Source organism: Arachis stenosperma, chromosome 9 (genome assembly GCF_014773155.1).
Source record: "Arachis stenosperma cultivar V10309 chromosome 9, arast.V10309.gnm1.PFL2, whole genome shotgun sequence".
In the NCBI taxonomy this organism is placed as follows: domain Eukaryota; kingdom Viridiplantae; phylum Streptophyta; class Magnoliopsida; order Fabales; family Fabaceae; genus Arachis; species Arachis stenosperma.
Genome location: NC_080385.1, coordinates 81,826,808 through 81,898,896, shown reverse-complemented (window position 1 = coordinate 81,898,896; position 72,089 = coordinate 81,826,808). Strand labels below are relative to the sequence as shown.

The 72,089-nt window shown below is 37.7% G+C and overlaps 2 non-coding genes across 2 annotated transcripts; both read right to left on the bottom strand.

Annotated features, from left to right (window-relative positions):
• Window positions 1-49,815: 49,815 nt before the first annotated feature.
• On the bottom strand, window positions 49,816-49,919 carry LOC130953325 (small nucleolar RNA R71). The gene has a single exon (XR_009075496.1). It is a non-coding gene; the product is annotated as a small nucleolar RNA R71 (small nucleolar RNA).
• Window positions 49,920-66,621: 16,702 nt separating this feature from the next.
• LOC130953401 (small nucleolar RNA R71) lies at window positions 66,622-66,729 on the bottom strand. The gene has a single exon (XR_009075572.1). It is a non-coding gene; the product is annotated as a small nucleolar RNA R71 (small nucleolar RNA).
• Between the last annotated feature and the right edge of the window lie 5,360 nt (window positions 66,730-72,089).

Genomic DNA, 72,089 nt, shown 5'->3' with positions numbered 1-72,089 from the left:
CATGGAGGAGGATGGAATGTTCTTGGTGCTCCACCCTTAGTTGTCCCATGTTGGAACTTAATTCTCCTAGGGAGGTGTTCAGTTGCTCCCAATAGTCTTGTGGAGGAAAGTGCATCCCTTGAGGCATCTCAGGGATCTCATGATGAGAGGGGTCTCTTGTTTGCTCCATCCTTTTCTTAGTGATGGGCTTATCCTCATCAATAAGGATGTCTCCTTCTATGTCCACTCCAACTGAATAACAGAGGTGACAAATAAGATGAGGAAAGGCTAACCTTGCCAAGGTAGAGGACTTGTCCGCCACCTTATAGAGTTCTGGGGCTATAACCTCATGAACTTCTACTTCTTCTCCAATCATGATGCTATGGATCATGATGGCTCGGTCTAGAGTAACTTCGGACCGGTTGCTAGTGGGAATGATTGAGCGTTGGATAAACTCCAACCATCCTCTAGCCACGGGCTTGAGGTCATGCCTTCTTAGTTGAACCGGCTTTTCTCTTGAATCTCTCTTCCATTGGGCGCCCTCTTCATAAATGTCAGTGAGGACTTGGTCCAACCTTTGATCAATGTTGACCCTTCTTGTGTAAGGATGTTCATCTCCTTGCATCATGGGCAAGTTGAATGCCAACCTCACATTTTCCAGACTAAAATCTAAGTATTTCCCCCGAACCATTGTAAGCCAATTCTTTGGGTTCGGGTTCACACTTTGATCATGGCTCTTGGTGATCCATGCATTGGCATAGAACTCTTGAACCATTAAGATTCCGACTTGTTGAATAGGGTTGGTGAGAACTTCCCAACCTCTTCTTCGAATCTCATGTCGGATCTCCGGATATTCACTCTTTTTGAGTTTGAAAGGGACCTCGGGGATCACCTTCTTCAAGGCCACAACTTCATAGAAGTGGTCTTGATGCACCCTTGAAATGAATCTCTCCATCTCCCATGACTCGGAGGTGGAAGCTTTTGCCTTCCCTTTCCTCTTTCTAGAGGTTTCTCCGGCCTTGGATGCCATAAATGGTTATGGAAAAACGAAAAGCAACGCTTTTACCACACCAAACTTAAAAGGTTTGCTCGTCCTCGAGCAAAAGAAGAAAGAATAGAGGAGAAGAAGAAGAAAATGGAGGAGATGGAGGAGGTTGTGTGGTTCGGCCAAAAGGGGGAAGAAGTAGTGTTTAGGGTGTGTGAAAGTGAAGGAGTGAAGATGGGTTTATATAGGGGGAAGGGAGGGGTAGGGTTCGGCCATTATGGGTGGGTTTGGGAGGGAAAGTGGTTTGAATTTGAATGGTAAGTTAGGTGGGGTTTTATGAAGGATGGATGTGAGTGGTGAAGAGAAGATGGGATTTGATAGGTGAAGGGTTTTTGGGGAAGAGGTATTGAGGTGATTGGTGAATGGGTGAAGAAAAAAGAGAGTGGTGGGGTTGGTGGGGATCCTGTGGGGTCCACAGATCCTGAGGTGTCAAGGAAAAGTCATCCCTGCACCAAATGGCATGCAAAAATGCGTTTTGAGCCAATTTTGGCATTAAACGCCGGGCTGGTGCCCATTTCTGGCGTTTAACGCCAGGTTCTTGCCCTTTCCTGGCGTTTAACGCCAGTCTGGTGCCCCTTTCTGGCGTTAAACGCCCAGAATGGTGCCAGACTGGGCGTTAAACGCCCATCTGCTAGCTTTACTGGCGTTTAAACGCCAGTAGGTTCTTCCTCCAGGGTGTGCTATTTTTCTTCCTGTTTTTCATTCTGTTTTTGCTTTTTCAATTGATTTTGTGACTTCTCATGATCATCAACCTACAGAAAACATAAAATGACAAAGGAAAATAGATAAAATATGACATTGGGTTGCCTCCCAACAAGTGCTTCTTTAATGTCAGTAGCTTGACAGAGGGCTCTCATGGAGCCTCACATTTCCTCAGAGCAATATTGGAACCTCCCAACACCAAACTTAGAGTTTGAATGTGGGGGTTCAACACCAAACTTAGAGTTTGGTTGTGGCCTCCCAACACCAAACTTAGAGTTTGACTGTGGGGGCTCTGTTTGACTCTGATTTGAGAGAAGCTCTTCATGCTTCCTCTCCATGGTGACAGAGGGATATCCTTGAGCCTTAAACACAAAGGATTCTTCATTCACTTGAATGATCAGTTCACCTCTATCAACATCAATCACAGCCTTAGCTGTGGCTAGGAAGGGTCTGCCAAGGATGATGGATTCATCCATGTATTTCCTAGTCTCTAGGACTATGAAATCAGTAGGGATGTAATGGTCTTCAATTTTCACCAGAACATCCTCTACAAGTCCATAAGCTTGTTTTCTTGAATTGTCTGCCATCTCTAGTGAGATTCTTGCAGCTTGCACCTCAAAGGTCCCTAGCTTCTCCATTACAAAGAGAGGCATGAGGTTTACACTTGACCCTAAGTCACACAGAGCCTTCTTGAAGGTCATGGTGCCTATGGTACAAGGTATGGAGAATTTCCCAGGGTCCTGCCTCTTTTGAGGTAATTTCTGCTTAGACAAGTCATCCAATTCTTTGGTGAGCAAAGGGGGTTCGTCCTCCCAAGTCTCATTTCCAAATAACTTGTCATTTAGCTTCATGATTGCTCCAAGGTATTTAGCAACTTGCTCTTCAGTGACATGCTCATCCTCTTCAGAGGAGGAATACTCATCAGAGCTCATGAAAGGCAGAAGCAAGTCCAATGGAATCTCTATGGTCTCATTTTGAGCCTCAGATTCCCATGGTTCCTCATTGGGGAACTCAGTGGAGGCCAGTGGACGTCCATTGAGGTCTTCCTTAGTGGCGTTCACTGCCTCTCCTTCCTCTCCAAATTCGGCCATGTTAATGGCCTTGCACTCTCCTTTTGGATTTTCTTCTGTATTGCTTGGGAGAGTACTAGGAGGGAGTTCAGTAATTTTCTTGCTCAGCTGTCCCACTTGTGCCCCAAATTCCTAATGGAAGACCTTGTTTCAGTCATGAAACTTTGAGTGGTTTTAATTAGATCAGAGACCATAGTTCCTAAGTCAGAGTGGCTCTGCTTAGAATTCTCTGTCTGTTGCTGAGAGGATGATGGAAAAGGCTTGCCATTGCTAAACCTGTTTCTTCCACCATTATTGTTGTTGAAACCTTGTTGAGGTCTCTATTGATCCTTCCATGAGAGATTTGGATGATTTCTCCATGAAGAATTATAGGTGCTTCCATAGGGTTCTCCCATGTAATTCACCTCTTCCATTGAAGAGTTCTCAGGATCATAAGCTTCTTCTTCAGATGAAGCATCCTTAGTACTACTTGGTGCATTTTGCATTCCAGACAGACTTTGAGAAATCAAATTGACTTGTTGAGTCAATATCTTGTTCTGAGCCAGAATGGCATTCAGAGTATCAATCTCAAGAACTCCTTTCTTCTGATTTGTCCCATTGTTCACAGGATTCCTCTCAGAAGTGTACATGAATTGGTTATTTGCAACCATTTCAATTAGTTCTTGAGCTTCTGTAGGCGTCTTCTTCAGATGAAGAGATCCTCCAGCAGAGCTATCCAAAGACATCTTGGATAGTTCAGAGAGACCATCATAGAAAATACCTATGATGCTCCATTCAGAAAGCATGTCAGAAGGACATTTTCTGATCAATTGTTTGTATCTTTCCTAAGCTTCATATAGGAATTCTCCATCCTTCTGTCTGAAGGTTTGGACTTCCACTCTAAGCTTACTCAATTTTTGAGGTGGAAAAAACTTTGCCAAGAAGGCATTGACTAGCTTTTCCCATGAGTCCAGGCTTTCTTTAGGTTGTGAGTCCAACCATGTCCTAGCTCTGTCTCTTACAGCAAAAGGGAATAGCATAAGTCTGTAGACCTCAGGATCAACCCCATTAGTCTTGACAGTGTCACAGATTTGCAAGAATTCAGCTAAGAACTGATGAGGATCTTCCAATGGAAGTCCATGGAACTTGCAATTCTGTTGCATTAGAGAAACTAATTGAGGCTTAAGCTCAAAGTTGTTTGCTCCAATGGCAGGGATAGAGATGCTTCTCCCATAGAAGTCGGGAGTAGGTGCAGTAAAGTCACCCAACACCTTCCTTGCATTGTTTGCATTGTTGTTGTTTTCGGCTGCCATGCCTTCTTCTTTGAAGTTTTCTGTTAGGTCCTCTACAGAGAGTTGTGCCTTAGCTTCTCTTAGCTTTCGCTTCAAGGTCCTTTCAGGTTCAGGGTCAGCTTCAACAAGAATGCTTTTGTCTTTGTTCCTGCTCATATAAAAAAGAAGAGAACAAGAAAATGTGGAATCCTCTATGTCACAGTATAGAGATTCCTTGAGGTGTCAGAGAAGAAGAAAATTAGAAGGAAGAGGTAGAAGAATTCGAACTTAATCAGATAGAGTTCAAATTGTGCATTGAGAAGGAGTGGTACTCCATAAATAGAAGGATGTGAGAAGAGAGGAAGAAATTTTCGAAAATTAAGTGAAAGATTTTGAAAACATTTTGAAAAACTTTAATTGATTTTCGAAACCCAGGAGTGGGAAAGAAATCAAGTAATTTTTGAAAGAGATTTTGAAATTAGAATTTAAAAAGATATGATTGAAAACTATTTTGAAAAAGATGTGATTAAAAAGATTTGATTGAAAAGTTATGGTTTTAAAAAAAAAAATATGATTGAAAAGATATGATTTGAAAACAATTTAAAAAGATTTGATTTTTAAAATTAATGACTTGGCTAACAAGAAAAGATATGATTCAAACATTAAACCTTTCTCAACAGAAAAGGCAACATACTTGAAATGTTGAATCAAATCATTAATTGTTAGCAAGTATCTTTGAAAAAGGAAAGAAATTGATTTTGTAAAAGATTTGATTGAAAAGATATGATTTGAAAAAGATTTGATTTTTGAAAATCTTTGAAAACTTGAAAAAAAAATTGATTTGAAAATAAAATCCTCCCTCTTGTGCCATCCTGGCGTTAAACGCCCAGAATGGTGCACATTCTGGCGTTTAACGCCCAATGCACTACCCTTTTGGGCGTTAAACGCCCAACCAAGCACCCTGGCTGGCGTTTAAATGCCAGTCTGTCCTTCTTTACTGGGCGTTTTGAATGCCCAGCTTTTTCTGTGTGATTCCTCTGCTGCATGTTCTGGATCTTCAGTTCCCTGTACTATTGACTTGAAAATAGAACCAAGATCAAATAAACAATGCATGAAAGACACCAAACATAAAATAAGACACTAGACTCAAACAAGAAACATAAAATATTTTTGGTTTTTATGATTTTGTAAATTTTTTTATGCTTTTTTCGAAAATTATATGGAAAAAGAAAATAAAGGTATCAGAATTCTTAATGAGAATTCCAGGAATCATGCAATGTTAGTCTAAAGCTTCAGTCTAAAGGAATTAGACATGGATAGCCAAGCTTCAGCAGGACATTGCATTCAAGAGCTAAATTGATGAGAATCAATCAGCTTTGGCGATGATAAGATCATCACCTTGAAACACTAGAATTCATTCTTAAGAACTCTGAAAAATACCTAATCTAAGCAACAAGATGAACCGTCAGTTGTCCATACAAGAAACAATCCCCAGCAACGGCGCCAAAAACTTGGTGCACGAAATTGTGATCATCAATGGTGCCATCAACATGGTACCCTCATTGCAATCTCAACTCTCTATCACAACTCCGCACAACTAACCAGCAAGTGCACTGGGTCGTCCAAGTAATAAACCTTACGCGAGTAAAGGTCGATCCCACGGAGATTGTTGGTATGAAGCAAGCTATGGTCACCTTGTAAATCTTAGTCAGGCAGACTCAAATGGGTATGGGTGATATATGAATAAAACATAAAGATAAAGATAGAGATACTTATGCAATTCATTGGTGAGAACTTCAGATAAGCGAATGGAGATGCTTGGTCCCTTTCGTCTCTCTGCTTTCCTACTGTCTTCATCCAATCCTTCTTACTCCTTTCCATGGCAAGCTTATACAAGGGTTTCACCGTTGTCAGTGGCTACCTCCCATCCTCTCAGTGGAAATGTTCAATGCACCCTGTCACGGCACGGCTATACATCTGTCGGTTCTCAATCAGGCCGGAACAGAATCCAGTGATTCTTTTGCGTCTGTCACTAACGCCCCGCCTTCAGAAGTTTGAAGCACATCACAGTCATTCAATCATTGAATCCTACTCAGAATACCACAGACAAGGTTAGACCTTCCGGATTCTCTTGAATGCCGCCATCAGTTCTAGCCTATACCACGAAGACTCTGATCTCACGGAATGGCTGGCTCGGTTGTCAGGCGAGCGCTCGGTTGTCAGGCGATCAACCATGCATCGTGTATCAGGAATCCAAGAGATATTCACCCAATCTAAGGTAGAACGGAGGTGGTTGTCAGTCACACGTTCATAGGTGAGAATGATGATGAGTGTCACGGATCATCACATTCATCAAGTTGAAGAACAAGTGATATCTTGGAACAAGAACAAGCGGAATTGAATAGAAGAACAATAGTAATTGCATTAATACTCGAGGTACAGCAGAGCTCCACACCTTAATCTATGGTGTGTAGAAACTCCACCATTGAAAATACATAAGAATAAGGTCTAGGCATGGCCATGAGGCCAGCCTCCCAAAGAGGGTTCAATCATCAAAACATGATCAAAAGATGTAAATACAATAGTAAAAGGTCCTATTTATAGGGAACTAGTAGCTTAAGAATTACAAAGATGAGTAAATGACATAAAAATCCACTTCCGGGCCCACTTGGTGTGTGCTTGGGCTGAGCATGAAGCATTTTCGTGTAGAGACTCTTCTTGGAGTTAAACGCCAGCTTTTGTGCCAGTTTGGGCGTTTAACTCCCACTTTGGTGCCAGTTCCGGCGTTTAACGCTGGGAAATCTGAAGGTGACTTTGAACGCCGGTTTGGGCCATCAAATCTTGGGCAAAGTATGGAATATCATATATTGCTGGAAAGCCCAGGATGTCTACTTTCCAACGCCGTTGAGAGCGCGCCTATTGGGCTTCTGTTGCTCCAGAAAATTCACTTCGAGTGCAGGGAGGTCAGAATCCAATAGCATCTGCAGTCCTTTTCAGTCTCTGAATAAGATTTTTGCTCAGGTCCCTCAATTTCAGCCAGAAAATACCTGAAATCACAGAAAAACACACAAACTCATAGTAAAGTCCAGAAAAGTGAATTTTAACTAAAAACTAATAAAAATATACTAAAAACTAACTAGATCATACAAAAAACATACTAAAAACAATGCCAAAAAGCGTACAAATTATCCGCTCATCACTTAGTAAGATCGGGGTTTACAGTTAAGTTCATTTATAATGTCCGTGGTCATAGAAGTATAAATAAATGTAGAGTAATATGTACATAACAGCAACATAAACTAACACATGAACAAGAGAGAAAATAGGAAGTAAATGCACATTCACACACTAATATGCAATCACACAGTTATGCTCAAACAAACAAGAAATAGAACAAGAACACAAGAAGATAATGAGCTCATTTGTCGGTTTCGACCCGCACCCGACGCAATCCGACCCTCCAAGTCAGATAAGGCCTTCCCAGAACTTAATCCCAGATTAAGTACCGCATACCCTCTACCAAGTGCTCTCGACTTGCAGGGCTGGTATTTGCTCAGGTCTCAATATACTGCAGGTATGCGAGTCAGGCCTCTACCAAGCATTCAGCTTGCACTACTCTACCGCAGCCTGTCTGGGAAGCAACATCATAATACGGGCGTCCCCGCACAACATTCACAAGCATTGCCCGAAGGCTCATAATTCACATATAACCATACTTTCCATCACTTAGCAATCATCATAAATCAAGCATTACAACATCACAGAAAGCTCATTTTACAATTCTCTGTTTACTCTGTAAGGTCAAGTACACAGCTATATCCCTTTTAACTCCTTTTCTTTTTAACATAAACACAGGTTTCAAAATCTTGTTTCTTTATCTCCTATACCTCTATATCTTCTCTTATACCTCTTCTTAGGTGTTTAGTAAAGGAAATTAGAGAATTCTGGACTCAAAACTGCCTTCCCGAGGCTTTTAGGAAAAACTGTCTTTTTATCAATATTTTATTATTATTAATAAAATAATATTATTATTAAAATAATAGTATTAATAATATATTAATATTTTATTATTAAAATAATAATATTTTATTTAGCTTTCAAAAATTGCATTTTGACCCCCGAGCTTCTTGGAAATTGCACTTTGACCCCTATAAGTTTTAATAATTGCACTTTAGCCCCTCAACTTTTGATTAATTAATTTTTAACCCCAAACTTTTTAATAATTGCATTTTGACCCCAAAACTCCATGAATACACGTTTTCATGTTCTTCCAAAAACCAAAAACATTTTTTCCAAAAGTTCATCAGATTTCTGCTTGATTTTCAGCTAGTTTTTCAATCTTTTCGAAAACTGATTTGAACCCGATTTTTATCAAACCAAAGAGAAACTTTTTAGCCATCAAATACACATCAAATAAGCATAAAAAATCATGATTTTCATGGCTGGAATGTCACGTTTTCCAGAAGCACCAACAACCACTTCAAAACTATCATAAACATGATTTTCAAGCATTAAACAACAAGATTTCATGATCAAACCATCACACAGACACCCAAAATCAAACCTCAAGTAACAAGATCTGATTTAACACTTCAAGAACACAGCCAATCATTGATTAATTTACCAAACCTTACCTCCTTTGCTGCTGTCCAAGATTGCACCAAAAACAAGCTTCCAAAAGCACTTTTACGCCTATTTAACATCAAAAACAACTTTAGAATCTTATGAACCATGAAGGCTAAAGCCTCATGATGATGAAAAGAAGGTTTTTCTCACCTTAAGGTAACTAGAAATCACGTTTTCTTGGAGCTTTTGGTGATTGAATAAGAGATCCTAAAAGAAAACATGAAGAAAACATCATTAGCTTAAGGAACCACCATGGCCGAATCTTCAAGGAGGAGGAGCAGCCTTCATACCTTGATTTACTCCATGAAAAGTGACATAGAAATGAAGATGAGGAAGAGGTGAACACTTTGGTAAGATTAGATTTTTGATAGGGGTTTCGGTTTGAGAAAGAGCAGAGAAAGAAGCTCAGGTGTTCATGGAAGCTTCATGGTTTTCTTTCATGGTGTTCTAAGCTTTTCCAAGAACAAAAATGATAGCCAAGCTGTCCAAGGGAGGCCGTGGCTTTTGGATGATGATTATCCAAAAGTTACTTGTCAAAATATCTCAGAAAAGGATAATTACTAAAGCTAGATGTATTAGAACTTAAGTAATTACACTGCTAATGGATAAACATTAAGTTACTTAGTGTAAATGACACTAGTAACTGGATAATCATAAGAATAAAAGATATATGATGAAGCATTAGCAGTGCTAAGTTCATCTAAGAATGCCGGTATTATCCGTTACCGGTAGATTTCTAGCTCAGTTATTATATTACTAAACATAGATCAACATTAATCACAGTAAAGAAGATAATAATATAATATTCTAAATAAAATAATAATATATGAATATTATATTAATATAATTTTTCTCTCAAAATTCGTGACCGGCTCGTCACATAGAGACTAACCACAGAAATCAGAATTTTGAATTTCGGGCCCGAAGTGGCTCAAAAACGCAACTCTTCGCGACGTGCCTACTTAGATTAGGAGAGGTGTCCTATGCAATCAAGCTGCTGACTCAGCAGCTTGATGACGCAGCACCTGTGCAGTGGAGGTGCTTATATGCATAGAAATTCCTAAAAATTCTGTAAAAATTCCGTTTGATCCCGAAAAAGCGCCGTTTCTTCGGGGCTAGGCCGTTACACCGCGCGCAGGGGTAATGTGCGCGGGCGTGTCCATGAGGATCATGGCTTAGCCGCTAAACGCACCGGCTTGTAGCTTGGCTCCTAGCTTTGGCTCTGGTGGCGCAAATCTGCGCGGACGCGCCATGTGCGCGCGCGCGTCGCTGCTGAAGTTTCCAAAGCTCAATTTTCCATGCTCCTTTCCTTTGCACATGCTCCCATTCTCTCCTCCAAATCATCCTTGCCCTATAAACTCTGAACACTTAACACACGGGTCATGGCATCGAATGGCACTAGAGGCAGATTAGAAATATATCTAATTTAGTGCAAAAGAAGCACGTTTTCATTCATGAGGCAAGGTTCAGGAAGGAACACAAAATCATGTATTTTCATATGAAAAGTGTGTAAGATCATTGATAAAACCCTCGGAATCAATACAAGATAAACCCTAAAAATGGGGTTTATTAGTGATCCAGCCTGAATGATTGTCTCATTTTCATCGACCTGAATACATGTCTTATTTCCCTTCTGCATCAATAAGAGAAGATGAGCAAAATAGAAAGTAAGTGTCCAATGTGGCAAGAATAAGAATAGAGTTCAGTGGTGAGCTCAATAATAAAAGCTGCAAGGTGGAATACATCTTTCAAGTATAGACTTAGTTGTTGTTGTAAAGCCTTCAATTAATAAGTATCCCTGGAAAAAGAAGAAGTCTAAAGAAAGAAAAGCCTCGAATTGGAAAGAAAAAAATTGAAAAGAAACAAATAACACGATTAGACACCAATAGCTTGAAACTTAGGACATATGCCTGTGGTGCTTTTTATACTAGGATCTGCTTGGACAATTAGGTTCTAAGGAGTATTTTAAAACTTGGTGACTTGGGTTGATTAATCCAAGATTATCAACCGAAAGTCCATTATCAAGAGCAACCTAGTTACAAGGCATTTAGTAACCCAAAGAGGTGCTGGGCATCAATGTTCCTAAGAAGAAGTGTGAGCCAAGTGTCTGAAGTGAAAAAGTGTTAAAAAAATTGAGCCAAAAGGCTGCTGCAACACTTAACACTGAGCTACCATTAAGAAATAAGTTTCTGAAGCAAAAGAAAGAAGGAAAAATCTAACATGGATCAACAAAAGAATAAGGCATTATAGTAGTAACTCTAGTTTATCCTCAAAGAGACATTTCACAATTGGAAGCTGATAATAATTGAGCTGCATTCCATCTGTATAAAACCCCATAAACCTGTTCCAATTACCTGCTAATAAGGACATACCTGCTTCTTTGTTTTCATTCATTTCTTCTCATGTTTTAGTGTTTGCGCGGGGACAAGCAAGGTTTAAGTTTGGTGTTGTGATGACAAGTCATCTTATGCTAGTTGCACAAGCATTTTTCATCTGTTTCATTAGGTTTTATGCACTTTCTTGCACAATAAGTAAGTGATTGGAGTGGAATTTCATGTTTATCTTGATTTAATCAAACATCATTACTTTATACAAAATCATGAGATTTATGCAAGAATTAAGCGATTATTATGAACGATGTAATTTCTTATGATTTTCATGAGACTTTGATTTCTTGTTTGATTGATTTTAGGTGACGAAATGGAGAGGAAGAGATGCATTCCAGGGCAACGCTACGTTCAATTGAGGAACGCTATGCTCAGTAGTGACGCGCACGCACACAGGGCGCCTACACGTCAGCAATGACTTTTGAAAATTCACACGCACGCATGCATGATGTGTACGCGTGGATGTGCTTGGCGCTCATTTACAAAGAGAGAGCTACGTTAACTCAGTGAATGTTTTCGGGTATTTTGAGTTTGGGATTGGAATTTTTGCACCCAACGCACATGCACGCATGGCGCGCATGCATCGATGGAGCACCGAGATGAAGCACGCACAGGCGCAAAGGACGCACACGCGTGGGAGCGTTCATGGTGTGAACGTAGCGCTCATTTAACAAACGCTATCAAGGACGCGCGAGTGCACAGGACGCAGACGCGTCAATATGCAAAGATGACAGGGGACGCGCAAGCGCACAGGACGCGTACACGTGAGTAAGTGAACGTTGCACTCAATTTGCAAACGCTACGTTCTTCTGAAAGCAGTAACCCAGCACCATCTCTGACCCACTCCATCAGAAGGCCAAAAAGCCCATTCCAAGTACTGGAAGACTAGATTAGAAAGTGTATAAAAAGGAGAAGATTTGATTTCATTGGGGGTTTGGCATTTTAGACTTTCTTTTCATTTTTTTAGTCTCTCTTTAGAATTTTTAGATCTAAGTTCGGTTTTATTTTGTTCTTCATCCTCTGCATAATTTTCTTTTCTGTTTTGGTCTTACTGGAGCTATGATGAACTAAACCCCAAATTCATTAGGGGGAGGAGCTCTACTGTAATTCCAATGAATCAATGAAATTCTTCTTCTTCTAAATTCGTTTCTGCAGCAATTGGATATCTTCTTCTTTGTGTGTGAATTATTCACTCCGTAAGTGGATTTAATTCAGTGAATGTGGGTGTGAGCCTCGGAAGGGGAATCATCCTCATTTGAACTGAAGCTCTGCTCTGTCCAACACAATTCTCCTTATCAACACTATTTGGGAGGAATTGAGGTTCTGAGAATTTGTGTAGCTTATGGATAAGAGAATGTGCTTTAACTCTTCGCATGACAATTAGATCAATGAATTGGCAAGATTGATTGTGATTAGAGAGATTGGGTTGCCAAGAAATTGGGATCCAATCAATTTCAATCCGCCATATAATTAAATGATTGAGAAAGGAGTTGAGACTAATTGATTCAGGCAGGATTACAGTACCTTCAATCCCTGATGAACCACTTCCTTTGAATTTCCTTCACTTTGATTCCTCTGCACTTGCTACAACTTACATTTATTAGTTCTGTTTGATTCCCAATACCCAAGTCCCTTTATTATTCATGCAATTTGAGTTTCCTTGCCATTTCGTATTCCTGCACTTTTAATTCCTACATTTTAAGATTTAGCTCTTTACTTTTCTTGCATTTTAAGATTCAGCACTTTTAATTTATTGCACCTTATGTTTCTATCAAATTTAGTTTTATGCCATTTACTTCCTGCCAATTTACTTTCAGCAATTCAAATTCCTTATCATTTACTTTTTGTTAAATCAATTCTACTCAATTCATCAATATTCGCTTAACTAAATTCATAACCTAACTAAAGTTGCTTAATCCTTCAATCCCTGTGGAATCGGCCCCACTCATGTGATTATTATTACTTGATACGACCCGGTACACTTGCCGGTTAGATTGTGTGGAAATCCAATTTTCCCCCATCAGACACTTATAACTTTCCGAATGAGCTCTCCACCGTGGATATACACATGTGTATGTTATATGATTATGAATGAATATGATTTGAGATTTGGGGATACACGACAGAGAGACAGTCCAATGGTTAGCTACCAAGACTTCTCGGATTGGCTATGTGTAACACCCTACCACACAGAGCCTTATGCTTAAGTCACAAGACAGAGGTGGTTAGGTATTACGACCTCTAAAAGTAAAACGAAGCGATAAAGTAAACGAAGCAAGATAGAGCAAGCAAAATAAGATTATATCTTAAGAGTTCCAAAATACAGATAACAAAATTCAGGACTCGACTTGCGAAGATAAACCGGCCAGAGAACATAAGTATATCTATATATATACATATATAGGAAACCCAAAAGAACCCAAAATACAAAGTTATAGAGCATGTTTCTCCAAAATAACCTCTAAGAGGAAGCTAATACATCATACATAAGCAGTGGAGATATTAAGTATCTAAATAAAAACACACATAACTAAAAAGAGCCCCAAAAGATATGGATCTTAACTAATTAGAAGCTTCCAGCATGCCTCAGCAAGGTGCCGCTTGACTTGCATCTGAAAACCACAAAATCCGCATAGGTGAGAATCGGAGGTTCTCAGCATGGTAACAGTGCCCACATATCTAACATATAATCTCCTGAGAAAGCCGAAGGCAATCCTAGAACTTTCGACAATAGATTTAAATTTAAAGCCAACATTTATGATCATAAAATAAGGCAAGGTATCTAAAGAGTTCTAACTTATCTCAATTCTAACTTAACCCTTAAAGTTAAAATCATCACCTTTCCTCCAATCCTCCGAAACTCCGATAGAATCTCATAGACAAACAAAACAGACAAAGCAAGAGCAAGTAGAAGGCAGGTACAACAAGAAGATCATATAGCAAGTAAGTATAGTAATTTCATAAAGGCAATCCCAAATAATGCAAACTCAAACAAGACAAATAGATGTGTATGATGCATGTCTTTCCTACTGGCCGTGAGCTCATGTGTTGGTTACTTTGCCAGAACCCGACACACTCGGTAGCTAACCCGGATATCATCTCTCTCTATGCCTCCACACTCTAGGGATATAGTGCCCGTCACACTCTCGGGATATAGTGTCCGTCACACTCATGGGATATAGTGCCCGTCGCATTTCCTGGGACAAAGTGCTCCCACACTCTTGGGATATAGCACCCGCCATACCACGCTCTTGGGTTATAGTGTCCATCATACTCATGGGATATAGTGTCCGACACACTTCCCAAGGTAAGGTGCTCCTACTCTCTTGGGATATAGCGCCCGACATGCAACGCTCTTGGGATATAGTGCCCATCACACTCATGGGATACAGTGCCCGACACACCTTACAGTAGAGAGAAACTTACACATTCTAATATACATCATTATCACTTACCAATCTCATATACAAGATTAAACTTCACAATCATTACGCCACCAATCACCACCTCAAAATTACTAACCGTTATACATATCAACCAATCTCGATTATTAACAACATTAATAATTCAATCTTATCCTACCGCTAACTAACCTAAGTTTTCACGACACGTTATATTTTAGTTACAAAAAACCAAAACTATACCTTGGCCGATTCTGGTAAAGGCTCGGAACACCACAATTAGCACCATTCTGTGCAAACCCAAAGCCCCTAAAACCTCTCTGAGCTGAATTCCAGGCACCAAGGTCCAACATCATCAATGTGCTCCAAATCAACAATATTCAATCTAATTCCAAAATATATCCCTATAATCAACATTCAAGCTTGCTAATCCACAAATCAACAATTGGCTTGGGGTCCTTACCTTACTCATTGATAAACCCATATTTCATGGTTTATCTTGTGCTCAATTGAGTGGTTTTTATCTACTCTTTACCCACTTATTCATACTATTTGCATGTTTTACATTTTCCCTCCTAATTATGTGCTTTGATTGAAAACATGCTTCTTTGATCTTAATTTTATTAATATTAATTCTCCTTTTATACCATTAGATGCCTTGATATGTGTGTTAAGTGTTTTCAGAGATTACAAGGCAGGAATGGCTCAGAGGATGGAAAGGAAGCATGCAAAAGTGGAAGGAATACAAGAAGTTGGAGAAACTGCTAAGCTGTCCAGCCTGACCTCTTCGCACTCAAACAGCGATAACTTTAGCTACAGAGATCCAAACGATGCGGTTCCAGTTGCGTTGGAAAGCTAACGTTCGGGGCTTCGATTTGATATATAATTTGTCATAGCTGCCCCGACGCCAGGCAACGCGAATGCGTGGGTCACGCGGACGCGTGACCTGGCAGGAGCGCAACCCGCGCGGCCGCGTGGACGACGCGACCGCGTCACTTTTCCGCAACCTGTACGGACCAGAAAGCGCTGGAAGTGACTTCTGGGCTGTTTCTGACCCAGTTTTCGGCCCAGAGAACACAGATTAGAGGCTATAAAGTGGGAGAATGCATCCATTCATAATCATTCACTTATAATTCACTTTTTACAGTTTTAGATGTAGTTTTTTTAGTGAGAGAGGTTCTCTCCTCTCTCTTAAGATTAGGATTTAGGACTTCTCTTAGTTTTAGGAGTGATTCTCAATCCCAGGTTCTTTATTTTTAATTATTTTCCTAATTTAATTTATGAACTCTTTCATGTTATGATTTTCTTTGAATTAATATTATTTGAGGTATTTCAGTTATTATTGCTTTCTTTTAATTACATGATTATTGCTTCCCATCTGAAGGCATTTTTATTCCAGCAGTTTCAATTTTCTTTCCTTTTGGCTTTGGTTAAATAATTGGTAACTCTAGAGTTATCAAACTCATTGTTGATTGAAAATTGGAATTCATCCACTTAACTTACCTTCATAGTTAGAGGTTAACAAAGTGGGAGAAAAATCCAATTCTCATCACAATTGATAAGGATAACTAGGAAACGACCTCCAGTTCTTATACCTTGCCAAAGGTTTATTTTACAGCTATTATTATTTTATTTTACTTGTCATATAATATATTCCCACCTTACTTCCAAAATTCCAATTTACAAATCCATAACCAATAATAAGAACATACCTCCCTGCAATTCCTTGACAAGACGACCCGAGGTTTAATACTCGGTTATCAATTTTAAAGGGGTTTGTTACTTGTGACAACCAAAACGTTTGCACGAAGGGATTTCTGTCAGTTTAGAGACTATATCTACAACGCGACTGTTTTTATGAAATTCTTTACTGGCAAAAATCCCAACGTCAAAATGGCGCCGTTGCCGGGGAATTGCAAACGTGTGCCTTATTATTGGTTATTGTAAATATTTTTCAAAAAAAAAATTTTCATATTTTTATTTTAAAATTTTTTTTTATCTTATCTTATCTTTTTCAAAAATCATATCTTTTTCAAAAATATTTTCATATCTTTTTCAAAAACTATATTTTTTTCAAAATATTTTCTTTTTATTAATTTTTGTTTTTATTTTCTCTTACTACCATGAACTCTCACCCCTTTGGCTATGAGTCTAGTTACAATTATTTTGCAGGAAGAGGAGATTATAATGACAACATGCACCATGGTTGGAACAATCAAAGATGGGAGGAGCCACAAGGATTTGATCAACCCTCATGGCAACAACCACCTCCAATGGACTATCAACAACCATTATGTGATGCATATCAAGATGATGGCTATGGTGAGCACTCTTTTGATTATCAACAACCACCACCATGTGCCTATGAATCCCCTCCTCAACATGACTTTAGACCACCATACTCACAAGTCCCTTTCCGCCATTCACCTCCATATGACCCTAACCCTCAACCACCATACCAACCACCTTATGAGCCATATGAACCATATATAGAACCACCCCAATTCCAACCCAATTACTCACAAGAACCACCACTTCAATATTCACCATCTCCATATCCATCAATCCAAGAGCATTATGATCCTACTTATGAAAACCGAGTGCATCAAGAGGCAAAGGATCGTCTCAAGGAAACAATGGATCGATTTCAGGCAACCACTCAACAACTGGGGCAAGTATTAATTCAATGGACTTCTAGACGCTTAAATACACAAGGATCAGCCACAGCCCCATGTGGACAGTCTAGTGAAGAGCATAGCATAAAGGAGATACCAGAAACTCCAGTGGACAAGACAGAGCATGAATTCATACTAGAACAAGTAGAAGAAGCTATCATTGTTCAAGAAGAAGAGTTGATTGAAGACTTAGGAGACGCAGAACCTCCATGGGAAAGACAAGACATAGAGCCTCTTTCCAAGACGGTTGAAATTGATGCTGAAGAGGGTGTACAACCTCCAAAGCATATCATAGTTGAAGACTTGGAAGAGGTTGATCAAGAGATGGAGATTCAAGAAGAAGAAGCACAACCTCCCATGCCCTTGGAAAGCAATGAAAAGGAGATTGAATTGAAAGAGAGCTACCAAGAGGAAGAGGTTGAAATTGAAGAAGTTTGCAAAGAGGTGGTAATTATCAGAGAAGAGCACAAGGGAGTGGAGCTTGCAATTTCATTAAAGATACCTCCCCCTAAGTCGCCATCATCCTTCACAACATTCAAGTGGGTAAAATTCATATCCCATAGCTTTCTAATCCCACTTGAATATGGGCTACTGGAGACGGATGGTCAACTTAGAGCTCTTTGTGACATTAAGAGTAAGCGGAAGATGGCCAGTGGTAAGAATTGTCCTGCAAGGTTCATTATGGTTGGAAGCTTTAAGTTTAAACGCAAAGGTTGTATAGAGCTCAACTGAATGGGTCTAGGAAGCTGTTTGGTCGCCGCAGTGAGAATTCAGATCACCTTTCACCCGGCTGGAAAAATGCAGATCAAGACAAAAACGGGTGTAAAGGTAAAGTTTGGGATCCTGGAATCTGTTCTTACATTTGTCACCCCGGGAGCCTAAGAATCTATTTGAAGCTTCGTAAGGGCTTTACGTGCTTAGTCTGGGACCCTAGAGGTTACTGGAGATACAAACATTGGTGGGGATTCCTGGATCAGTACAAGCATAAGCCACCATGATAGGAAGCTCATCAAATGTCCAACTTAAGGACTTTAACTAAAAGTGCTAGGTGGGAGACAACCCACCATGGTATGATCGTTCATTTTTCATTTTTATTTAGTTTTATTTGCTTTTGAGTTTTATTTTATTTTATTATATTGAACCTGGAGTTTTGCATCACATTCATATCAACACTGCATTCTGCATTTTATTTCAAAAAAAAAAGCGAGCACGCGACGCGACCGCATCTGCGACGCGTCCGCGTCGCAAGGAGATGAGAGAATAATAAATTGAACAGAGAGTTACGCAGGAGCAGGGCTGGAGGCGCGCTATTAGCACAAATTGACTCCACGCGAACGCGTCGATGACGCGTCCACATCATTTGGAAAAATAGCCTCCCACGTGACCGCGTCACCCACGCGACCGCGTGACCTGAAATCGGCGTAAAAAGGGTGTATGGCCGAAAGTTGAGCTGGAATTGGGCTGGACCCATGCTAGTAGCACAAGCCCTGCCACGCGAACGCGTCACCCACGCGTCCGCGTCATTTTGGAAATAAGGCCATCCGCGCGATCGCGTCGACCACGCAACCGCGTCACCGTGGATTTTGGCAATACTGACGTTTTGAACAGAGAGTTATGCGGCCGCGAGGCTGCACTCGCGCCACTAGCACAAATCGAGTCACGCGATCGCGTGCCCCACGCGTCCGCGTCGCCCAACCTTATCGCGCACCACGCGACCGCGTCACCCACGCAACCGCGTCGCCAGCGTCGCACAACCTATCCAGATTAGTGCCAATTTTCTTATCTTTTCTCTTCTAATCCTAATTTCTTCCATCTCTCTCCTTTCTCACTTTCTTTTTCTTCTTCTCATTCTTTTTCACTTTCATTTTATTTTATTTAATTTATTTGCATACTTTCATTCATTGCATATTTTATTTTTCTAAAAGTTATTATTGGTGTTCAAATATTCTTATTCAACTGTTACATCTTTTCTGGTATTTTCTTGGTGCTTGATGACTTGTTTAATTCTGATTGAGTAATATTATTTAAATTAATGCCAATCTTTTATACCTATACTAATTTTGCATTGACATGAATTTATATTATCTCTCCTTACCCACACTCTCTTCCCTAGTGTTGCAACTTTTTGCACTCTTGATTTGTCATGTCCTTCTATTATTTTCTCACTTGCATGTTGTAGCTACCATGTAATTGAGACCCTTATTTTTGGCATTAACCAACCCATACTTTATTTAATTTCTTATCTTTATTTCTGGGTTACTCTTCTTCCCTTTTTCTTTCAGGATGGCCACCCAGAAGAGAACCGGAAGACGTTTACATGGGAAGACAGGCAGGTCAACCTGCACAATCTATAGAGAAAAGCATCAGTTGAAGCCACCCGTCCACTTGCACATCCTAGCATGCACTGAGGACGGTGCAATCTTTAAGTGTGGGGAGGTCGATACCGATCTCCATGGGTTAGTACTTTCTTTTCAACACCAATAATCTTATTTTCTTTGTTAATTCATTATTGCATTTAGATATTTGATTGCATGTCTATTTGATTTTGTGCATTTAGTTACTACTTGGTTGAAGTAATATTTTCTTTTTCAAGAAATTTTTATAGTATTTCACTAATTTAAATTGAAAAATTTTTTCTGTTAAAACTTGTTTGAAGTTGTATTTGGAACATGGTTTTTGAGCTAAAGAACACACAACCTGTGAGACTTTGAGCTTATTTACATGGTTATATTATTTAACCATAAATATTTTATTCCTGTGTGTTTCCTTCTCCATGATTGTAATCTGTATTTTGTTCCAGTCTATATGTCCTTTGTTTAGTATATTTACATGCTTGCGTATGATTGAGGCCATATTTGCTAATCAACTCACTTACCCCAAATAAGCCTACCTTTTACATTACCTTTGTTAGCACCTTGAGCTTTTAATCCCCTTCTGTTCTATAACCACATCATTAGCCTTAAGCAAAAAACAAATTAATTATCCCAATTGAATCTTTGGTTAGCTTAAGATAGAGATTGTGTAGCAAATAAGTGTGGGGAAATTTTGGGAACATGGGTTGATAAGGGAATGTAACATGTTTCTAATTTATTTGAATATTAGGAATTTGGGAACCTACTCATGAAAAACCAAAATAGAAAAATAATAGAAAATCCATGTGCATTGATAATTTATGTTTATTTCTCTACAAAAAAAAAGAGAGAAAAAGAAAAAAAATAAAAAAATAAAAAAATAAAATATATATATATATATAATATAAATAAATAAATAAAGGGGACAAAATTACCCCAATGTTAAGTTAATAAAAAAATCAATACACATGTAATAAATTAAAAAGAAAAAGTTGATACATGAGTATGGGAATTATACAAAAGTGGGAATTATGGGTAGCTAGGCATGAATTTAAAAGTATATAGAGTATATGTATATTAGGTGAGAGTTTAGGTTAATTAAAGATTCAATTTATAAAGCTCACTTAGCCATATATATACCTTTACCCTTACCTTAGCCCTATTACAACCTTGAAAAAGACCTCATGACGTTTGCATTGGTATATTAAATATTGTTGATTGGTTAGATGAAGAACAAGGTTTATAAAGCATGACTAGAGAAGAGTAGAGTGAATAACCCTATACACTTGAGAGTTAGAGTGATATACACTACCAGTAAGGGTTCAATGCTTGATTTTATGTTCCCTGCTTTCATTAGCTATCTTCTTACAAGTTTACTTGTTTTTATTGTATGATTTGAATTAGTGAAATCTGAATTATTTTTGTCTTGGAGAACTTATTTATTTTTAACCAAGTAGGTAGAAACATTTTTGCATGTAGTTGCATTCATAGGTTGCATCTTATACATTCTATCATTCCTCTTCATCTTTATAGTCTCTCTTGAGCTTAGCATGAGGACATGCTAATGTTTAAGTGTGGGGAGGTTGATAAACCCATATTTCATGGTTTATCTTGTGCTCAATTGAGTGGTTTTTATCTACTCTTTACCCACTTATTCATACTATTTGCATGTTTTATATTTTCCCTCCTAATTATGTGTTTTGATTGAAAATATGCTTCTTTGACCTTAATTTTATTAATATTAATTCTCCTTTTATACCATTAGATGCCTTGATATGTGTGTTAAGTGTTTTCAGAGATTACAAGGCAGGAATGGCTCAGAGTATGGAAAGGAAGCATGCAAAAGTGGAAGGAATACAAGAAGTTAGAGAAACTGCTAAGCTGTCCAGCCTGACCTCTTTGCACTCAAACAGCGATAACTTTAGCTATAAAGGTCCAAACGACGCGGTTCCAGTTGCGTTGGAAAGATAACGTCCGGGGCTTCGATTTGATATATAATTTGCCATAGCTGCCCCGATGCCAGACGACGCGAACGCGTGGGTCACGCGGACGCGTGACCTGGCAGAAGCGCAACCCGCGCGGCCGCGTGGACGACGCGACCGCGTCACTTTTCCGCAACCTGTACGGACCAGAAAGCGCTGGAAGTGACTTTTGGGCTGTTTCTGACCCAGTTTTTGGCTCAAAGAACACAGATTAGAGGCTATAAAGTGGGAGAATGCATCCATTCATAATCATTCACTCATAATTCACTTTTTACAGTTTTAGATGTAGTTTTTTTAGTGAGAGAGATTCTCTCCTCTCTCTTAGGATTAGGATTTAGGACTTCTCTTAGTTTTAGGGGTGATTCTCAATCCCAGGTTCTTTATTTTTAATTATTTTCCCAATTTAATTTATGAACTCTTTCATGTTATGATTTTCTTTGAATTAATATTATTTGAGGTATTTCAGTTATTATTGCTTTCTTTTAATTACATGATTATTGCTTTCCTTCTGAAGGCATTTTTATTCCAGCAGTTTCAATTTTCTTTCTTTTTGGCTTTGGTTAAATAATTGGTAACTCTAGAGTTATCAAACTCATTGTTGATTGAAAATTGGAATTCATCCACTTAACTTACCTTTATAGTTAGAGGTTAACAAAGTGGGAGAAAAATCCAATTCTCATCACAATTGATAAGGATAACTAGGAAAGGACCTCCAATTCTTATACCTTGCCAAAGGTTTATTTTACACCTATTTTTATTTTATTTTACTTGTCATATAATATATTTCCACCTTACTTCCCAAACCCCAATTTACAAATCCACAACCAATAATAAGAACATACCTCCCTGCAATTCCTTGAGAAGACGACCCGAGGTTTAATACTCGGTTATCAATTTTAAAGGGGTTTATTACTTGTGACAACCAAAACGTTTGCACGAAGGGATTTCTGTCAGTTTAGAGACTATATCTACAACGCGACTGTTTTTATGAAATTCTTTACTGGCAAAAATCCCAACGTCACTCATGCCTCAACTAAACAAAACTCACTAATTTTAGTGAGCTAATTCGAACCTAAAACACTAAATTTGAAATTGAGAAGAGAATATTTCGGTAAGAAAACATGAATTTATTACCAAATTATTGGGTGGATTTTTGTAGAAGATTTCAAGATGAACACATGGCCGCTGACGGTTCGTCAATAGGAGGTCTGAATCAAAAGTTATGACAAATTGAAATCAAGATAAACGTGAATTTGCATTTGAGGGAGAGAGAAGATGGCTGAAGCCATCTTTTTTTGGTGGTAAAGTTGGGCCCGGTTTGTTTGGTTCGGGCCATTTGGTCTAATTTTGGGTCAAATTCTTTAAAATTAGTGCTAAAATTTATGTTTTAATTAAATCTATCCCATTAGGCTATAAATTTCATATTTTTAATTTCTTTAAAGAATAATTAATTTATTTGCTAATTATTTACTAATTTCTTGAGTTTTATATTCTACCCCCTAACAGAAATTTTCGTCCTCGAAAATTTGCTCCCAAATCTTCAAATACGCTCTCTCATATTCAACCGACCTCTTACTATTCAGTTTGCCATTCTCCAACATCAATTCTTAACACCATATTCCCAATTCCAGCTTAAGCTATATTTATCTGTTCCATTCATAGCATCTTCTATGTTTGAAAGAGCGTTACCGTCAGCTTAGAATTTCTTGTCGGTAAAAGAGAAATAACCTCGTTGCAAGCATAGTTCCAAACCGACAAATAACACTCAATCAAAGTTTAATTTTTGGTTGTCACAAGTCTAACCCAATAAAATTAACCGAGAGTATTAGTCTCGTGTCGTTCTCCCTAAGAATCACAATCGAGTGCTCAATTATTAGTTATGAGTATTTTGGGGGGTTGGTTGATAAAAGGGCAAGAAAATAAATGACAAGAAAATAAATCAAACAACTAAAGAAAGCAAGTAATAAAAAGAGGCATTCATGGCAAGGATTGAGGATATAGGCTTTCTATCCTAGTTATTAATTATCAAACAATGATTAACGAGAGCTAATCCTATTTAGTCATCTCCAACATAGGAAGAAGGTATAATGTTATCTTTACTTGAGAAAGAGTCAAATAAGACTAGTTAATCTCAATCCAAAAGTCCTAATCAACTCACTAATTGAATTAGCAAGGGATTAGAGTCAATGGAAATAATATTAAATAACAACTCACTAAATGTTCAAACATTTGGAAGGCATAAAAGGAAAGCATCATAAATTGCAAGAAATAATAAAATCTACCACTACCCAAAGCAAGAAATTAACAATAACAACAAAGGAAAGCACATTAAACATGAAATACCTCAAAATTATATTAAAGAGAATGAAAATTAACAAGAGTGTATGAACATAAAAGTAACCAAAATGAGAAATTAACAAGAAGAAATAGGGAAGTCAAGACAATAGAACAAGAAATCGTAAAGAAAACAAGATGAAAGCAAGAATTAAATCCTAAATCTAAGAGAAATTACCCTAATTCTAACCTAATTTTAGAGAGAAAAAGAAGGTTCTCTCTCTAGAAAATACCTACAACATGATGCTAAGCTAATCTAATTGCTCCCCCTTTGTTCAATCTTGAATTCTGCATCAAATAGCCTCAGAAATGATTTGGATTTGGGCCTAGAAAGCTCAGAAATTGCCCCCAGCGTATTCACTTTAATGAGGACACGTGACAAACATTACGCGTGCGCGTGGTCGACGCGTGCGCGTCGCTAGCGAATTCCCTCCTCACGCGTACGCATGGGTGACGCGTGCCCATGGCCATGAATTTTCCAAATGCTCATTTCTTCATGAATTCTCCACTTTGCTTGCTTTTATCTTCACTTCTTCCATCCAATACTTGCCTTATGAATCTGAAATCACTCAACAAACATTTCAAGGTATTGAATGGAATCAAAGTGAATTAAATTTAACTAATCAAAGGCCCAAAAAGCATGTTTATAACTCTTAAGCACAAATTAGGGAGAATTAGAAAAGCATGCTATTTCATTGAATAAATGTGAGATAAGTTGATAAAATCCCCTAAATTAAGCACAACATAAATCACAAAATTGGGGTTTATCAAGCCTCCCCACTCTTAAACTAAGCATGTCCTCATGCTAAACTAAGAAAGAGACAAAAGGTATCAACATTTATTCAATGCAAATAAACTATCTAAATGCATGCAAATATCTAATCCAATATGTAACGACCCAACTTTCGGTACGTCATGATCGTACCAGAAGTAAGGCGTTACTAACCTATTTTTTTTATTAACTATTTAATATTGAGCCTTTAGTTCGATATCGCATTTTAGTTTTAAATAAAAAGCCAGAAAATGTTGTTTTTGCTTATTAAAATCATATATCAAAGATCACCAGATAATAATAGTCACATAATTATTAATAATAATAAAAGCTATACAAGTAAATTCAATATGAAAATCGAATACAATTCCTATCCCTCTGTATAAAATAACATTCTTAAGAAACAAGAGCGAGGAAACTCTATGAAAGAAACTAAACTCATAAGTAAATTCTATAATCGCCAGCAGCTTCAAACTGAGTCTTCAAACCTGTGTCACTGAAAAGGTGGAAGATTTTGGGGGTGAGAACAAACCACACGTTCTCAGTAGGGAATGGGAATGCCGTAAAAGTAATGAAATAAAATGAAAATAATTAACATACTCAGTAAAACTATATTTTTTATCAAACCTTTTGATAATATTCTTAGTTTTACTTTAACTAATTAATTACGTCTTTCAGAATTTCTAACTCAGAACAAATCTTAGTTATAAAACTAGTCATGTAAACCATCTCTCAGTCACATAATTAATTTTCAATCACAACATCAATTCTTAATCACCTTCATACATTCACAAACTAATAGCGCCAACAAGAGATTCAATTCAACATACAAACAAGTCACAGCAAGACAAACAGCACAATCACAGGGAAGTACAACGAGCAAACACAATCAAATGCAAATGCGCAAACAAAGATTATGCATGTCTAGCCCTAGTACAGGTAATAAGCTCATTTGTCGGTTACTAACCCGCTCCCTACGTTACCCAGCAACCTCTGTCTGGATAAGGCTTTCCTGTTGGCAATACTCACTGCAAGCAACCTTTGTCTTACAGGGCGGTACTTATTAGCCGATATACGCCCAACACACTCACTGTAAGTAACCTTTGTCTTACAGGAGTTCCACACACACACACTGTCAGCAACCTTTGTCTTACAGGAGTATACTTTAGCTGCGTATATCTCGATACCTTTGTAAGCAACCTCTGTCTTACAGTAAAGCATTATAGCAAGGTATCCCATGAAAGCGTTCTCAGTAGTCGTACCACCATCTATCTGGCTGCCTTCTCGCAGCAGATGAGCATATAATAATGCTTTACTCTTTATTCTCTTTCTCATTTAGAGTCTCTTTTATAATTGTGGATATGCAAGCAGGACAAAGCCCACGTCCTTGCCAACAACTTTATAAACCGAATACCTTTCCTCAAAAGAATCAGTGTAATTATCATCATAAGTTATCATTCTCGTTATTCATCTACCATTTTATATTCTTATACAATATCGCTCTCTTTCTCTATTCAATCATGTTGTACAAACTTTACGTCTTTCACTTTTGCAACATCTTAACTGGAACCAATTTTAAAACTAATTTCCAGTTTAATTCTCTTTCAAATGACTCAAGAAAATCATTTGTTTTAAATTATCTAAATACTTTTCAAAACATAATTCTCTCATCAAACGTAATCAAGTAACACTCTTTCTCAATATTTACCAACTTTCTAAAGACTCAAAATTACCTCTCTTTATCAATCAAATTCAAATAGTATAAATTATAAATTCAGCAAACTTCTCAAAAGATAATCCTTTATTTAAAGCCCAAAACATAACTATTTCCATATGAATAGGAATTAAAACATAATTCCTTTCTTAGTAATTCAAAGTCGAAACGTAAACCTTTCCTTGGTAAATCGAATTCAAAATATTATATTTCTTTTCTTAACTAAATAAAACTCAAATAATATAATTTTTCAAATCCAAATCTTCTAAAATAACCTTTTAAATAAAATCTCAGATTTTATAAAATTTCAGTAGCACCTCCCTTAAAACTCAGATTTAGCAACTCTTACGGGTTCCCTCTTTCTCAACAAACCACCAGCCCTTTTATCACAACAACAGAATCTCAATAATCATTTCATCATAATTCATTTTAACGATCGACATCCTAACATCAATTAAAATCAAAGTTTTCATAAACCATTCTTTAAAAGTAAACCAGTCCAGCTTCAAGAATTCATAACTAATATTCCAAACACCATCCTTTCATATTTCTAGTTATTTCTAAAGTTATTTAGTTATTAGCAAAGTTACCATTTTATTCTAGAGATCATACTTCAAGAAAATAGTTCAGTAGTCAACCTTCAATCCTTTAACCGTCCTCAAAATAAACTCTAATTAAACTTAAATCAACAATAATAACCAACTTGACATAATCAAGTAAAATCTGAATTTCCACCAGCTCTAAAATAATCAGAAAGTAGTCACAATTAAACCATTATCACAATAATTCCATACCGAGCACAAGCTTATACTACAAAAAAAAAGGTTTAAAATGGCATTGATATTACGGCGGTTTTAAAGAACCGCCATAATGTCCGGATATTATGGCATTTTTTGTTGTTGCCATAATTGACTTTGTATTTGGTGGCGGTTCTGGTGATTAGGGCGGTTTTAAACCGCCGGTATCACACCTATATAAAAGGAAAAATTACAATAACCCTGGCTTATTGAAAGAGACGGCTTGCTCTCATTCCATAGTCTTCTTCTCAGATCTCAAATCTTCTTTCGCATCTCAGATCTCTGAACGCCACAGCCTCGTTGTCGCCAACTAGTCTCAAATCTTCTTAGATCTCAGATATTCTTTCGCATCTCAGATCTCAGAATGCCACAGCCTCGTTGTCGCCAACTGGTCTCAGATCTTGTTCTCAGATCTCAGATCTCAAATCTCACTGGTCTGCTACACTGCTTTGCCAACTGCTCCTTCACGCCGCCGAGCTCGTTGTCGCCGCCGACGGCTCCTTCTCACCGTTGCTGTAAGAATAAGTTACTTGATTTTCTATATAGTTGCTCGATTTTCTATATTATGTGAAGTTTCTAATGTTTTATTATTATTGTTTTATGCTGCATGTTCACGAATCTTCACAGCATAGGTTAGCATAACATCTCTTCTTCCTTTTGATTTTCCTTTTCTGCACTTATATTTGATTTAGTGATGTCATAGAGGATAATCTGGGAAGAAGAATGCTATAAGAATAAGCAAAAACATTTAGATTTACTGATGTCATATATATAGTTGGTTGTCATTAATTAAGGTTTATAATTGATTTCTTAGGTTAACAATATATTCTAATCCAAAATCAACAAGCTGTGATTAATTTAGCTTATCTGATTAATTTTTTTCACATGATTCCTTCCCATCTACATGCATCACTCTTCCTAATTTTTATATTTTTTAACTAAAAAATATGGAGCTATGACCTGTTACTTTCCTAAGAACTACAATCCCTCTTCCTAATCTTTTTGTGTCTTAGAGTTTCTGTTCTGTGTAGCTGATAATGAACCTCATTTTATGATCTCCTTTCCGATTGATCAATCCTGTAGTTGTATCCCCCACTATTGCTGCTGTTGGACTTTCATTTTTCAGTTATGGTTTACCAATAGTTGGTACATGTCTTGAGATTAGTGCAGTACAGATATTGGTAGTGGTTGTTTTTCCTCTTATAAGTTGTTGAGTTCATCTTGAATTTTTATATCATTATTTTATTATTGGTTCAGAATTCCTGTGTGTATGTTCATTGTATTGTTTGTGCATTTTGCTAACACATGATGCATGTTTGCTATTCTAAACATGATGCATGTTTGCTATTTCTGCTGCTGTTCTCATTCACTTAGAGAGGAAGAGGGTTTAGGACTGTGGAGTGTGTCACTGCTCATTCTGGCTCTCCTGAACGATGCAATACCTCCAAAATGCAGCACAATTTGAAGTCAATTTCAATTTAATAGAGTCACCTTAAGTTGAGGAACTTGAGGTTAGTAGGCATTCACTTCACTAGTTATCTACAAAAATAATGAGAAGATTAACTAGCAGTCTTAGTAAGGATATTATTTCTAAGATTATTTGTTATCTGCCTCTCTCTGCGCTGAAATCTTAACCACTAGTTCCATAAAATTGATCATCTTATGTTACTTTTTGCAGGGATCTTGATAACTTTAATCTATCTGAAAATTTGGTATTTAAACTTGAATGATAATGTTCTGTTATAACTAAATTTTTGGTTTTATTTTGTCCTTTTCTGTGAGGTAATGTGGGCCATAATTGCTTCTTCTTTTAACTATCTTTCTCTTTTCTAAAATTTAAATGCCACAAGTAGTACAGAGGCAACAATAAATATATATTGCTGTTGTCTATAAGATGCAAACTAAGCAATCAGAGTTAGTAAACCATATTCAATTCTTAAAAACATTTAGTAATATTATATAGGATAAACAATTCTTAAAAATTTTAGTGAACACCTAATATTATCCTAGTCCTATCAGCTGAAACTTTCATTTCTTTCAAACTTAATCTGATAGCAGAAGATACACTAATAATTATATATTTAACAAATGGAATAATCTTGTTGGAAAATTGATGAAAATGATTTATTTTGTTATCAGAAAGTTAGACAATTGTCCAGGTATGATCCATATACGGAAAAGTATGCAGAGATATACTACAATAGACCAGATGTTCAGAAAGCACTTCATGCTAACACTACTGGTGTAACGACCCAACTTCTAGAACGTCATGATCGTACCGAAAGTAAGGCGTTACCAACCTGCTTTCCTTTATTAACTATTTACTATTGAGCCTCTAGTTCGATATCGCGATTCAATTTTAGTAAAAATACCAAAAAATTTTGTTTTTGATAATTAAAATCATATAGCAAACATCACCAAGTAATAATAATCACATAATTACTAATAATAATATCTGTCATACAAAAGATTTCCAATAAAACTTAGATACAAATCCTATCCCTCTGTGTAAAATAAAAAAACTAAAGCTACAAAAGCGAGGGAATTCTATGAAAGCAAATTAACTCATAAATAAATTCTATAATCGCCCGCAGCTTCAAACTGTATCTTCGAACCTGTGTCACTGAAAGGGTGGAAGAATTTTGGGGTGAGAACAAACCACACGTTCTCAGTAGGGAATGGGAATGCCGTAAAAGTAATGATTAACATGCAAATAATTAACTTTGCTTAATAATCCATCTTTGTCAAACCCTTTGAAATACTTGTCAATCTTACTTTAGTTAAATAATTACTTTCTTTAAATTTCTAAACCCAAAACTGATCTCAGTTGCAAAACTTGTCATATTAAATACCTTTCAGCCACATAATTGATTCAAAGTCATAACAACAGATATTAATCATCTCTATCCATTCACAAACTACTAGCACAGGTAAGAAACTCAATTCAACACACAAACAAATCACAATAAGACAAACAACACAATCACAAACAAGTAATACAAGCAATACAACCCAATGCAAATACACAACTAATATGATGCATGTCTGTCCTAAGCAGGCCATGAGCTCACGTGTCGGTTTACACCCTGCAACCCGACATTACCTAGGAACAAGTCCCAGATATGGCTTCCCTTTGTGTCCTTAGTGCATATGTGTCGGTGGTAAGAATACCACTCCTTCGTGACTACCGGCAGTCGGCGCAAAGCCTGACCCCATAATATACGCACAAGGGGAAACAGTGATCCTCAGTTCGTGGGCGTCCCCGAGATCAATTCACAACAATAAAACAGAGATCTTCAGTTCGTGGGTTATTCCCCGAGATCAATACACAGCAAACAATGATCTTCAGTTCGTGGGTTATACCCGAAATCAACATACAACAATCCATGGGTTATTCCCGTAATCAATGATTATCAGTCCGTGGGTTTTTCCCGCTTATAAAACAAATAACAATTTATGGGTTTCCCCGAGATCAATGATCATTCAGTTCGTGGGTACTTCCCGAATTCAACCAATTATCAGTTCATGGGTGTCCCCCGTAGTTAAACAACTAACAGTTCGTGGGGTATTCCCGCCTTTTATCGTTTTCGTTACCCTTTCTCAACCTCAACAATCCACAGCTCAATCTTCATTTCCTCTTTCCCTTTGAATCCTTAACACATATTCCTAAACCTTTCTTAACTTTCTCAAGCATTTGTCTTAATCCTCATTTCAGTTCATAATCTCTACTTTGGCAATCTTGGGTCAAGCCAACTTTAAAACAACTTTTCAGTTTAGTTCTCTATCAAAAGGCTCAAGAAAATTATTTATTTTAAATTCATTAAACTCCTTTCAAAACATAACCTCTCATTAGAGGTAATAAAATAAAACTCTTTCTCAAGTAAAACCTCAGATTTTACAAAATTCCGGCAGCACCTCCCCTAAAACTCGGGCTTAGCCACCCTTACGGGTCCCAACAAAACAAGTTACCAAACTCTTTTCAACATTTCCAATATCAATTCAATTCAGAAACAAGCAAATTCTAACATTGAATCAGCCATATAACGCTAACGTTCATCTTTAATTCTATGAACTCATAACTCTCACTCAAGCATTCCCAACACCCTATCTTCTTTTCTGTTTTTAATATAGCAAATGAACTCGGAATTGTGCAAACTTTATGTCCAGACGTTCATCTTGAAATAAGCTTTCTAACAAACCCAAGATCATAATTTTCTGGTTTCTCTAGCCTTAGGAATAAAGGAAAAACCGAAACTGCTCTGCAGTGCGTAAAACCAGAAAAACAGCAGCAGCATGTGACATTCAAAATTCAATATAAAATCCAAGTTAAATCCAATGACTTTGAAAATTAATACAGTTCAACTTCACTCATCCAAGTTTCTTTTCCAATTGGTTTCAGGTCAATATCATTTTTAATGAAAAAGTCATATAACCTAGAAGTTGACTAGTTTTCTGCAGAATTCTGCTTTAAAGGTTAATGAACTTATCTTCTTCCAAGTCCCATAACTTACTCATTAAAACATGGATAGCCCTGAAATTTAAGTCACATATGCTAAACATGCTTAGTTTTCACTTCCAAGTGGTTGCATCTCAATATCATTCCAGATTTAAAAATTATAAAACCTCAAAGTTACTGACTTCGAAAACAAAGCCTGACTTTTACTGCATAAAACATCTTTCTTTGAAAATCCAAATCTTTAAAACTACAACTCTAACAATTCTAAATTTTTATGAAATTAAAGTATTAGGACCAAAGTTTCATTTAAAATTGGTTCCATTTCAAAATTCAAAATGCAGAATTTCCATTAAAGAAATCAAGTTGCTGCTGTGTTAAGTGCTCAGCAGAAAAACCAGATTTGACATCCATGACTCAAAAATTCACCATAAATCATAAACTTAGTGAAAAAGCCTCAAATTCAGCAGTCCAATTCCCTATATTCCCAAGCTCAATCCGGACTTGGTCTCACACAATTCCGATAATCACAGAAATAGTTAATAGCTTTTCAAAGTTTCCGGCTTCTTTTAAACATAATGCAGAAAATCAAGTTTTACACTTTAACTTTGAAAAATCATAACTAGTTCTATAATTAATTCAAACTTCTCAAAATTGGATCCCAACAACAACTTTTATTATAGTTTACTCAGCCTTTACTCTCATATCACTTCGATTCTCGTTGAATAACTGATTCACTTCCAAAGTCATCTTTTAATCTCAAAAATCAGATTTTCAGCAACTAGTTCAACATTTTAAGATTCAATCTTCCAATTATTCCTTAAGCCCAACTTCAATTATAACTCAGAATAATTACCACAACTAACCTTTCTCAAATACATTTCATTCAATAATTACATCATCATATTTCAATTTAATAAGTAACAATAAATGAATCACCACTTGCAGCCACATTTCAACCTGTTCCAACCCATCACAAGTCCATTTCACAGCCATTCCAATATATTAAAATTCCAATTCAATATCAAATAATTCAAAATAACTCACTCAAGATAAGAATCTCAGCCATCCCATCACAAAATCAGTAATTCAAAATACAATTCACAACCAGATTCCAGCCAATTCAGCAATATCACATAAGATCAGAATTTCCAACAAATCTATCAAAGTTAGAACACCAATATCAATTACAGCTTCAAACACTCACAACAACAAAACCCAAAGAACATTCACAGCAGCAATCCAAACTCAATTCATCAGTTATCCATATGACCGCTTTTCAATAATTACCTCAGCATATTTCAATTTAATAAGTTACACTAAATTAATCATTATTTACAACGACATCTAAGTTAAATCACAGCTCAGAATAATCACAACGATTGACTAATTTCAAATGCATTTCAAGTCATTCATGTCAATTAAGAAATTCTTAAATATTGTTAACCATTTGCACTTATCCAATAACTTGGTAGGCATTCTAAATTAAAAACGTTAAATCCCCTACCTCAATGTCGCATCAACAACGGAATCAAACCAAACAGCAGCCTTGGTGATGTTTTACCTATGAGTTCCCTTCCTCTAGCAACAACACAGCAGCTCGGAACCTACGTAGCAGCATCAGAATCCTCAAGGACAGCTCCAACATTGGTTCCTAGCGACTCCAACGGCAATACCCACGGCGGCAAAGATTCAGGTAACTGTGAAAATCAAAAGCAGAGGAAGAACAGAGGACAACCATGAGCAGGGAAAAGGATGAATTACATCAGAGTCAAAGCAGTAACTTCGGCAGGGCAGTGGCGTTCTTATCAGATTTTAGGAACAAGAAGCAGAGGCAGAACTGGCGAGCCTTCCTCCTCCAGCGGCGGCTTGGTGAGACGCGGCAGCAGCAGAGTGCCACAACAGCGGTGCGGTGGCAGCTCGCGAGGATGGCGATGGCAACCCGCGGTGCTGACGACGACAAGGCTGGTCGCGGGCTTCTCTTCTGCGTGCGTCTTTCTCTCTATTCTTCGTCGGCGACACATGACACAGTCGCTCCAAGACAGATCGATGGCGACGGTGAATAGGACGCGACGGCGGCCTCTCTCTCCCTCTCGGCGCTGCACCTTGCCTCGGCTCTGGTTTTCCGCCGCGACGGCATTGGCGACGGGACGACGGCTGCGTGGCGACAACATCTCCCTCATCTCTGTCTCGGGCTTCCCTCAGCAACGCGTGGATGACGGCGGTAGCTCCATGGAACGGTGGTGACGGCGCAGCAAGGAGCGACGGTTTTGTCGTGATGGAGGCAGCAACGCGAGCTACATCTCCTCTTCACTTTCGGACACGAGCTCTCTCACTCTCCGAATCTCATTTCTTTCTCTCTTCTCTGTACTGTTGGGAGAAAATGCTAGGGTTGAGGGATGAAGCTAAGTGAGTGAAAGGGGGAAACGGCGCTGAGATGAGGGGTGAGTGTGTTACGCTGAAGAAGGGTGGGGTGCAGCTGAGGCAAAGGGAAGCTAGGGTTAGGGTTCCTCAATTTGGGAATTATAGTTTTTGAGTTTGATTTGGGAATTTAGGAATTAGGGATTTTATAAAGTAATATGAATAGATATGAATAGATATTTTGATAAAATTGGAGGATAGGATAATTTTAGAATCAAATATACTCTATTAAAAATATTTAGAAACATTATTTATCAACATATTGCTAAGTTCAATCAATTATTTCTAATTTAAATTATAAAATAAACATATTAATCATATAATTATAAAATATAGTTCAAACTCAATATTAACCATTCAAATTAAATGATATAACTTTTTATTATTTTTCTATCACTAGACTTTAATTTCAATTTATAAAATAACTAATTATAATAAAAATTGTGCATAAATATTAATTGACTTAAACTTAAAGTATTTATAAATATCAATCTAATCATTTCTAGTAAATTAATTCCTAAGAGTTCAAATTAATAACATAGTTCATTCAAAATAGAATTTATTTAAATTAAATTATACAATGCTTTTTTATTTTTCAATTATCAAACTTATAATTTCAATTATACTAAATATCTAAAAAAAATTTATATAAAAATTCTAATTAATTTAAACTCCAATTATCATGAAACTCCATTTAATTACCTTTAGCAAAATAATTTTCTTAAAATGAAATTATCAACAAATAAAATAAATCACAAATAACTAATTATCTAATTTTCAAAAACTAGGGTTGTTATAACTGGAATTTCTTATAAGTGGACTGCTTGCAGGTCACCTCTTAATTTAAATTGTTAATTAAGAAATTGATAATTATCAAGTTAATTGAATTGTTTTCTGGATCGTTTTGTGCAGTGAGGTTTTGAATCGAAACTGGAATGATACAGATGTATCAGTGCTACCAATTTATAGACAGTTGATGGCCAATAGAATAAGAGTTTGGGTGTTCAGGTTTGTTAGTTAATTAGTTAAATTTTGCTTTGCATATACTTTAATTTCATGAATTAATTAAAAAGGCAAAAATTAATCATAAATATATATATATATATGGTGCAGACTCTGGTGGCTTATTTTTTTCATGGCTAAGGTGACTAAGTGGGCCAAACCAAAAGAATGTTGGCATGTGGCTTATAGTGAGTAGAGACTGAAAAGGTTTGTTTGACTTTGCTGACCCCAATAACTTAGGTAATCATTCAAGGTAAAAAGTTGGATGATTAATTAGGACCATCATCTCTAAGAGTTAATCAGATTAAGAAGAAGGGCCAATTAGAAATTTTAAAAAGTTACCCAAAAAACTCTCCACACTTGAGTTTGAAAGGTTTGCCGTGGATGGCAACCATGACCTGGGGTTCATGTTGGAGTCAACTTGAACCATTGTTGAGGATGAGTTCTTAACCGTTGGTTTCATGAGTAAGCCTCTTGTGTTGTTTCAGGGGAGGATTTTGGGTTTTAGATGACGATTGTATTGTGGTTTGAGCGCATTCGGTACATAGAGTAGCAGATTTAGCCACTACTGTTCCGTTCCAGGTCCGCAACCAAGTGCCGTGGCGAGGGTGGTTGACGACATCGAAGTCTCCTCCGATCTGCGGCTGTGTATCTCCTTGTTATTTGGGTGCAATCTGTACAACAGCATATGCAGGATTTTTAAAAAAAAAGTTGATTTTTTTATAAATCAATATTGAAAAAAAAAGTTGATAATAAAAAATTAATTACTCCTAAATTAAGATAATAAAATATATATTTTATAAAAATTGTAAAATTAATAATAATTAATTTTTTATTTTATTATTTTACTAATTTTTTTATTTTAAAATATTCAAATTTTCTTATATATAAAAAATTTCATTATTTCCAAAAAGAAATTACAAGGAAAGATGAAGTAGTATTTTTTGTAATTGAATCTAATTTTACTTATAATTAATATAAGAAAATTTTGTATTAATACGGATTTTTTAGGTTTTTCAATTCAAATCTTAAAGAACTATTTTCGTTTTTTTAATTTCACCATTAAAGAAATTTATCCATCTCATCCTAAAATAATAAAAAAGAAAAACCTTTCTTTATTTTTTTTCCTCTACATTGCCCTCTTCACCTGCCCATGTCATAGTCATTTTTTTTTAAGTCAAAATTACTCCACTGTCCCTACAGTAAACCTCACAAAGTTAGGCGCTCAACACTAAGAGATTCTTTTGACACACAGTTAGTGCACTCATACATAAGATTCACCACTTGTCACATGTTAACATGTCATTGGCCAGTCAAACATTAGCCACACTTAACCATCTAAAATCATACTACCAGAGAACCCACCTATATATATATATATATGTTATGTTTGATAGTGGAGACGTAGATTCAGTGGTGCCGGTCACAGCAACTAGATATGCACTTGCACAGCTTAAGGTGGCAACTAAAATACCGTGGTATCCTTGGTATGTCAAAAATCAGGTTAGTGCAAAATAATAATAATAATTAATTATCGCATTGCTCTTCTAATCCTACCTCTCATTCATTAATCATTTTACATCTATCCTTTATAAAATTGTTGTATTAAGTGTATATCTAGTCTTAATAAGATAAAGTCTCGAATAATGGGCTGTTTGTCATATATAACCAAGAAATTCAAATAGGCTTTTTTAAGTTTGGTGATTCAAAAACAAAAGATATATATAGTTGTAAGATAAGAAGTGAAACACTTATCATCCTTAGATAATGATCTTAGTGGAAGTTAAGTAACAAATAATAGTAGAAAGGCAATTACTCTGCTATTATTTGAAAATAGAGACTAAATTATCCTACATAATAAAATTTATTCTTAGAATTGTTTATCCTATATAATAAATTTTATTCTTAAAAACTAAACAATTCTTAAAATTTGTTTTCGCATTTTCCGTTAGAATAACTGGTGAGCATTTAGCCCTCTAGGTTGCTTCATTTCATTCCTCTCATTCTGATTTTCCGTTATAATTCAATGCACTCGTATCCAGTTCTATATTAATGATTAAAAAAATTAAAGTTCTGCATTTATTTTTATTGGCAGTATGCTTCTAACTTGGAAGTTTCATGCACTGAATGTATTTTTTTCAAAAACAAGACATTTATTTTTATAGGTGACTTCCTAAATAAATTTATTCTTTTATAGGTAAAACAAAAAAGATTGTTCAAACCCTGTGTCTAATGCTACCTTCTAGCTTGCTCTCTGTTCTTTAAAAGTTTTTGACAAAGTTTTGCTGTTTAACTTTGATAAAAAGAATATAATAAGGTTCAGAAGAATGACATGAGGTTTGCGGGACAAGTGATCCTCACAAAAGCAAAAACAAATAAATTAAAAGCATATTTTTTAATTAATTTTGCCTTACAATTTCTTGTCATATTGCATTCAGTTTGTTTACAATCTCTTTGGGTTTCTTGGTTTAGGCATTCAATTTGTACTTGTTGATATCTTTGCATTGGCATCTTAATTATTTCTTTTTCTTTGTAGTGAAATGATTCAATCGAAAACATGCCCAATGGAATGCAGCTAAGAAGGAAGAAAAGAAAATGGTTAATTTGAAGGACAAGTGGAGAAACATGATGCGGTAGTGATGCACATGTGTAGATCTAAGGGAGGTATGTTTCTTTGTATTTATATGTGCAGTTCATAAAGTTATTTGTTTTGGGGCTCATTCTTTAATGTACCGAGTAAAAGTTATGCATCAAGAACATAAGATGTAGAAGTATTCTATTCTTCCCTTACCTCCCCTACGCTTAACAACATCAAAATTTTCTTATCTTCCAAAACTTGTCACACTTGGGGTAATGGTAATTTTGTTAGTAGGTTCTAACTTCTATGAATGCAACTAAGTTTTTTTAAAAGAGGGACCTAAGACCTAAGTACCAACTATGTTGCCAATACACTTCAGTTTTATATCTGGTTTTAAGAGCTCATCCAAATGTTAGTCTACTTGTAAATAAATCCAATTTCCAAATTTGCGCTGTTTCTATTTTAATATTCTGACTTTATTCAGCTGTTTCTATTTTGTGCTGTCCAAGTTGCAAGCACTACTTTTCTACATTGCTTCTAAAGAAGGAGATAAGATTTCGGAAAAATTGACTATAATATGTTCCTAATCAACAAGCTTCACAGGTAAAAACACAACCTTTATTATTTTATTTATGCTTTATCTTATTATAATGAATTTGTGCTTTTTAAATGTATGGTAATGAGATGTCTCTTCATTATAAGATGAAACTAAATGAGTAAATGACCTTTTTCTCATAGGAAGCTAGACCTTTACTAGGAAGCCTTGAATATCAGAAGGGTAATTTTGAAGCTGCACTTCATGTATTTGAAGGACTAGACATTGCTACTGATGCTCCAAAGATGAAAATTTCTATATCACCTATTCCTGCTGCACTTTATTCTTTTTTATTATGTTTTCAAATTATATTTTTGTTGTAGGAATTGAATCAAGAGAGTGAGATTTCATTGCCAAAAGAGTTAAGAAGTAAGTCTTCCGGCGCAAGCAATAGAGTAGCATGAAATATGATGGAGATTTTATGTATTAAGAGTTACACGTTATGACATTTATAGTTGAAAAAATAAGTTATGTTTGATATTTTGTATAAGAGTTATTACTTTTGATTTCCAATACTAAAAAATCATATATTATGTTTAATATTTTGTTTATGAGTTATATAATATTTTGTTTATGGATTATGATTTCTAATAATAAATATTATTTTTTTAACACGATAAAAACGAGGGTAAAAATTGCATTTTTAAACGATAAAAAGTGTCACTGTTAGGGTTAAAACGGCGGTTCAAAAATGACATTTTAACCAACCAAAAGCCACTCTGTAAGGGTAAAAATGGCGGTTCAAAAATGTCATTTTAACCGACTGAAATGCCACTATTAGAGTTAAAACGGCGGTTTAAAAATGCCATTTTAACCGACTAAAATGTCATTCTGTGAGGGTAATAATGGCGGTTTAAACTGCCACTTTAACCAACCCTTAAACCGCCGTTTTAACCTGGAAATAACGGCGGTTTGAACCGCCGTTTTAACCCAGTAAAAAATTGCCGTTTTAACCTGGAAATAATGGTGGTTTGAACCGCCATTTTAATCCAGTAAAAAACTGCCGTTTTAACTTGGAAATAACGGTGGTTTGTACCGCCGTTTTAACCCAGCAGAAACCTGCCGTTTTAACTCCAGGAAATTGTGGCAGTTTTTAAAAAACTGCCGTAATAACCAAAATGGCGCTCTGAATTACGGCGTTTTTCGAAACCGCCGTACTTAGTAATAATGGCGGTTCAAACCGCCATAATTACCCAAAAAAATCGCCCTTTTTACCCAAATTTTTTGTAGTGTTAAATCAATTCAACACTCAACACAATATTATCCTGTCAAATTAACATATCCAATAACCAATAATTTCTCAAACAAGCTTGCAACAATATCGACCATCATCAATTAAATTTCAATTCCACAACTAAATCAAGAATCAACATAACTAGGAATTCGAGTAACTAGTCACTTTCAAACAATTAAATCATTATTCACAAATCAGTCTCAAAACAAAACCAGTTTTACTACCACACTTATCACATTTCCACAACCTCAATCTAAGCTTAATTCCACCAACTAATCTCCCAAAACAACAAAACCAGTTACATTCACAACAACAATCCAAACACAATTCATCAATTATCCATACGACAGCTTTTCAATAATTAACTCAACATATTTCAATTTAATAAATTACACTAAATTAATCATTATTCACAACCCCATCTAATTCCAGTCACAGCTCAGAATAATCACAACAACTAACAAATTTCAAATGCATTCCAAGTCATTCATGTCAATTAAGAAATTCTTAACCATTATTAACCATTTGCACTTATCCAAATAACTTTGTAGGCATTCTAGAATTTAAACCATTAAATTTTAAAACTAAATCCCCTACCTTAGTGTTGAAACTTGCGAAAATCATCAAACACAGCAGCTTCGTTAGCAATTTCCAGCACCCGTTTAGCTCTCTTGGCAGCAACCACGATGATTTTGGGAAGCTCCAGTGATGGTGGAAGGTCTCAGCATCGGCCAAACAGCGGCAGTAATGATTTAGAGTGGAGCTAGAGCAGGGCCAGAGCAACAATAACAATAGTTCCAGCAGTGGCAGCGGCGTCTTCTTAGATTCCAGAAACCAGAAGCAGAAGCAGAACTGGCGAGCTTCTCCATTCGATCCTCCAGTGATGATGTCCGGCGATGTAGCGGCTCGGCGACAGCGACGACTTCCATCGACGGTAGCGGTGGTGAAGAGACATGACAGCAGTGACAGAAGACTTCTCCTTGCTCCTCTGTTGCGTCATATCTCTCTCTCCCTCCTCAAATTCGCGCTTTCTCTCTCTCTAGCGACAGCGGCTCCGACCACACCAGCAATGATGGCGACGGCGACGCACGAAACTCCTCCAACAGCGGCAAGGCGTGGCTTGACGACGACGGCTTCTCCTCATCGATGTCCATGGCTCGCGTCTGCCTCATCTCCGTCTTGGGCTTCCCTCAACAACGCGTGGATGACGGCAGCAGCATCCTTCCCTTCATCGATGCCCTTTTCTCCCTTCTCAGCTCTCTTAGACTCTCCTTTTTGAATCTCTTTTTCTCTGTTTCTCGTTTCTTCAGTGTTTGTGCGTGTAAGCTGCTGAGTTTGGGGGAAGGGGGTTTCAGCGGCTGTTAGGGTTAGAGGGAATTAGGGTTTCTATTTCTCAATTTGGGAATACGGGATTCTGATTCAATTTGGGAATTTAGGGTTAAGAATTAGGGATTTTAAAAGGAATATGGATAGATATGAATAGGTATTTTGATAAAATTGGAGGGTAGAATAATTTTAAAACCAAATATACTTTATTAAAAATTTAGAAACATTATTTATCAACATATTGATAAGTTCAATCAATTATTTCTAATTTAAAAAATAAAATGAACATATTAATCACATTTTTATAAAATATAGTTTAAACTCAATATTAATTATTCAAATTAAAATAATATAACCGTTCATTATTTTTATATCATCGGAACTTTAATTTCAATTTAAATGAACTAAGTAATTATAATAAAAATTGTACATGAATATTAACTAACCTAAACTTAAAGTATTTATAAAAATCAAACTAATCACTTCTAATAAATTAATCTCTAAGAGTACAAATTAATAAAATAGAACATAATTCATTCATAATAAAAATTACTTAAATTGAACGGTACAATTCATTCTTATTTTTCAATTAGTAAAATTATAATTTCAATTATATCAAATATCCAATAAAGATTATTTAAAAAATTCTAATTAATTTAAACTTCAATTATCATGAAACTCTATTTAATTACCTTTAGTAAAATAATTTTTTACAATAAAATTATCAACAAATAAAATAAATCACAAATAACTAATTATTTGATTTTCAAAAACTAGGGTTGTTACACAATCTATCTATATACATGCAACTACTTGGTCGAAATAAGTCGAGTCCCAAGAATACATATATGAACACAAGGGCTAAAACAATCATATCAATCAAATCTACAATTGAATTGAGTTATTGAAAGGATTTTACAAACTTGCAAAAAAAGGGATGATAACTAGTGAAAACATGTAATTGAGCAATCGGACCCTCACCGGATATGTATCCGCTCTAGTCGCTCAAGTGTATAGGGTTGATTCACTCAATTCTTCCCTAATCATGCTTTCCAAGATTTATTTTTATCTAACAATCAACAATTATTCAATGCATGCATACAAATATCATGAGGACTTATCCATGGGTTGTAATGGGGATAGGGCCAAGGTAAGATTGTATTTGGTTAAGTGGACTAGAATTTGAATCTTTGATTAACTTAAGCTTCCCACCTAACCTATGACAACCTATAAAATCTAATGCAAAACTAACTACCCATTCTTTACTTTTTCACACACTCATGCATTCTCTTCAAGTCACATCCTATATGCATTGATTGTTATTACTTTACTTTGGGGCATTTTGTCCCCTTTTATTGCTTTCTTTCTTTTTTTTTCTATTTTTTCTACAAATATTTTTTTAATTTTTTTCATTTTATTTTTCTTTTGTTTTTCTCTTTTTCTTTTGATGAATTATATACAAAGGTACCAATACAAATGGTTTAAATATTTAATGCATGAGTATGTACCCAATTTCTACGATTTTCAATGAAAAACTCAAAGTATACTTTTACCTCAACCAATATTCCCAAATTTCCCACTATTAAATGATAAACACTCTCACTAGCCTAAGCTAATCAAAGATCCAAATAAGGAATATTTATTAATTTTTCTTCAAGGCTTGTAATGTGCTAAAATTAAGAACAAAAGGGATTAACATAGGCTCAAAGTTGGCTAACAATGGTAGATAAAAGGTAACACCATTTGGGTAAGTGAGCTCAAATGAAATAAAGGCCTCAATAATATAAATGCATTAATACACAAAATAATGGACATAAAGAATCAAACAAATCAAAGATTGCAATCATAGAAAGAGAATAATACACACAAGAATGGAAATATGTGGTTATATGATGTAACCACACAATTGGGCTCAAAACTCACATGCTTATGTATTCTTAGCTCAAAAACCATGTTCCACAATGTGTAATTCAAGCAAGTTCTAAAAATTTTTTTTTCAAATCAATTGGGGGTGCCATATAGATATATTTCTTGAAAAATTTCATTATTTTGACTATGCTTATTTTATATATATATATATATATATATATATATATATATATATATATATATATATATATATATATGCAAACTAAGAAAATGCAACTAAAAATCCTAGAAGACCTAAAAAATGAAATGCAAAAGTGTTGGAATTACAAATTGTCACCCAAAAATGCCGATTGGTCAGACGACCTCCCCACACTTAAAAGTTTGCACCGTCCTCGGTTCATTCAAAAGATGAGCAAGGGGGTACGGCGACTTTCCGGATTGTCACCTTCAGCTGGTGGATCAACCAGCTGCTGCGTGTTCTTTCTTTCGCTTCCCTTTTAGCATATGACAAATCATCCTGACCAATAGAAAACAGGACAGTAGGATGAGAAAATGCAAAAGCAAGTAATCGTAAATTGTTGGAATAAGGTGATGATCACTAAATTAAAGTGACTCAATGTGTGACATGGGTGAAAACAATTGTGTGAATTCTAAATTGGGCACCATTTAGAACACACACATTAGCATAGATAGCTATGTCACAATTACACAAAAAGAAGTAAGCACTTCACTCATTCTAGTGTGCTTGAAATACTTCAAAGAAAACTTGTAGGTTAAGATAAACAAACAAGTAATAAAGAATCATGAAAGCACTCAAGCAAATAATCAAACAGTTATGAATTGGATAATGAATGGACATTGATTGATGTGCAAGTAAATTTAGTGAACCAATTGAAATATAAAGCTCACACATCAAATAATGACACATATTGAAGTTTGTTTGCAATACCTAAATGACATGGAGGTGGAACACATGGGTGCTATAGAACTTAGGATAAAGAAGATAGAATTGAAAATCAATCACATAGCAAGCATCGTCCACAAAGCTTGAAAAGCTCAAAAATATATCACTAGGTAAGCTTTCGATCCAATTCCACAATTCCAAAATCTCAATGCATGAAATAGGTGATGTAAATGAAGGGCAATTATAAACAAGTATCATCACTTAACAAAAAAATTTGCATTGATAGTCCACAAATTGCCTGATTATAAATAATGAAATCAAATCACATGGTTGCCAAAACATGCAATTCAAAAGATTTAGAAAGCTTGAAGGCAGTGTACAAGTACTTGGTATGCACACAATTAAGCATTAAGAACTCAAAACCACGTAACAAATTATAACCTCAACAAAGAATCTGTTCCGAGGGTTACCTGAAACTGTAGGTCGATCTCGGACGAGATCTTTTGTACTGGTCGGCACTGTTGAGTCCGACTTGATGATGGTGGCTGGAGTCGCCGTGTTCGACTTGTTGGACTTGGTGGTACCTGCAAGGGACTTCGATGCTTAAGTTAGCAAGAGTATTAAGCAGGTTTTTTAGTAGAATCAGCGTATGAGTTATACCTGGGTGCTCCAGTGTATTTATAATGGCGTGGAATGATCTTCCCTTGAGATAAGATAGTTATCTTATCTTATCTTTGAGTGAAGTCCTCTTATCTTTAAGGAACCGCCCTTATCCTTCTAGGATTTGGGCTGCCTTTAGATTTGGGCCGTGTTCTTCTGTTTGGGCCTTCTTGGGCCTCTGTAGCGGTTTGACCAACCTCTTTTATAAAGAAGTCAGGTAATCCTGATCTGAACAGGTTGGTCGACTTGTCTTCAGTCATCCCAGGTCGTACAGCTCGACCCAGGGCATGAACTGAATCCAACATTGACTATTAACAAAAATGATGCCAAAATAACACCCTATAGTAATTAGTAGTAATAAACAGTAAACAAAATTAATAATCTAACACTTATCTTGAACGATAGAAAATTAAACAAAAATTAAACCAACTAAATAACTAAATAACTAACTAGCTAAAAGAGATGGTGATAGAGGGTGATTGGTAGTGTTGGATGATGTTTAAAGGAAGGAAAGAAAAGAAAAGAAGAGAAGAGAAGGAAAGAAACGGAGAGAAGAGAGGAAAAGGAGGGGGTGGGACAGGGTAGTGAGTCACGCGTACGCGTCATGTCACGCGCACACGTGGATGGCAGAAGTGAGGTGCGACGCATATGCATCTTCGACGCGCACGCCTGGGAGTGCAGAGAGATAGATGACGCGTACACGTGGGTGACGCGTACGCGTGGGCCAGAATTATGCCAGAGGAACATTTTCAACACACTACGTACGCAACTCTCTGGTTTTTGTACTTGGCATGGAAAATTTGGTGGTCACGCATACGCGTGGGCGAGGCGTACACGTGAGGGGTTGAAAACTTGGGGGCACGCATACGCATGGGTGACGCATACGCGTGGCTGGTTGCTTTGTTTTTCGAAATTTTTCAAGTTCTAGCACCAAACCAAGCATTCCAAACCTCTAAACATCTACCAAAACACCATAAAACCTTATTTAATATACTAGACTACTAAATAAACAAAGAAAAATAAAATTAAACATGAAATTAAACTTATTTACCCATGTGTACAAAAGAGAAAAATGAAAAAAATGTTACCATGGTGGGGTGTCTCCCATCTAGCACTTTTATTTATTGTCCTTAAGTTGGACTTATGGGGAGCTCTCATCAAGGTAGCTTGTGCTTGAATTCATCCTTGAACTTCCACCAATGCTTGAATCACCAATAAGCTCCAACATTCCAAATTATTTGCATCAAGCCTTGACTGGGTTCTTCACAAGCTTGGGGCTCCCAAAGTTGATCCACGTCATGCAATCTGTGATCCCAAACCTTGTTTTCACACCCGTCTTCAAGTTGATCATGGTAATTCCCTCCGGGTGGTAAGCAAGCCGAATTCTCACTTAGCACCAAACTATCCTCCTAGACCCATTCAATTGAGTAGTGCACCAATCCTTGCTCCTAAATTTTAAGCTTCCAACCATAATGATCCTAGATTTACAATGCCAACCACTAAACATCTTTCTCTTACGCATCATACCACAAAGTGCCCTAAGTTGACCATCCGTTTCAAGCAAACCAAATTCAAGTGGGATAATAAAGCTAAGAGTGATAAGTTTTACCCACTCAAATGAAGGATTAGATGGCGGCCTAGGTAGAGGTGTTTCCAATGATCTTGATAGAGCACATTCCACTCCTGTCCATCCTCTTCTAAGGGCTTGCACTACTTGACAAGATTCTTCAAGCTCTACCTCTTGCCAAGATTCCTCACGTTCAAATGCTTCCTCACCAATTTCTTATAGCTCTTACCCATCACTCAAATCATATCTTAGAGGTTGAGTGAAATTTACCTCAACATCAACTTCAAATTCAATGAAGAAGGATTCATCAAGCTCAAAAGGATCATATATTGGTGCAGAATCATCATAAATAGGAGGGCTTGTTGCTTGCTCCACTTCTTCCAATTCTTCATTCAAAATATGTCTTGGAGGTTGTGCACCATCCTCCTTAACATCACTTTCAAACACCATGGAAGAGGGCTCTTCAACTTGAGATTCCTCTTCGTATTCAGTATCTCCAAATCTTCAACCACTTCTTTCAGCTCAATTATCTCTACTTCCTCCTCTTCTCGTAATTCTTGCTTCAACTTCTCTTCTTCACCTTGAAGCTTGAAGTTCACTCCCTTACTATGCTCCTTGGTTGATCCTTCATATTCGTCAATGGGAGTACTTGGGATGCATGAACTTAGGTGGGAGGCACTGTGGTTGATGGCTTTCGCCATGGTAGCGACCACGACTTCTAGCTTCTTTAGCTCCTTTTGCTTCTCTTCTTGCCTTTGTATATCAGAACTAATATCTCTTTGTTGTTCTAGCATGAAGGCATGGAGAGCTTCCTCAAATGAAGGAGGTGGTGAAAGAGAAGGTTCATTGTTTGAGGGAAAGGTATTATAGTTGGGAGGTGGTTCATATTGGTGAAAGTCTTGAGGTAGTATATAAGAAAATGGTGGTTCTTATGAGTATTGGTGTTGGAATGGTGGTGGCTCTAAGTATGGTTCATGTGGTGATTGGTATAGTGGATATGGATTAGGATCATATGGAGGTGAATGGTGGTTTGAGGCTTGTGAATAAGGTTGTTGAGGGCTATATTGAGGGAAGGAGTCATATGTATGTGGTGGATGTGGTTGACAACCACAATGAGAGTCAACACATCCATTAGGTTGGTATGCATTAGGAGTTGGATTATACCTCTAAGAAACCGGAGGAGGTTGTTGCCAAGAAGGTTGTCTATATGCTTGAGGCTCCTCCCATCTTTGATTTCTAAATCCTTGATGCAAACCTCCATTGAAGCTTTCATTTCCATTTCCTACAACATAGTTTGAACTAAACTCATAGCCAAAGTGATTCATAGTAGAAGAGGAAAAACAAAAACAAAACTATTAAGAGATAATAAAACAAAAACCTAACTAGTGACTCAAACAAGCAAACAAATAAAGAGCAAACCTATTCACACTATCAACATATATACAATAACCAATAACAAGCACACATTGTAACTCCCCGGCAACGGCACCAAAAACTTGAAAGAGCATTACCGTCGGTTTAGAATTTTTTTCTCGGTAAAAGAGAAATAACCTCGTTGCAAGTATAGTTCCAAACCGACTAATAACACTCAATCAAAGTTTAATTTTTAGTTGTCACAAGTCCAACCTAATAAAAGCAACCGAGCATATTAGTCCCCGGTCGTTTTCCCTAGGAATCACAATCGAGTGCTTAATTATTGGTTATGAGTATCATGGGGGGTTGGTTGATAAAAGGGCAAGAAAATAAATGACAAGAAAAGTAAATCAAACAACTAAAGAAAGGAAGTAATAAAAAGAGGCATTCATGGCAAGGATTATAGATATAGGCTTTCTATCCAAGTTATTAATTATCATACAATGATAAACAAGAGCTAATCCTATTTAGTCATCTCCAACATAGGAAGAAGGTATAATGTTATCTTCACTTGAGAGAGAGTCAAATAGGACTAGTTAATCTCAATCCAAAAGTCCTAATCAACTCACTAATTGAATTACCAAGGAATTAGAGTCAATGAAAATAATATTAACTAACAACTCTAGATCACCAACCTAAATTGGGTATTGATGACTCAAGAGTACCTAATTTCTCTTTCCAAGCCAAGAATGCTCAAAAAGCTACTCTAACATCCAACCAAGCATTTTATAAAACATTTGGAAGGCATAAAAGGAAAGCATCATAAATTGCAAGAAATAATAAAATCTACCACTACCCAAAGCAAGAAATTAACAATAACAACTAAGGAAAGTACATTAAACATAAAATACCTCAAAATTGCATTAAAGATAATGAAAATTAACAAGAGTGCATGAACATAAAAGTAAACAAAATGAGAAATTAACAAGAAGAAATAGGGAAATCAAGACAATAGAACAAGAAATCATAAAGAAAATAAGATGAAAGCAAGAATTAAACCTTAAATCTAAGAGAAATTACCCTAATTCGTTCTAACCTAATTCTAGAGAGAATAGGGAGCTTCTCTCTCTAAAAAACTACCTACAACATGATGCTAAGTTAATTTAATTGCTCCCCCTTTGTTCACTCTTGAATTCTGCATCAAATAGCCTCAGAAATGAGTTGGATTTGGACCTGAAAAGCTCAGAAATTGCCCCCAACGTATTCCCTTTAATGAGGTCACGTGACAAACGTCACGCGTGCGCGTGGTCGTCGTGTGCACGTGATCGTTACGTGCGCGTCGCTGGCAAATTCCCTCCTCATGCGTATGCATGTGTGACGCGTGCGCCTAGCCATGAATGTCCTTCTCATGCTTACGCATGGTTGACGCGTGATGCACCACTATTTCGTGGTAAGTCTTGTGCTCAATTGAGTGGATTTTATTCTCTAATTTCACACTTATTCATATAAATTGCATGTTTTAGATTTTCCTTCCTAATTCTGTATTATGATTGAAAACATGCTTCTTTGGCCTTAATTTTGATAATTTTAGTCCTCCCTTATTACCATTCGATTCCGTAATATGTGTGTTAAGTATTTTTCAGAGATTACAGGGCAGGAATGGCTTAGAGGATGGAAAGGAAGCATGCAAAAGTGGCAGGAATATAAGAATATGAAGGAACTACTAAGGCTGTCAACCCTAACCTCTTCTCATTCAATCGATCATAACTTGAACTACAGAGGTTCAAATGAGGCGGTTCTAGTTGCGTTCGAAAGCTAACATCTGGGGCTTCAAAATGATATATAATTCGCTATAGTTGTCGTACAGCTAAACCACCTAACTACTTCTCCTTCAATTTTCGAAAATACCTCTCTCTTTTTCAAAAATTCTTTTTAATTGTTTTAAATTTTAATTTAATTGTATCTTATCTTTAATTTTCGAAAATACTAACCCCTTTTTCAAAATTATTTTCGAAATTCTCCCTCTCTTTTTCTATTCTATTTAATTATTTATTTACCAACACTTCTCTTCACCTCTCTTAATCTCTTATCACCTCCCCTATCCTTACTCTTTATACAGACTATTCATTCTTCTTCACTCTTCTCCCTTTTTCTTTTTCTACTAACATAAAGGAATCTCTATACTGTGACATAGAGGATTCCTCTTCTTTTCTTATTTTCTTCTCTTTCATATGAGCAGGAACAAGGAAAAAGGCACTCTTGTTGAAATTGATCCCGAACCTGAAAGGACTCTAAAGAGGAAACTAAGAGAAGCTAAATTACAACAATCTAAAGGTAACCTTTCAGAAATATTAGAACAAGAGAAGGAGATGGCAGCCGAACCCAACAACAATAATGCAAGGAGAATGCTTGGTGACTTCAGAAAACCAACGTCCAAATTTGATGGAAGAAGCATCTCCATTCCTGCCATTGGAGCCAACAATTTTGAGCTTAAGCCTCAACTAGTTGCTTTAATGCAACAGAACTGCAAGTTTTATGGACTTCCATCTGAAGATCCTTACCAGTTTTTAACTGAGTTCTTGCAGATTTGTGAGACTGTAAAGACGAATGGAGTTGATCCTGAAGTCTACAGACTCATACTTTTCCCTTTTGCTGTAAGAGAAAGAGCTAGAATATGGTTGGATTCACAACCTAAGGATAGCCTGGACTTTTGGGATAAGCTGGTCACGGCTTTCTTGGATAAATTCTTTCCTCCTCAAAAGCTGAGCAAGCTTAGAGTGGATGTTCAGACCTTCAAACAGAAAGATGGTGAATCCCTCTATGAAACTTGGGAAAGATACAAGCAATTGACCAAAAGGTGTCCATCTGACATGTTTTCAGAATGGACCATATTAGATATATTCTATTATGGTCTATCTGAGTTTTTGAAAATGTCATTGGACTACTCTGCAGGTGGATCCATTCACCTAAAGAAAACACCTACAGAAGATCAAGAACTCATTGACATGGTTGCAAATAACCAATTCATGTACACTTCTGAGAGGAATTCCATAAATAATGGGACATCTCAGAGGAAGGGAGTTCTTGAAATTGATGCTCTGAATACCATATTGGCTTAGAACAAAGTGTTGACTCAACAAGTCAACATGATCTCTCAAAGTCTGAATGGATGGCAAAATGCATCCAACAGTACTAAAGAGGCAGCTTCTGAAGAAGCTTATGATCCTGAGAACCCTGCAATAGCAGAGGTAAATTACATGGGTGAACCTTATGGAAACACCTATAAGTCATCATGGAGAAATCATCCAAATTTCTCATGGAAGGATCAACAAAAGCCTCAACAAGGCTTTAACAATGGTGGACGCAATAGGCTGAGCAATAGCAAGCCTTTTCCATCATCTTCTCAGCAACAGACAGAGAATTCTGAACAAAGTACTTCCAATTTAGCCAATCTAGTCTCTGATCTGTCAAAAGCCACTTTTAGTTTCATGAGTGAAACAAGATCCTCCATCAGAAATCTGGAGGCACAAGTGGGCCAGCTGAGTAAGAAAGTCATTGAAACTCCTCCCAGTATTCTCCCAAGCAATACAGAAGAGAATCCAAAAGGAGAGTGCAAGGCCATTGATGTAATCAATATGGCCGAATGCACAAGGGAGGAGGAGGACGAAAATCCTAGTGAGGAAGACCTCCTGGGACGTCTCTCAAGCAAGAGGGAGTTTCCTATTAAGGATCCAAAGGAATCTGAGGCTCATATAGAGACCATAGAGATTCCATTAAATCTCCTTCTGCCATTCATGAGCTCTGAAGACTATTCTTCCTCTGAAGAGGATGAAGATGTGACTGGAGAGTAAGTTGCTCAATATTTAGGAGCTATCATGAAACTGAATGCCAAGTTGTTTGGTAATGAGACTTGGGAAAGTGAACCTCCCTTGCTCATTAATGAACTAGATACCTGGATTCAGCAAATTTTACCTCAAAAGAGACAAGATCCTGGCAAGTTCTTAATACCTTGTACCATAGGCACCATGACCTTTGAAAAAGCTCTATGTGATCTAGGGTCAGGGATAAATCTTATGCCACTCTCTGTAATGGAGAAGTTGGGGATCATTAAGGTACAACTTGCCTTGTTCTCACTACAATTGGCAGACAAGTCATTGAGACAAGCCTATGGAATAGTAGAGGACGTGTTAGTAAAGGTTGAAGGCCTTTACATCCCTGCTGATTTCATAATCTTAGACACTAGGAAGGAAGAGGATGAATGCATCATCCTTGGAAGACATTTCCTAGCCACAGCAGGAGCTGTGATAGATGTCAACAGAGGTGAATTAGTCCTTCAATTGAATGGGGACTACCTTGTGTTTAAGGTACATGGCCAACCCTCTGTGACAAAAGAGAGTAAGCATGAAGAGCTTCTCTCAGTTCAGAGTCAAGAAGAGCCCCCACAGTCAAACTCTAAGTTTGGTGTTGGGAGGCCACAACCAAACACTAAGTTTGGTGTTAAGACCCCATATCCAAACTCTAAGTTTGGTGTTGGGACTATACAACATTGACCTGATCACCTTTGTGGCTCCATGAGAGCCCACTGTCAAGCTATTGACATTAAAGAAGCGCTTGTTGGGAGGCAACCTAATTTTATTTATCTAATTTTTATTTTATTGTTATTTTGTGTTTTATTAGGTACATGATCATGTGGAGTCACAAAAAAAATATAAAAATTAAAAACAGAATCAAAAACAGCAGAAGAAAAATCACACCCTGGAGGAAGGACAGACTGGCGTTCAACGCCAGTAAGGAGCATCTGGCTGGCGTTCAACGCCAGAACAGAGCATGAATCTGGCGCTGAATGCCAGAAACAAGCAACATTCTGGCGTTTGAACGCCAGGAATGTGCCTTGAGAAAAGCTGGCACTGAACGCCAGTAACAAGCATGGAACTGGCGTTCAACGCCAGAAACATGCTACATATGGGCGTTGAACGCCCAGAACATGCTTCACATGGGCGTTGAACGCCCAGAACGTGCATCACCTCGGCGTTAAAATGCCAGAATGGTATGCAAAGGCATTTTACATGCCTATTTGGTGCAGGGATGGAATTCCTTGACACCTCAGGATCTGTGGACCCCACAGGATCACCTCAGGATCTGTGGACCCCACAGGATCCCCACCTAACATATTCTCACCTTACCTCCTAATCCTATAACACTCTGCCCCATGTCACACTTCCCAACAACTTCAATCTCTGAATCTCTCCTCCCAATAAACACTCTTTCCCAAGACCCTTCACCAATCACTTCAATCTCTCTTCCCCATCACCACTTCACCACTCACATCCATCCACTCTTTCCCATAAACCCCACCCACCTTCAAAATTCAAAAACACTTTCCCACCCAAACCCACCCTAGAATGGCCGAACCTACCCTCTCCCCTTTCCCTATATAAATCCCTCCATTCCACTTCATTTTCACACAACACAACCCCCTCTTCTATACCTTGGCCGAAACCCACACTCCCCATTCTCCTCCATATTTTCTTCTTCTTCTTCTTCTCTTCTTTCTTCTCTTGCTCGAGGGCGAGCAATATTCTAAGTTTGGTGTGGTAAAAGCATAAGCTTTTTGTTTTTCCATTACCATCAAATGGCACCTAAGGCCGGAGAATCCTCTAGAAAAGGAAAAGGGAAGACAAAAGCTTCCACCTCCGAGTCATGGGAGATGGAAAGATTCATCTCCAAAAGCCATCAAGACCACTTTTATGATGTTGTGACAAAGAAGAAGGTGATCCCTGAGGTCCCTTTCAAGCTCAAGAAAAATGAGTATCCGGAAATCCGACATGAGATCCGAAGAAGAGGTTGGGAAGTCCTAACCAACCCCATGCAACAAGTCAGAATCTTAATGGTTCAAGAGTTCTATGCCAATGCATGGATCATTAGGAACCATGATCAAAGTATGAACCCGAGTCCAAAGAATTATCTCACAATGGTTCGGGGGAAATACTTAGATTTTAGTCCGGAGAATGTGAGATTGGCGTTCCACTTACCCATGATGCAAGAAGATGTACGCCCCTACACTAGAAGGGTCAACTTTAATCAAAGGTTGAACCAAGTCCTTATGGACATATGTGTGGAAGGAGCTCAATGGAAGAGAGACTCCAAAGGCAAGCCAGTCCAACTAAGAAGACTGGACCTCAAGCCTGTGGCTAGAGGATCGTTGAAGTTCATTCAACGCTCCATCATTCCCACAAGCAACCGATCTGAAGTTACTGTGGATCGGGCCATCATGATTCATAGCATCATGATTGGAGAGGAAGTAGAAGTTCATGAAGTCATCTCCAATAAATTCTACAAAATAGCCGAAAAGCCCTCCATCATGGCAAGGCTAGCTTTTCCTCACCTTATTTGCCACCTATGTTACTCAGCTGGAGTTATCATAGAAGGAGACATCTCCATTAAAGAGGATAAGCCCATCACCAAGAAGAGGATGGAGCAAGCAAGAGAAACCCTCCACGGATCTCAAGAGATGCATGAGGAAGCTCATCATCAAGAAATCCCTGAGATGCCTCAAGGGATGCACTTTCCTCCCAACAACTATTGGGAACAACTCAACACTTCCTTAGAAGATTTGAGCCACAATGTGGAACAATTAAGGGTGGAACATCATGAGCACTCCATCATTCTCCATGAAATAAGAGAAGATCAAAGAGCAATGAGGGAGGAGCAACAAAGGCAAGGAAGGGACATAGAAGAGCTTAAGGACATTGTTGGTCCTTCAAGAAGAAGACGCCGCTAAGGTGGATTCATTCCTTGTTCTTATTTCTGTCTGTTTTTCGGTTTCTATGTTATGTTTATCTATATTTTGTGTCTCTACTTCATGATCATTAGTATGTAGTAACTATGTCTTAAAGCTATGAATAAAATCCATTAATCCTTCACCTCTCTTAAAAGAAAAATGTTTTAATTCAAAAGAACAAGAAGTACATGAATTTCGAATTTATCCTTGAATTTAGTTTAATTATATTGATGTGGTGACAATACTTTTTGTTTTCTGAATGAATGCTTGAATAGTGCATATTTTTGATCTTGTTGTTTATGAATGTTAAAATTGTTGGCTCTTGAAAGAATTATGAACAAAGAGAAATGTTATTGATGATCTGAAAAATCATGAAATTGATTCTTGAAGGAAGAAAAAGCAGTGAAAAAGAAAGCTTGCGAAAACAAAAAAAAGAGAGAAATGGCAAAAAAAAGAATAGAAAGAAAAAGAAAAAGCAAGCAGAAAAAGCCAATAGCCCTTAAAACCAAAAGGCAAGGGTAAAAAGGATCCAAGGCTTTGAGCATCAATGGATAGGAGGGCCCAAGGAAATAAAATCCAGGCCTAAGCGGCTAAATCAAGCTGTCCCTAACCATGTTCTTGTGGCATGCAGGTCCAAGTGAAAAGCTTGAGACTGAGTGGTTAAAGTCATGATCCAAAGCAAAAAGAGTGTGCTTAAGAGCTCTGGACACCTCTAACTGGGGACTTTAGCAAAGCTAAGTCACAATCTGAAAAGGTTCACCCAGTTATGTGTCTGTGGAATTTATGTATCTGGTGGTAATACTGGAAAACAAAGTGCTTAGGGCCACGGCCAAGACTCATAAGTAGCTGTGTTCAAGAATCAACATGCTTAACTAGGAAAGTCAATAACACTATCCGAAATTCTAAGTTCCTAGAGAAGCCAATCATTCTGAACCTCAAAGGAAAAAGTGAGATGCCAAAACTGTTCAGAAGCAAAAAGCTACAAGTCCCGCTCATCTAATTAGAATTAATATTCATTGATATTTTGGAATTTATAGTATATTCTCTTCTTTTTATCCTATTTTTTTAGTTGCTTGGGGACAAGCAACAATTTAAGTTTGGTGTTGTGATGAGCGGATAATTTATACGCTTTTTGGCATTGTTTTTAGGTAGTTTTTAGTAAGTTCAAGCTACTTTTAGGGATGTTTTCATTAGTTTTTATGTTAAATTCACATTTTTGGACTTTACTATGAGTTTACGTGTTTTTCTGTGATTTCAGGTAATTTCTGGCTGAAATTGAAGGACTTGAGCAAAACTCTGAAAAAGGCTGACAAAAGGACTGCTGATGCTGTTAGAATCTGACCTCCCTGCACTCGAAATGGATAATAGTCCATACTTTATTCGGGAATTGACGACGTAAATTGGCGCTCAACGCCAAGTACATGCTGCTGTCTGGAGTCAAACGCTAGAAACACGTCACAACCCGGAGTTGAACGCCAGAAACATGCTATAACTCGGTGTTCAACTCCAATAAACACCTCAGCTCGTGGATAGATTAAGCTCAGCCCAAACATACACCAAGTGGGCCCCGGAAGTGGATTTATGCATCAAATACTTACTCATGTAAACCCTAGTAGCTAGTTTAGTATAAATAAGACTTTTTACTAGTGTATTAGTCGTCTTTTGACCACGTTTCATCTTTGGTCTCAGTTTTATTTTATTCTTCATCTTAAGAGGCTATTGATCACGTTTTAGGGGGCTGGCCATTCGGCCATGCCTGAACCTTTCACTTATATATATTCAACGGTGGAGTTTCTGCACACCATAGATTAAGGGTGTGGAGTTCTGCTGTACCTCAAGTTTCAATACAATTACTATTATTTTCTATTCAATTCTCTTTTATTCTTATTCCAAGATATTCATTGTACTTCAACTTGATGAATGTGATGATCCGTGACACTCATCATCATTCTCACCTATGAACGCGCGTGACTGACAACCACTTCCGTTCTACTTTAGGCCAGGCGCATATCTCTTAGATTCCCCAACCGAATCTTCGTGGTATAAGCTAGATAGATGGCGGCATTCATGGGGATCCGGAAAGTCTAACCTTGTCTGTGGTATTCCGAGTAGGATTCCGGGAATCCGGAAAGTCTAACCTTGTCTGTGGTATTCCGAGTAGAATTCCGGTATTGAATGACTGTGACGAGCTTCAAACTTCTGAAGGCTGGGTGTTAGTGACAGACGCAAAAGAATCAAGGGATTCTATTCCAACCTGATTGAGAACCGACAGATGATTAGCCGTGCTGTGACAGAGCATAGGACCATTTTCACTGAGAGGATGGGATGTAGCCATCGACAAAGGTGATGCCTCCAGACAATTAGCCATGCAGTGACAGCACATAGGACCATTTTCCCGAGAGGATGAAAAGTAGCCATTGAAGACGGTGATGCCCTACATACAGCTTGCCATGGAAAGGAGTAAGAAGGATTGGATGAATGTAATAAGAAAGTAGAGATTCAAGAGGAGCACAGCATCCCCAAACGCCTATCTGAAATTCCCACTATTGATTTACATAAGTATTTCTATCCTATTTTATTTTCTATTTATTATTTATTTTCGAACTTATCATAAACCATTTAATCTGCCTATCTGAGATTTACAAGGTGACCATAGCTTGCTTCATACCAACAATCTCTGTGGGATCGACCCTTACTCACGTAAGGTATTACATGGACAACCCAGTGCACTTGCTGGTTAGTTGAATGGAGTTGTGATCATAAATTCCAATAGAGCCAATTTTTAAATTCCATTCAAAGTACAAGGAGTACAACTTTAAGGATCACAATTTCATCCACCAGAATACAAAGCCAAAATGCCTTATCCTCAGAAACTCCGCCAAGCAGAACAGGATAAGCAATTTGCCCGCTTTGCAGACTATCTCAGGACTCTTGAAGTAAAGATTCTGTTTGTAGAGGCACTTGAGCAAATACCATCTTATGCTAAGTTCATGAAAGAGATCTTAAGTCATAAGAAGGATTGGAGGGAAAATGAAAAAGTTTACCTCACTGAAGAATGCAGTGCAGTCATTCTGAAAAGCTTACCAGAAAAGCTTAAGGATCCTAGAAGCTTTATGATACCATGCACATTAGAAGGTACTTGTACCAAGCAAGCTCTATGTGATCTTGGGGCAAGTATTAACCTAATACCTACAGCTACTATCAAAAAGCTTGGGTTGACTGATGAAGTTAAACCAACCCGGATATGTCTCCAACTTGCTGACGGATCCATTAAATACGCATCAGGCGTGATTGAAGACATGATTGTCAAGGTTGGGCCATTTGCCTTTCCCACTGACTTTGTGGTGCTGGAAATGGAGGAGCATAAGAGTGCAACTCTCATTCTGGGAAGACATTTCCTAGCAACTGGCCGAACTCTCATTGATGTTCAAAAAGGGGAAGTAACCCTGAGAGTCAATGAGGATGAGTTCAAGTTGAATGTTGTCAAAGCCATGCAGTATCCAGACACCCAAAATGACTGCATGAGCATTGATATTATTGACTCTCTGGTAAAAGAAATCAATATGGCTGAGAGTCTCAAATCAGAGCTGGAGGATATCTTTAAAGATGTTCAGCCTGATCTGGAGGAATCAGAGAGAATAATAGAACCTCTGAAAATCCCTTAAGAAGAGGAGAAACCTCCTAAACCCGAGCTCAAACCATTACCACCATCCCTGAAATATGCATTTCTAGGAGAAGGTGATACCTTTCCTGTAATCATAAGCTCTATCTTAGAGCCACAGGAAGAGGAAGCACTAATTCAAGTGCTAAAGACACACAAGATAGCTCTTGGGTGGTCCGTCAGTGATCTTAAGGTCATTAGCCCAGCCATATGCATGCACAAGTGGTGCACGAAATTGTGATCAATACTTTTCACAACTCAAATAATCCCCGGTAATGAATCCAAAAACTTGGTGTTCAATACCATGGCATAAACACAACTTTGCACAACTAACCAGCAAGTGCACTGGGTCGTCCAAGTAATAAACCTTACGCGAGTAAGGGTCGATCCCACGGAGATTGTTGGTATGAAGCAAGCTATGGTCACCTTGTAAATCTTAGTCAGGCAGACTCAAATGGGTATAGTGATATACGAATAAAACATAAAGATAAAGATAGAGATACTTATGTAATTCATTGGTAGGAACTTCAGATAAGCGTATGAAGATGCCTTCCCTTCCGTCTCTCTGCTTTCCTACTGTCTTCTTCCAATCCTTCTTACTCCTTTCCATGGCAAGCTTAAGCAAGGGTTTCACCGTTGTCAGTGGCTACCTCCCATCCTCTCAGTGGAAATGTTCAACGCACCCTGTCACGGCACGGCTATCCATCTGTCGGTTCTCGATCAGGCCGGAATAGAATCCAGTGATTCTTTTGTGTCTGTCACTAACGCCCCGCCCTCAGGAGTTTGAAGCACGTCACAGTCATTCAATCATTGAATCCTACTCAGAATACCACAGACAAGGTTAGACCTTCCGGATTCTCTTGAATGCTGCCATCAGTTCTAGCCTATACCATGAAGACTCTGATCTCACGGAATGGCTGGCTCGTTTGTCAGGCGAGCACTCGGTTGTCAGGCGATCAACCATGCATCGTGTATCAGGAATCCAAGAGATATTCACCCAATCGAAGGTAGAACGGCGGTGGTTGTCAGTCACACGTTCATAGGTGAGAATGATGATGAGTGTCACGGATCATCACATTCATCAAGTTGAAGAACAAGTGATATCTTAGAACAAGAACAAGCGGAATTGAATAGAAGAACAATAGTAATTGCATTAATACTCGAGGTACAGCAGAGCTCCACACCTTAATCTATGGTGTGTAGAAACTCCACCGTTGAAAATACATAAGAACAAGGTCTAGGCATGGCCGTGAGGCCAGCCTCCCAATGATCTAAGAACTAGATGTCCAAAGATTCAAAGATCTCCAGATGATAAAATACAATAGTAAAAGGTCCTACTTATAGGGAACTAGTAGCTTAAGGATTACAAAGATGAGTAAATGACATAAAAATCCTCTTCCGGGCCCACTTGGTGTGTGCTTGGGCTGAGCAATGAAGCATTTTTCGTGTAGAGACTCTTCTTGGAGTTAAACGCCAGCTTTTATGCCAGTTTGGGCGTTTAACTCCCATTTTGGTGCCAGTTCTGGCGTTTAACGCTGGGAAATCTGAAGGTGACTTTGAACGCCGGTTTGGGCCATGAAATCTTGGGCAAAGTATGGACTATCATATATTGCTGGAAAGCCCATGATGTCTACTTTCCAACGCCGTTGAGAGCGCGCCAATTGGGCTTCTGTAGCTCCAGAAAATCCATTTCGAGTGCAGGGAGGTCAGAATCCAACAGCATCTGCAGTCCTTTTCAGTCTCTGAATCAGATTTTTGCTCAGGTCCCTCAATTTCAGCCAGAAAATACCTGAAATCATAGAAAAACACACAAACTCATAGTAAAGTCCAGAAAAGTGAATTTTAACTAAAAACTAATAAAAATATACTAAAAACTAACTAAATCCTACTAGAAACATACTAAAAACAATGCCAAAAAGCGTACAAATTATCCGCTCATCACAACACCAAACTTAAATTGTTGCTTGTCCTCAAGCAACTGAAAATCAAATAAGATAAAAAGAAGAGAATATGCAATGAATTCCAAAAACATCTATGAAGATCAGTATTAATTAGATGAGCGGGGCTTTTAGCTTTTTGCCTCTGAATAGTCTTGGCATCTCACTCTATCATTTGAAATTCAGAATGATTGGCTTCTTTAGGAACTCAGAATCCAGATAGTGTTATTGATTCTCCTAGTTAAGTATGATGATTCTTGAACACAGCTACTTCATGAGTCTTGGCCGTGGCCCAAAGCACTCTGTCTTCCAGTATTACCACCGGATACATACATGCCACAGACACATAATTGGGTGAACCTTTTCAGATTGTGACTCAGCTTTGCTAGAGTCCCCAATTAGAGGTGTCCAGGGTTCTTAAGCACACTCTTTTTGCCTTGGATCACAACTTTATTTCTTTCTTTTTCTTTCTTTTTCTCTTTCTCCCTTTTTTCATTTTTTTTTGTATTCACTGCTTTTTCTTGCTTCAAGAATCATTTTTATGATTTTTCAGATCCTCAGTAACATGTCTCCTTTTTCATCATTCTTTCAAGAGCCAACATTCATGAACCACAAATTCAAAAGACATATGCACTGTTTAAGCATACATTCAGAAAACAAAAATGTTGCCACCACATCAAAATAATTAAACTGTTATAAAATTCAAAATTCATGCAATTCTTTCTTTTTTTTCAATTAAGAACATTTTTAGCTTGTAAGAGTGACTCTCGATCCAGGTTTTATATTCCTTTGTTTTAAGGTTACCTTTCACTTTATTTATTTATTCCAGCATTTGAGTTAATTATTTACTTTTATAATTTAATTTATGAATTATTCCATGTCACAGATTATTGTTTGAATTAATGATAATTGAGGTATTTTTAGTTTATGATTGCTTGCTTTTATTTACGTTACCATTGCTTCCGATCTGAAGATATTTTTATTCCAGTAATTTACTTTTTCCCTTTTTAGTCTTGGTTAGGAAATCAGTAACTCAACAGTTATCAAACTCAGCATAATTGATAATCGTTATCTTGCTAATTGAACTGAACTTTGATAATCCCAACTTTTTTTTAGGAAATAAATAGGATTCGAAGGTCAACTAATTAGTCCCTTGACTTTCCTTTACTTTAAAGGTTGACTAAGTGGAAATTAGATACAACTTTCATTATTATTGAGAGAGATCACCAAGTTGGACTTCCAATTTCTCTTACCTTGCCAAAAGTTGTTTTTACAGTTATTAATTACTTTTAATCGCCATTTAAATTAATTGTCATTTAAATCACTTGCTTCTCATCTTCTAAACCCCGATTACAACCTTTATAGCCAATAATAAGAACATACCTCCCTGCAATTCCTTGAGAAGATGACCCGAGGTTTAATACTCGGTTATCAATTTTAAAGGGGTTTGTTACTTGTGACAACCAAAACTTTGTACGAAGGGATTTCTGTCGGTTTAGAGACTATATCTACAACGCGACTGTTTTTATGAAATTCTTTACTGGCAAAAATCCTAACGTCAAAATAGCACCGTTGCCGGGGAATTGCAAACATGTGCCTTATTATTGGTTATTGTAAATATTTTTCAAAAAAAAATATATATATATATTTTTTATTTTAATTTTTATCTGTTTCAGCTCTTCCCTCTTATTTCTGATATCTAGTATGAATTCTCACTCCTCTCGCTTTGAGTTTGGTTCTAACTTTGTTGAAGGAAACAGAAACCACAGCAGGAATATGCATCAAGGTCAGACCAATCAAGGATGGATGGAGCCAAGAGGATCTAATCAACCCTTTAGGCAACAACACCCTCCGAGATATCCTGGACAAAGACCATTCTACAATGCATACCTAGCTGAAAGATACGGTGGACAACCTTGTAACTACCAACAAGCCCCACCCCGTGCATATAGGCCACCCCTTCAACATAACCTCGAACTACCACACTCACAAGCTTCTTTTCATCATTCGCCACCATATGATCCTTCCTTACCCCAGTACCAACCCAATCACTCCCAATCACCACCACCCCATTTTGTATCATGTCCAAGTCCGGCAACCCGAGAAGCAGAGGTTCGCCTAAAGGAAACAGTAGATAATCTTCAAACCACCATTCAACAACTGGAGCAAGCAGTAATTCAATGGGTTTCTAGGCTCTCAAATATACAAGGATCAGCCACAACTCTATGTGGATAGTCTAATGAAGAGCGGAGCATGAAAGAGATACCAGAAACTCCAGTGGACAAGACAGGAAATGAATTTGTACTAGAACAAGTAGAAGAAGCTGTCATTGTTCAAGAAGAAGAGTTGGTTGAAGATCTAGGAGATGTTGAACCTCCATGGGAATCCAGAGCTAAGGATAACTCTGTTAGGGACGTTACAGTTGATGTTGAGGAGGGTGTACAACCTCCAAAGCATATCATGGTTGAAGACTTTAAAGGAGACGATCAAGAGATGGATTCAATCATTAATGAATTCTTATCTACATTTGAATCCTCTCCCAATGGATTTGACATGGAGACTACAGAAGAAGAAACACAACCTCCCTTGCCCTTGGTGAACGCTGAAGAAGAGATTGAATTGGAAGAAATCCACCAAGAGGAAGATGTTGATATTGAAGAAGATTGCCAAGAGGTGGAAGATGTCGAAGAAGAGCACAAGGGAGTGGAGCTTGCACGTTCATTAGAAACACCTCCCCCTAAGTTGCCATTATCCTTCACAATATTCAAGTGGGTGAAATTCATATCCCCTAGCTTTCTAATTCCACTTGAATACGGGCTACTGGAGACGGATGGTCAACTTAGAGCTCTCTGTGGTATTAAGAGTAAGAAAAAGATGGTCAGTGATAAGATTTATCCTGCAAGGTTCAACTTGGTTGTGTGCTCAACATTCAAACGCAAAGGTTGGTTTAGAGCTCAACTGACTGGGTCTAGGAAGTTATTTGGCAGCTCTAGTGAGAATTCAGATTGCTTGCTACCCGGATGGAATCATGATGATCTACACAAAGATGGGTGCAAAGGCAAGGTCTGGGACCCCGGAATCCATTCTATCAATCACCACTCTTGGGGCCTTGTCACTTGCTTTAACTTACTTGAAGGCTTTCTGCGCCTAGTTTGGGACCCCAGAGGCTACTGGAAGTACAAACATTGGTGGGGATTCCTGGATCAGTACAAGCATAAACCACCATAACAGGAAGCTCACCAATTGTCCAACTTAAGGACTTTAACTAAAAGTGCTAGGTGGGAGACAACCCACCATGGTATGATCGTTCCTTTTGCAATTTTAATTTTATTCAGTTTTATTTGTTTTTGAGTTTTATTTTAATTTTATTGAACCTGGAATCATGCATAGCATTCACATTAAGCATTGCATTCTGCATACTGCATAAAAAAAAGGATGCCACGCGACGCGACTTGATGAGCGGATAATTTATACACTTTTTGGCATTGTTTTTAGTATGTTTTTGGTAGTTTTAGTTAAGTTCTTATTATATTTTCATTAGTTTTTAGTTAAAATTCACTTTTCTGGACTTTACTATGAGTTTGTGTGTTTTTCTGTGATTTCAGGTATTTTCTGGCTGAAATTGAGGGACCTGAGCAAAAATCTGATCCAGAGACTTGAAAGGACTGCAGATGCTGTTGGATTCTGACCTCCCTGCACTCGAAGTGTATTTTCTGGAGCTACAGAAGCCCAATTGGCGCGCTCTCAACGGCGTTGGAAAGTAGACATCCTGGGCTTTCCAGCAATATATGATAGTCCATACTTTTCCCAAGATTTGATGGCCCAAACCGGCGTTCAAAGTCACCTACAGAAATTCCAGCGTTAAACGCCGGAACTGGCACCTGATTGGGAGTTAAACGCCCAAACTGGCATAAAAGCTGGCGTTTAACTCCAGAAAAAGTCTCTACACGAAATTCCTTCATTGCTCAGCCCAAGCACACACCAAGTGGGCCCGGAAGTGGATTTTTATGTCATTTACTTATCTTTGTAAACCTTAGGCTACTAGTTTTCTATAAGTAGGACCTTTTACTATTGTATTTTCATCTGGGTTCTTCTGGTTCCCTCTCTGGGGCCGAAACCAATGATCACTTTTGTTCTTATGTATTTTCAACGGTGGAGTTTCTACACACCATAGATTAAGGTGTGGAGCTCTGCTGTACCTCGAGTATTAATGCAATTACTATTGTTCTTCTATTCAATTCCGCTTGTTCTTGTTCTAAGATATCACTTGTTCTTCAACTTGATGAATGTGATGATTCGTGACACTCATCATCATTCTCACCTATGAACAAGGTGACTGACAACCATTCTTGTTCTACAAGCATCTGAGGCTTAGTGAATATCTCTTGGATTCTTTAACCGGAATCCTCGTGGTATAGGCAGGACCTGATGGCGGCATTCAAGAGAATCCGGAAGGTCTAAACCTTGTCTGTGGTATTCTGAGTAGGATTCAATGACTGAATGACTGCGACGTGCTTCAAACTCTTGAGGGCGGGGCGTTAGTGACAGACGCCAAAAGAATCAATGGATTCTATTCCGGTCTGATTGAGAACCGACAGATGAATTCCGCTATGCTGTGACGGAGCATATGCAATCGCTTTCACTGAGAGAATGGGAGGTAGCTGCTGACAACAGTGAAACCCTACACGAGCTTGCCATGGAAAGGAGTAAAAAGGATTGGATGAAGGCAGTAGGAAAGCAGAGAGACGGAAGGGAAGGCATCTTCATACGCTTGTCTGAAGCTCTTGCACCAATGACATACATAAGTATCTCTATCTTTATCTTTTATGTTATTTTCGTTCATCACCATATCCATTTGAGTCTGCCTGACTAAGATTTACAAGATGACCATAGCTTGCTTCATACCACCAATCTCCGTGGGATCGACCCTTACTCGCGTAAGGTTTATTACTTGGACGACCCAGTGCACTTGCTGGTTAGTTGTGCGAAGTTGTGTAATGCCATGGAATTGAACCACCAAGTTTTTGGAGTTCATGACCAGGGATTATGAGAGTTGTGAAAAGTAGTGATCACAATTTCGTGCATCAAGTTTTTGGCGCCGTTGCCGGGGATTGTTCTTGTGTATGGACAACTGACGGTTCATCTTGTTGCTTAGATTAGGTATTTTTCTTCAGAGTTCTTAAGAATGAATTCTAGTGTTTCAAGGTGATGTTCTTATCATCACCAAAGCTGATTGATTCTCATCAATTTAGCTCTTGAATGCAATGTCCTGCTGAAGCTTTGCCGGCCATGTCTAATTCCTTTAGACTAAAGCTTTAGACTAACATTGCATGATTCCTGGAATTCTCATTAAGAATTTTGATACCTTTATTTTCCTTTTCACTTAATTTTCGAAAAAAACCAAAAAAAAAAAATTTACAAAATCATAAAAACCAAAAATATTTCTTGTTTGAGTATAGAGTCTCATTTTAAGTTGGGTGTCAATTGCATGTTTCTGTTCTTATTGCATTCATGCATGTGTCTTCATTAATCTTCAAGTTGTTCTTGATGATTTCCTTGTTTTGATCTTTGAATTCTATTGACTTGAGTGTTTTGTTGTTTCTCATATGCATTCTCATCTTGTTAGTGTCAGTAGTATACAAACTGCTAAGTTTGGTGTCTTGCATGCATTGTTATTTGATTTTAGTTGCATTTTGACTGTTCCTCATTATTAAAAATCCAAAAATATTTTTAATTTGTGTCTTTTCAAGTCAATAATACACAGAATTGAAGATTCAGAACATACAGCAGAGGAATTATACAGAAAGAGCTGGGCATTCAAAAATGCCCAGTGAAGAAGACAGACTGGCGTTTAAACGCCAGCCAGGGTGCCTGGCTGGGCGTTTAACGCCCAAAAAGGGTGCATTTTGGGCGTTAAACGCCAGAATGGATACCATTCTGGGCGTTTAACGCCAGGATGGTGCTAGGGGGAAGATTTTGTTTTCAAATCAATTTTTTTTCAAGTTTTTCAAAATCAAATCTTTTTCAAATCATATCTTTTCAATCAAATGTTTTCAAAACTAATTTCTTTCCTTTTTCAAAGATACTTACTAACAATTAATGATTTGATTGAACATTTTTTGCCTTTTCTGTTGAGGAAGGTTTTATGTTTGAATCATATCCTTTCTTGTTAGGCAAGTCATTAACTTTCAAATCAAATTTTTTTTAAAATGTTTTTCAAATCATATCTTTTTTTTAAAATTGTTTTCAAATCATATCTTTTCATCACATCTTTTTAAAACCAATCATATCTTCTTAACTACATCTTTTTCAAAATAGTTTTCAATCAAATCTTTTTGATTTCTAATTTAAAAATCTTTTTCAAAAATCACTTGGTTTCTTTTCCACTTTGATTTTCGAAAATCAATTAGTGTTTTTCAAAAATGTTTTCAAAATATTTTAATTAATTTTCGAAAAATTACTTCCCTCCTTCTCACATCCTTCTAGTTATGGAGTACCACTCCTTCTCAATGCACAATTCGAACCTTATCTAAGTAAAGTTCGAATTCTTCTTCCCCTTCTTCTTTCTATTTCTCTTTTCCTCTGACACCTCAAGGAATCTCTATACTGTGACATAGAGGATTCCACATTTTCTTGTTCTCTTCTCTTTCATATGAGCAGGAGCAGAGACAAAGGCATTCTTGTTGAAGCTGACCCTGAACCCGAAAGGACCTTGAAGAGAAAGCTAAGAGAAGCCAAATCACAACTCTCTTTAGAGGACCTGACCGAATTCTTCAAAGAAGAAGAAGACATGGCAGCCGAAAACAACAATAATGCAAACAATGCAAGGAAGGTGCTGGGTGACTTTACTGCACCTACTCCTGATTTTTATGGGAGAAGCATCTCTATCCCTGCCATTGGAGCAAACAACTTTGAGCTTAAGCCTCAATTAGTTTCTCTAATGCAACAGAATTGCAAGTTCCATGGACTTCCAATGGAAGATCCTCATCAGTTTTTAGCTGAATTCTTGCAAATCTGTGACACAGTCAAGACTAATGGGGTTGACCCTGAGGTCTATAGACTGATGCTATTCCCTTTTGCTGTAAGAGACAGAGCTAGGATATGGTTGGACTCTCAACCTAAAGAAAGCCTGGACTCTTGGGAAAAGCTAGTCAATGCCTTCTTGGCAAAGTTCTTTCCACCACAAAGGTGGAGTAAGCTTAGAGTGGAGGTCCAAACCTTCAGATAGAAGGATGGGGAATCCCTATATGAAGCTTGGGAAAGATACAAATAATTAATCAGAAAATGTCCTTCTGACATGCTTTCTGAATGGAGCATCATAGGTATTTTCTATGATGGTCTCTCTGAACTGTCCAAGATGTCTTTGGATAGCTCTGCTGGAGGATCTCTTCATCTGAAGAAGACGCCTACAGAGGCTCAAGAGCTAATTGAAATGGTTGCAAATAACCAATTCATGTACACTTCTGAAAGGAATCCTGTAAACAATGGGACTAGTCAGAAGAAAGGAGTTCTTGAGATTGACACTCTGAACGCCATTTTGGCTCAGAATAAAATATTGACTCAACAAGTCAATTTGATTTCTCAAAGTCTGTCTGGAATGCAAAATGCACCAAACAGTACTAAGGATGCTTCATCTGAGGAAGAAGCTTATGATCCTGAGAACCCTTCCATGGAAGAGGTGAATTACCTAGGAGAACCCTATGGAAACACCTATAATTCTTCATGGAGAAATCACCCAAATCTCTCATGGAAGAATCAAGAGAGACCTCAACAAGGTTTCAATAACAATAATGGTGGAAGAAACAGGTTTAGCAATAGCAAGCCTTTTCCATCATCTTCTCAGCAATAGACAGAGAGTTCTAAGCAGAATACTTCTGACTTAGCAACAATGGTCTCTGATCTAATAAGACCACTCAAAGTTTCATGAATGAAACAAGGTCCTCCATCAGAAATTTGGAAGGACAAGTGGGTCAGCTGAGCAAGAAAGTTACTGAACTCCCTCCTAGCACTCTCCCAAGTAATACAGAAGAAAATCCAAAAGGAGAGTGCAAAGCCATAGACATGGCCGAATATGGAGAGGAAAGAGAGGAGGAGGACGCCACTGAGGAAGACCTCAGTGGGCGTGTACCAATCTCCTCTGAGTTCCTCAATGAGGAACAATGGGAATCTGAGGCTCAAAATGAGACCATAGAGATTCCATTGGACCTACTTCTGCCATTCATGAGCTCTGATGAGTATTCTTCCTCTGAAGAGGATGAGTATGTCACTGAAGAGCAAGTTGCTAAATACCTTGGAGCAATCATGAAGCTAAATGACAAGTTATTTGGAAATGAGACTTGGGAAGATGAACCACCTTTGCTCACCAAAGAACTGGATGACTTGTCTAGGCAGAAACTGCCTCAAAAGAGGCAGGATCCTGGGAAGTTTTCTATACCTTGTACCATAGGCACCATGACCTTCAAGAAGGCCTTGTGTGACTTAGGGTCAAGTGTAAACCTCATGCCCCTCTCTGTAATGGAGAAATTAGGGATCTGTGAGGTGCAAGCTGCAAGAATCTCATTAGAGATGGCTGACAATTCAAGAAAACAAGCTCATGGACTTGTAGAGAATGTTTTGGTGAAGATTGAAGACCATTACATTCCTACTGATTTCATAGTCCTAGATATTGAGAAGTGCATGAATGAATCCATCATCCTTGGTAGACCCTTCCTAGCCACAGCAAAGGCTGTGATTGATGTTGATAGAGGAGAGTTGATCATTCAAGTGAATGAAGAATCCTTGGTGTTTAAGGCCCAAGGACATCCCTCTATCATCATGGAGAGGAAGCATGAAGAGCTTCTCTCAAAACAGAGCCAAGCAGAGCCCCCACAGTCAAACTCTAAGTTTGGTGTTGGGAGGCCACAACCAAACTCTAAGTTTGGTGTTGAATCCCCACATTCAAACTCTAAGTTTGGTGTTGGGAGGTTCCAACACGGTTCTGAGTATTTCTGAGGCTCCATGAGAGTCCTCTGTCAAGCTACTGACATTAAAGAAGCGCTTGTTGGGAGGCAACCCAATGATTATAATTTATATAGTTTCTTTTGTTATTTTATTTTTTTTTGTAGGTTGATGATCATAAGAAGTCACAAAATCCATTGAAAAAGCAAAAACAGAATGAAAAACAGGAAAAAAAACAGCACACCCTGGAGGAAGAAGTCACTGGCGTTTAAACGCCAGTGAGGCTAGCTGTTGGGCGTTTAACGCCCAGTCTGGCACCATTCTGGGCGTTTAACGCCAGAAAGGGGCACCAGACTGGCGTTAAACGCCAGAAAAGGGCTAGAACCTGGCGTTAAACGCCAGGAATGGGCACCAGCCCGGTGTTTAACGCCAGAAATGGCTCAAAACGTGGATTTTGATGCCAATTGGTGCAGGGATGACTTTTCCTTGACACCACAGGATCTGTGGACCCCACAGGATCCCCACCAACCCCACCACCACTCTCTCTCTTCTTCCCCCATTCACCAATCACCTCAATACCTCTTCCCCAAAACCCCTTCACCACTCCCCCCACCACTCACCCTTCAAATTCAAACCACTTTTCCTCCCAACCACCCATACATGGCCGAACTCCTTCTCCCCTCTCTCCTATAAATACCCTTCTTCCCTCTTCATTTTAACACAACCTAAACACCACTTCTCCCCTCTTTGGCCGAATACACCACCATCTCCCTCTCCCTCATTTCTTCTTCTTCTACTCTCTTCTTTCTTCTTTTGCTCGAGGACGAGCAAACATTTTAAGTTTGGTGTGGTAAAAGCGTTGCTTTTTCGTTTTTCCATAACCATTATGGCATACAAGAGACCCCTCTCATCAAGAGATCCCTGAAATACCTCAAGGGATGCACTTTCCTCCACAAGACTATTGGGAGCAACTAAACACCTCCCTAGGAGAATTAAGTTCCAACATGGGACAACTAAGGGTGGAGCACCAAGAACACTCCATTCTCCTCCATGAAATTAGAGAAGATCAAAGAATCATGAGAGAGGAGCAACAAAGACAAGGAAGAGATATTGAGGAGCTCAAGCACTCCATAGGACCTTCAAGAGGAAGGAAGAGCCGCCATCACTAAGGTGGACCCGTTCCTTGATTTCCTTGTTCTTTATTCTTCTGTTTTTCGAATTTTAGTGCTTATGTTTATCTATGTTTGTGTCTTATGATCATTAGTGTCTTAGTGTCTATGCCTTAAAGTTATGAATGTCCTATGAATCCATCACCTTTCTTAAAAGAAAACTGTTTTTATTACAAAGGAACAAGAAGTACAGGATTTCAAATTCATCTTTAAAACTAGCTTAATTAGTTTGATGTGGTGACAATACTTTTTGTTTTCTAAATGTATGCTTGAACAGTGCATATGTCTTTTGAATTTGTTGTTCATGAATGTTAAAATTGTTGGCTCTTGAAAGAATGATGAAAAAGGAGACATGTTACTGAGGATCTGAAAAATCATAAAAATGATTCTTGAAGCAAGAAAAAGCAGTGAATACAAAAAAAAAAAACAACGAAAAAAAAAGGGAGAAAAAGAAAAAGAAAGAAAGAAATAAAGTTGTGATCCAAGGCAAAAAGAGTGTGCTTAAGAACCCTGGACACCTCTAATTGGGGACTTTAGCAAAGCTGAGTCACAATCTGAAAAGGTTCACCCAATTATGTGTCTGTGGCATGTATGTATCCGGTGGTAATACTGGAAGACAGAGTGCTTTGGGCCACGGCCAAGACTCAATAAGTAGCTGTGTTCAAGAATCATCATACTTAACTAGGAGAATCAATAACACTATCTGGATTCTGAGTTCCTAAAGAAGCCAATCATTCTGAACCTCAGAGGATAAAGTGAGATGCCAAAACTGTTTGGAGGCAAAAAGCTACTAGTCCCGCTCATCTAATTTGGAGCTGTGTTTCATTGATAATTTGGAGTCTATAGTATATTCTCTTCTTTTTATCTTATTTGATTTTCAGTTGCTTGGGGACAAGCAACAATTTAAGTTTGGTGTTGTGATGAGCGGATAATTTATACACTTTTTGGCATTGTTTTTAGTATGTTTTTGGTAGTTTTAATTAAGTTCTTATTATATTTTTATTAGTTTTTAGTTAAAATTCACTTTTCTGGACTTTACTATGAGTTTGTGTGTTTTTCTGTGATTTCAGGTATTTTCTGGCTGAAATTGAGGGACCTGAGCAAAAATCTGATCCAGAGACTTGAAAGGACTGCAGATGCTGTTGGATTCTGACCTCCCTGCACTCGAAGTGGATTTTCTGGAGCTACAGAAGCCCAATCGGCGCGCTCTCAACGGCGTTGGAAAGTAGACATCCTGGGCTTTCCAGCAATATATGATAGTCCATACTTTGCCCAAGATTTGATGGCCCAAACCGGCGTTCAAAGTCACCTACAGAAATTCCAGCGTTAAACGCCGGAACTGGCACCTGATTGGGAGTTAAACGCCCAAACTGGCATAAAAGCTGGCGTTTAACTCCAGAAAAAGTCTCTACACGAAATTCCTTCATTGCTCAGCCCAAGCACACACCAAGTGGGCCCGGAAGTGGATTTTTATGTCATTTACTTATCTTTGTAAACCTTAGGCTACTAGTTTTCTATAAGTAGGACCTTTTACTATTGTATTTTCATCTGGGTTCTTCTGGTTCCCTCTCTGGGGCCGAAACCAATGATCACTTTTGTTCTTATGTATTTTCAACGGTGGAGTTTCTACACACCATAGATTAAGGTGTGGAGCTCTGCTGTACCTCGAGTATTAATGCAATTGCTATTGTTCTTCTATTCAATTCCGCTTGTTCTTGTTCTAAGATATCACTTGTTCTTCAACTTGATGAATGTGATGATTCATGACACTCATCATCATTCTCACCTATGAACAAGGTGACTGACAACCATTCTTGTTCTACAAGCATCTGAGGCTTAGTGAATATCTCTTGGATTCTTTAACCGGAATCCTCGTAGTATAGGCAGGACCTGATGGCGGCATTCAAGAGAATCCGGAAGGTCTAAACCTTGTCTGTGGTATTCTGAGTAGGATTCAATGACTGAATGACTGCGACGTGCTTCAAACTCCTGAGGGCGGGGCGTTAGTGACAGACGCCAAAAGAATCAATGGATTCTATTCCGGTCTGATTGAGAACCGACAGATGAATTCCGCTATGCTGTGACGGAGCATATGCAATCGCTTTCACTGAGAGGATGGGAGGTAGCTGCTGACAACAGTGAAACCCTACACGAGCTTGCCATGGAAAGGAGTAAGAAGGATTGGATGAAGGCAGTAGGAAAGCAGAGAGACGGAAGGGAAGGCATCTTCATACGCTTGTCTGAAGCTCTTGCACCAATGACATACATAAGTATCTCTATCTTTATCTTTTATGTTATTTTCGTTCATCACCATATCCATTTGAGTCTGCCTGACTAAGATTTACAAGATGACCATAGCTTGCTTCATACCACCAATCTCCGTGGGATCGACCCTTACTCGCGTAAGGTTTATTACTTGGACGACCCAGTGCACTTGCTGGTTAGTTGTGCGAAGTTGTGTAATGCCATGGAATTGAACCACCAAGTTTTTGGAGTTCATGACCAGGGATTATGAGAGTTGTGAAAAGTAGTGATCACAATTTCGTGCACCACGACT